Source organism: Pteropus alecto, unplaced genomic scaffold (assembly GCF_000325575.1).
Source record: "Pteropus alecto unplaced genomic scaffold, ASM32557v1 scaffold146, whole genome shotgun sequence".
NCBI classification, from domain to species: domain Eukaryota; kingdom Metazoa; phylum Chordata; class Mammalia; order Chiroptera; family Pteropodidae; genus Pteropus; species Pteropus alecto.
This window is the reverse complement of record NW_006442107.1, coordinates 17,720,721-17,792,809: the sequence shown is the minus strand read 5'-3', so window position 1 is coordinate 17,792,809 and position 72,089 is coordinate 17,720,721. Positions and strand designations below refer to the sequence as shown.

The following is a 72,089-nucleotide window of genomic DNA, read 5'->3' as shown; positions in this document are numbered from 1 at the left end:
ATGTTTGTTGAACAAAGCAGATGTAGTACCTATTAACATGTTAAACCAGATTACAGCAATGCAATCAGAACCTATTTTTCTAGACCTGATGTTTTAGTGGGAAAAGAAAGATAGTAAACATGTATATAAATAAAAGAATGTCAAATATTGACATGAACTGAGAACAAAAAATAAAACTGGATGATAAAAAAGTATTACTGACAAGATGTACTAATTTAGATTAGGTATCAAACTTAGCAATAATACTGAAAAATTAAATTTCACATGAGACTTGAATAAAATAAGAGTTAGAAGATCTGAGGGAAGAATATCTTGGCTGAGGGTTCATCAAAGATAAATGTCCTCAGAGAAGAATTAACTTGTCACCCTGGAGGACAAAAAAAGGCCAATGTACCTGGAGCATAGAAAATGGAAGGGAAGTTAGTAGGTGATAAGGTCAGAACAAGCAACTGGGCATGAGTTACATCATGAAGGATCTTGTAGGCTTTGGTGAAGCACTTATTCTAAGTGCAACAAAAGGCATTAAAATGTTTTAAGCTATGGATGTCATATTCTGGTTAGGCTATTAAAAACTCTGTCTACTTATTGTAGAATGGATTTGATGGGGGTGAGGGTTGAAACAGGTATAGCCAGTTGCAGCAACACAAGTAAGAGATGACAGCTGTCAGAACTAGGGTAATAGCAGGAGAGATAGGAATCATGAGAAAGAACAAAGCTCAAGGTATCACACTTCATGATTTCAAACTATGTTACAAAGCTATAGTAATTGAAACAGTACAATATTGTAATGGAAACAGACACATAGATCAACGAAACAGAATAGAGAGCTCAGAAATAAATCTCACACCAGTTAGTATGGCAATTATCAAAGAGACAAGAGATAACAAAAGTTGGTTGAGGATGTGGAGAAAACAGAACCCTGGTATACTGTTGATGGGAACATAAACTGGTACAGCCACTATGAAAAGCAATATCGAAGTTCCTCAGGAAATTAAAAATAGAACTGTCATGTGATCCACTTACAAGTGGAATTTAAAGAACTAAACTTGTAGAAATAGAGAAGAGGTTGGTGGTTGCCAGAGGAAGCTGGTAGGGGTGGGGGAAATGTGCCAGGCTCGTCCGGGTCCAAACTCCCAGTCATAAGATGGGTGCGTCCTGGGTAGGCGATGCACAGCATGGTGACTATAGTTAACAAAACCGCACTGTATACTTGAAAGTTGCTAAGAGAGTAGATTTTAAAAGTCCCACCACACACAAAAATATTTCTAATCATGTGAGATGATGGATATGTTAACTATCCTCATTGTGGTGATCATCTTGCAACATATACATATTACTCCGTTGTGTATACCTTAAATGTACACAATGTAATATAAAATTACTCCGTTGTGTATACCTTAAATGTACACAATGTTGCATGTCAATTATAGCTCAATGAAGGTGAAAAAAATTATTGAATGAGAGTGATAAACATGTGATTAATCATTATGATATTTTCTCTATACATGTTTAAAGTTTTTTGTAATAAAAAATTTGAAAATTTTTAAAAAAGAAGGAACTTTATACCTATTCTTTTTTAAATTCTCACTGTTATTATCTTAGTTCAAAAATCATTTTTTTTCCAGTTACAATAATTTCTGAACTGATAATTCAGCAATGTTGCCTACATTAATATATTCTTTTCTTAATTCTTAAAAAAAGTTACGATGAAAAACTCAAACATATATAAAAGTAGAAAAATAGCATAATAAATATCCATGTAACCATCTCCTAGCTTCAGCAATTAGCAACTTATGGCTGATCTAGTTTTATCTATTACCCACCCACTCCAACATCACCACCTACCCTCACCCTTATTTTGGACTATTTTGAAGTAAATACCAGACATCACCAATAAATTTGATAAACTTTTTAAAATACTAGTTCAGAGGAAATACAGGGATGGAGAAACATGTTAAACCAGATTACAGCAATGCAATCAGAAAGACCCAGAATGAGGAAAACTCTACAGGACAAATGACTATCTCTTCAACAAATAAATTGCAAGGAAAAAACAGAGAAGAGGTACAAAGAGACATATTAACCAAATGCAATGTACGGACCTATAAGAATCTTTATCTTTAAATATGCATACTGAAATATTTATGGTGAAATATATTCTTCACAGAGCTGTTGTTTTTCTATCCCACACTTAATTCTATCACCATGTATTAAAAGTTCCTCTATGAATCCTCTCCATTTCTTAAAGAAGTAGTTCAAAATATTAACCGAAAATGCAAGGTTCTTCACTATGTGAGATCTGTACTACTTATTCAGCAGCAATCCCCATTCTCCCTGCCATGATTAAGCCAAAACAATGATTTTCTCCAAAAGTTCTGTTTTGACTCTGTACTACTTATACGAAGTCCCTGCTGAAATGTGAAAGTGGAACAGCAGGAAAAGATCAGATTAGAGGATGTACAAGAATGAAATCAGGGTGAGAATGTGTAAACATAAAATATTATTATTTCAAGAAATGTATTCAGGAAAGAAAAAAGTACAACAGATTGGCATTGTGAGAGACGAGGCAGTAAAGAGGTTCTAGGTCTAATGCAGATGTTTTTCTTATGGTTTGGTTTGATTTGGTTTAGTTTGGTTTGGTTTGGTCTGGTTTGATCTGGTTCGGAGAAAGAGATCTGAAATGTTTACAGGCATAGAGAAAAGTAGTGATGGTGGGGGATGTGTAGGAATTGATTATGGAAATGAGAATGTAAGTGATTAACCAGATCCTGTGAAATTAAACAGGATGAGATCAAGAGTATAACTGAAAAGGTAGTTCATCTTAGAAAACAAATTTAGTTTTCCTTGGAGGCAAAGGAAAGGAAAGAATAATGAAAAAATGGTAAGAAATTTTGATGTACAAGTGAAAATGTTATATAAAAGTTTTGCTAAGGAGTAAGACTGAAAAATTTCATGTTAGTTTTCTTGAAAGTTCTTAGTAAAGTATTAGCCAGGGACCTCTGCTAAGAGTGAGAGGAACAGAGGTGAGATTAAAGCTTGAGGAAAGTATAAGTTTGGGGAAAAGAAAAGCAGTAAACAAAATTAGGACTCAGGAGATGACTCAAAATATTGCTGAATGGCAGTGAAGCAGCAAAGAACATGGCACGAGTCGTGGGCCAGACTTCAGACAGTCCACTTTCGTTGTTGCTGTTGGTGTTTGATATTTAATGCTGGCTCTACCCATATCTCTAGTTATATAACCTCTTGAAATTCCAGTTTCTGTTATCTGCAAAATAGGAATAACCACAAATAACACAAAGAGTGGTTGCGATATTTTGTGAAATATAATTATATCTGATAAATGGGCAATTTTAGTAAATGCAAGGTCTTATACCTAAGGTCACAGAGCCTGAGATGAAGTCCCTTGGTCAGCATGACTTTCTGATTTTCTTCAGCAGCAGCGAGTCTCCTATAAACAAGAACAGAAGCTTTGGCCTGCAACACACCTCTGAGAATTGTTATATTCCAGAATAGCATAGTTGGTAAGTCTCTGCTACATGCCAACATCTAAGAAACAAAGATATATAAAGCAACTCTCACTCTGATCCTGTCTTTGAAGTAAATAGTCACTCAATACTTTAAAAATGTCACATAGATGTCAGCGCTTCCTCTTCGTAAGCTAGGTATACTTGACTGAATTTGTAAAATACCAGGTCTTACTAACACACATACAGATCTGCAAACATTTCCATGGTCAACTTTGCCTTCCAGCCTCTGCTTTTGTGTACGTTATCTCTGGGCTTCACCATGTCTCTGCAGATGAAACCTAGAAGAATCTTTGGGATGATCCCAAGATCTACTCTGAAATGTGTTCATAAACGTGGTAAATTTCACCAAGGAAGATGAAGGAGCGCTTCATATCACAGCAAGACAAATGACTTTCAAACAGACATGAATCAGCATCATTTTTAACCCTCTTTCAGCCTATCCAAACATACTAAACCCAGCACTCAAGCTTCTCTTTGTTTTATGAGCTCCTCTTTTTCTTCTCATCTTTTTCTCCATTCCTTATTCTTCTCTTCTCCCTTTTTGGAACAAAAACTACAAATTCCTAATCCCTCACTTTATCATATGTAGAGTTGCTCTCCCCTACTTACTACAATTTGATATCTGACAACATTCAGGCCTCCCTGGCCCCATCTATCCTAAGAATGTATGCAAAAGCATTTCCAAATGAAGATACATGTCTTCCCAAAAGGTGTCTAGTGTTAGCTAGTAAGAAAAAATAAATAAAACTCCTCCTTCTCCCAATTGCTCAAGTGTTGAGATCTCACTTACTCTGGAGCAGTAAGCATTACAGTGGTTGAGTAAGGAGACTTGGAGTCCATGGGACTTGGGTTCAGTGTCATCTCAGCTGTGAACAAGAGCTCTGAAACATTCTGAACTTCAAAAGTAATAATATCTACTCTCAAATGATGTGACAATTAAATAAAGGATGTCTTTTAAGTGCCTAGTACTATGTTCAAAAAATAATATGTACACAGAGTGGATGCTATTTTTTTCTAGCTTTATTGAGATATTATTTACATATAACATTGTGTAAGTTGTGTATGATGTGTTGCAGCAAAGTGTTAGCTAACATAACATCACATCACTTAATTACCATTTCTTTTTTATGGTGAGAACATTTAAGATCTTAGAAACTTTTAAGTACATAATACAGTAGTATTAATTAAAATTACTATGCCGCACACAATAAAGACTGGGTGCTATTAATTTCTTGAAATGAGAGGGTGAATCTTGAGTCTAACTTAAGATCTGTATCTCTTTTTGTACATTCTTAGAGTTTATGAATGTGTCTCTGTGACTGCATCAAAAGATAAGACCTTTTAAGAAGAATTAACATAGATTTCAGATTTGACCCCAAGGTTTGATCTTTGTATCTCTCTGACTGTAGGTTCTAGAAGTTCTTCCCAAGCGACTACATTCTGACCTACATGTTAGATTGGATGAAATAACCATAAAAGTCTCATAATCAGTAAATACAAAAAAAAAAAAAAAAAACAACGAAAATTCCCATTTCTTTTGGATCTGAGTCACTGTCCTCAAGTCTGAAACTGATGAGCCTCAGTTATGCTAAAGAAAAAGGATGCTAATGTCTGCCCAGAGTCCAGTAAAACTATAGAAAAAAATTATTTTTAAGAAAATACAGTTGAGATTTTCAAAGTAATTTTTGTAATTATAAATAACATAAGTTTGTAGGCAAAAAAAAAAATCAGTTAATTTGTGTACATATGAGTATTTTTCCAAGATAAGTCGGTAGAATTTTAAAATGTTATTAAATGCAGACATGGAAGAGGGCTCATATAGCTATAAACCATGCTTGACAAAAAAGATAGACTTATTTTTTAAGTTGACTTGATAAATATATTTGGAAGTAAATGTTTCAGAAATTCTACTTTGAATTTGTGATATGAATAAATATGATTTGAAATGGAAAAGGAGAAAGATAAACTAAAAAGGGAAGTATTGTTATTTCACTGTAGTTCACATTTTGAGTAATTTTTGTGTATCAGCCATTGTGCTTGAAGATAAACACAATTGCTTTAATTGTTGTGGAAACACCATTTTAAAGATAAAAACAATGAGCTTCAGGATCTTTAAGTCAGTGACTTGAGGTTACACAACCAGAAAATGGCAGGTTCACATGGGTCTGAGACAAGATACCACCCTGCCTTCCAGAACAAATATTTCACACTTATATAAACATTGCCTTATGAGACAAAGACACATTAGGACCATACTAAATACGGTGGGTGGTCTAAAGAACGTTAACTACTTCTCTGCTATAGAGAGCACACTTCCCTGTCAGATTTAATTTGAACAGACTTAGATAACAGTAGCAACGATTTTTTTAAATAGAAAAATTTCTCCAAGAATCCCAGGTTTCTGTAATTTAAACTAATGAAGTATCTAGGTGCCTTAGCAATAGAGTGGAAGAAAAGAAAGACATAGAAATGAATAAGACAAAACATCATATTTTGGGGTGATTGGCTTTGTTAGTCTTTGATTGTGACTGATAATTTGAATTTCATTATCATTTATTCAATATTGGTGTGTAGCCTGTTTATCATGAATCATTGTAGGTATCTACATATAATGAATGTCTTTTCATTTTGGTAAAATCTGCCTAGTTGCTATGGCGATAGTCATTATAAAATGAGTAAAATAAAATTAAGACTACTACATGTCTAGAATAAAATCAATGAGGTAATGCTCTAAAAATACCATCTCTTGTTTTATATAAAAGAACAAAATTAAAATTGCATTTACTCTAAACAGTATTTTCAGTTTTATATTAATGTATATGAAAGAAGTGAGAAAAATAAATGCCAGCATAAAGTGATTACGTGAAAAAACTGAATTATACAAGATATTCTATATTGAGATTAACAGTACATAATATGTCGTTTGTATGTATATAATAGAATAGGTTCAGAGGTTATAAAATTAAATATGTTAGAAAGATAGTTCTGACCTCATCCATGTTTTCCTAAATATATAGTTTCCTTCCTTGCTCATCAGTACTCAACAGAAGAAAATGGAAAATAGCTCCTTTTTTTTAATGACAGACTCAATAATGACTTGGTATTTGGCAGACAACCAGGAAAAGACAATTCTCCACATAACAGGGTTTATTTATTTATTTGTTTGTTTTGCACATTCATCCTCTATAAATTCAAAATATGTTTTCTGATGACAATAGATTGAATATAGCTTTGGAGACTTTAAGAAAATATTCTATAACTCATGTGCTCTCACTCTCTCTTGCTTACATCAAACGACACTGCCCATTCCTTTCTCAGTAGCGCAGAAGCTTATGGGATCTTGAAGAAAAAAGTCCATAAAATGTAATCTGCTCTCTTACATTGTGAGAAATTTGTACATTGATTTCTTACCAGATGCTGTAATTCTTTTACTTTAAAGATAAATTGTTGAATTCCAAGAGTATATAATACAAAGAAACCATTAGCCTTGACAATTCATAGACAAAATAAAACACATTATTCACTTGCTGTTCTTGTAAAATAGTATTAGATTTTAAGAGTAAAAAGAATGTTCATGTAAATCTTTTTACCTATTTAGGAAAAATAACTAGCTTATTTATGAACAAGATTGTAAATTTTTTTAAGAAATGTCAAATGAATTGGAGAGATGAGAGCTAGGGAATCCCATATATAGGATATAGCAAAATCCTATCAGTTATGTTGACAGTCAGAGTTTCTTTTTTCGTTTTGTTTTGTTTTGTTTGTATTGGTTTTGGTTTTAATAATCTTGCTCTGATGACCTTTTCCTCAAATGAAAATATGAAGAGTCTGAGGCACATTAGCTATTGGAGATTATGTCTTGAGCCATTCTCTCAAAAAATCTTGCAGTTTTCCTTCTACATGCAGTAAAAAACCAGGGATTTGGAAGAGAGGAGTCTTATTTTATTGTCACAGGCACATCTCCAGCCTCTGTGAATTTATCATTCTCTCAATCACTGCCTGTCTCACTGTAGAAATTAACATATATTTTACTTTTTTTTCTCTAACATTAAAAATGCATTGCAATGAATAATATAGCAGGGCTGTGTATAAAACTAAACCGTCTGCATCCTTTTTTAAATGTTTGTTCTTGAGCAGGGATTCTCTGAGGAAAACATATTGAAAGGATGAACAGTAATTTAATTTTTCATCATAAGCATCAGTGGCAAATAAAGAACAAAAGTACTTTGCAGTGCTAAAAAAAAAGATGAGATATTCATCAAGGGAAAATACTGCCTTCAGATAGACTGCCAGGTCATGCATATTCTTTTTCTTTTCAAACAGAGAAAATCACAAGATTAATATGCAAGCCATGGAAATATTTTCTATGTCTATCGCAAGGAGCAAATATTGAGGACATTTGCTATATACATTGTTGGTACTTTTAGAGAGCTATCGGAAAGCATTTATGGAAAAAAAAAGATTACTAAACAGTATTTTTATTAAAACGTTAATCTAAAATTCAGAAATGTTGTTTTCCAAAGTCTCTTGAATTATGATCTTTCTTTAGAATGAGATAAAGAAAAAAATCTGTTGTCAAGTTAGATTGTTAATTAATTGTTTAAAGTAAGAAAAAAAAAGTCCAATTTTCACTGATGCCCAAAATCATAATAACATGATACTTCTATATTAATTTCTTCAATTTGACTGATAGAAATCTCTAAAAGGCTAATATCAACTTCAAGTAAAACTCAGTGAAACAATACTGCCAATCATTGCTTTAGAATTTTGCAGCAGTATTTAAAAGAACAATAAAAATAAAGTATTATCCTACATTTTTAAATGAAAGTTCAGGAATTATATTTGCCTGTCATATTTCTAGGTTCTATAGTCTTTGATCCATGGGTAATTTAAAAAGATCTAATTGGGAAGGCTTTATGGTCTGTGTGGAAATAAAACCAAGTCTCATGTAGCAATAAGTCTATTAAACAATAATATAATTAAATTGTTCACCTAGACTTGAATTGGAGGTCTCTATTTAATTATCTGTCCTGACCTTCAATTGTAGACCAAATATCAGGAACAAAACTGCAACACTGGCAGCATCGCACCTTCGAAAAACTGAAATTTGCATCCTAGGCTCCATTTCCAGTTTTCCAGTTTTTATCCTTGAAGTCTCTAAAACTTTTTTAGTTTAGGGTGCTCTTAGTTTTTCTCAGTAATTTTTAAAGAATGCCTTTCACCCAAAGAAATATCTAATGGTTCCATTGATTAAGTTGTGAGAGGCAAACAACTTAATAAGTGTTTATGTCCTAACAACTTAGTAGACATTTGAAAAGATAATACACATAAACTGAAAGAAAAATAAGTGTTATTTTATCCTTAAATAACTGTGATTCCTTACTAATTTGATGTGTGTTTTTGTCGGGCCCTGCACAACTTCTGGAATTTTGAAACCTCATGGAACATCCAAATTTTCGTTTTGTACTTGCTTTTTATGGCAACAACTTTTTAAAGATATGATATAATTGAAAAGAATGTACTATGATCTAATGTTTAGTCTGTGAACTACCTTGAGTTAGTTGTTCTCCCAGCATTCAACATATGTTAACTATTGGTGCTTCCTTAAAAAAAAAAAGCGAAATTTCCCACAGCACCTCTAAATTTATTGAAACACCCAGAGAAGGAGCAGAGAGTTTAGAGCCCACATACCTTGAAGAAATTCTCAAGGAAAATCAGGCAAGCTAGTTGTATGTCTACCCTCCCCTTTAGAGCTCAAATGACAATCTTTTACCTTCAATTCCACGCCCCGCCCCCTCTCTCTCGCTCTCTCTCTCTCTCTCTCTCTCTCTCTCTCTCTCTCTCTCTTTCTCACACACACACACACACACATGCACACACTTAATTACCTTCCATCATTCATTTCATTCATTAATTCAGGAAATATTATCAAGTAATTACTATAGACATCTCACAAAATTTTATGGACAGAGCAATGAACAAGATTCAGTCTTTGCTTACACATGGAGCTAGTGATAAAACTAGAGATGCAATTAGTCGATTATAATGCTATTCTCCTAAAGATAGGAAAGCACATAGAATATTATGGGATCACTAAGTCAAGGCAACTGGCCCAGCCTGGGGAATCTGAGGAGGAGTCGTATAAATCAAAAGACTGAGATTATCAATAGACATCATACATAAATATTATTCTATATAAGCTTCACGTTCCTTTGAATAATGTACTCCAGTATAAACATACTTTTTCCCTATCCTATAAAATAAAATTTCTAAAATTAGGAAGTATTTGAAAGAGTTGTACTTTTTAAATTATTAAAGGGAAAAATAAAGTCTACATCAAATCAAAGCCACTAAAATTGGTATCAGAAATAAATAACTAAAAGTGAAGTATATAAACCTAAGGGGATCCTCTTTGGCCATGGTATTTTGAAGCACTTTAGCAAAAAAAAAAAAAAAACAATTGTCTCATGAAAATTCCAGTGGAAGAGTGTTACATTCACCAATTCACTAAAAAGGATCTTTAGCATCCAGAATATCTCCAAACACATACTTTTGTTTTTGTCTTAATGTTTAAGATCAGATATGCATGCCCACTCGGATGTGTGAAAATCTCAGTACAACTATGCTGAACATCCTTTTTTTCCTTTCTAAAAATATTTCTGTTCAGAAAGTCATCTAGGGAGCTAGTTAAATATACAGTTTACAGGCTTATTGTCTGGCTGTCAAGTAGCAGATTATTGCCATCATTGACATACTTTTTTCTTCTGTCTATGTTATACAGTGAAGTCCAAAGCACCTGTGATGTCAAAAATCCAGGGCATACTCCAAAAAAAAAGGATCATCACCTCACTTTGAGATTAGGTACCAGCTAAAAGAAAGCATCCTCCTTCCGCTCTTTGTATTCTTTCACAGCCTTCCCTGAATGAAAAGGAATTATGTAGCAAGCTCTTATGCCACCCTTACTATAGTTTTCATCATGCTTTACCTATATAAACTGATTGGCTCCATAATACCCCACAAGTTGGTTACTATCGTTATCCCCAAATGAAAAATCAAAGCGTAGAAAATAAACCAGAAAATAATCTGGTTTTAGAGTCTGTTTCCAAATCAGTATATTTTACTGCCTCCTGCTAAAGATCTCTATGCTGGTTATTCCTACCAGAATGAGATACAGATTCACCTAGAAACCATGAAGTAAAGAAACTTAAAAAGAAATGTAAATTTTTGAAAAACAGAGAACAATATTCTCAAGTTCAGTAGAAAGATTCAAGCTTACAATTATTGCTAATTAAGATTCTCTTCTTGTCTGAGGATGTCACCATATATCACAAAATATAAATAGATCTTTCAAGCTACATACAATTCTCCCAAATTGGTGTTAACTAATACGTTAATAGGAGGCATCTGGATCTCTCTCTCAGTAGCTATGTAAAACACCCTGCCATCCCTTGCCTCTTGCTGCCTAGATTTTTAGTCAGCTCATGGTTCTCTTGATTTGACTTTTAGCCCTAACCCTTATTTTAAACTTTAAAATAGCTTTGCAATATTGATCTATTTCCATGTTATCGCAGATGGTTTTAGGTGAACTGACTTTTACCTTTCCTGCCCGTCCCTGGGTCTTTCACGAAGAGAGGAGCCTGAGCCTGTCCGTGGTACTTATCACCCCTTCCAAGAACCACATCCAGGGGCCTCGAGATGTGACCTCAGTACTGTTCGATTATGTGCTCCTCTTCTGGCACCTGAGCTTGCTTGAGTACCACACCAAAGAAATAGTTATCCAGTGAACAACCTATAGTCAAAGAATGTTCTTTCACTATTCTGTGTTCAGGAAACATTAATATTCAAATACAACAATGTTGCTCTGGTTTTAAATGTCTGCATTTTTCTTGAAATCAGTGAGTTATCCAGGCCCCTGAATGTTTTGCCTTCGTTGCAGATAATATTAAAGCTCACTGCATGGAGGGAAATATGTGCTATATTTTAACTTTTTTTTTTCACACAGCGTCCAAGATTTACATCAAATCGTAAGAATAACATGGTGGGAGCATTCTTCAGGCCGATTTTAAGCAGAGAAGTAACTGAAGTCAAATGCCCAAATAAGTTACAGTTGACTGTGATTTTATAATTTTTTTCTGTTCAGTGAAGAATGACTGTGATGATAACAACTTGATCATGAGTTTGATAGAAAACCGTGGGGTTATGGATTGTTCCTGATCAACAGCGCCACCTTCTGTCTGCAGCAATGTCACATCCTGGTGAACAGTGGCTTTACCACATGGCAGCCCTACTGGGGACTTAGGCAAATGATATTCATCTCATTTTCTCCTTACCTTGATGTCAGTGAAGTCAAAATCATTTTTAAATAGAACAAAATACATTTTAGGACAAATAAACCAAAAACTTAACCCAGAATAGCACATGGAAAGAAATATCACAGCTTCAATATAGTTACGCTGGAACTGCTGAGCTCCTCCAGGTATATTCTTTGATCTATTCTTCCCACATGAAAATTCTTTTAAAAAGACTACAAATGTCATGAGTTTTATAGAAAAGAAAGTGTGAGTTCCAGTTTGTTATAACTGGAGTGATTTCGAAAACCATATCTCAAATCTTGTAGATGCCTCCAAATGAATGTTACAATAAGGGAGAAATAAAGAGATCAAGAGGTGTAAATGAAATTACAAAACCTTTAAGTTTGTATACCTTCCACACACACACAAAAATGCTATGTGAAATACACATAGTTGCACTTTTCTGCAGCCTAGTTAGGGTAAGTGAAATAACTGAAGCCTTGATCAATTAAAGAAATTATAAGGCAGAAGTTAATTTGCCACTAAATTCATAAAATTCATGAAGTAATGTAATGAATAGTAATGCGGGTAGAGTGTGGAGGAGGTCACAGCATGAGTTTAAGTGGTACTTGGCTATATCAGTGTAAGTCTAAAATAGGGAAATGGTTTCTCCAGGAGTCTGTCTTCAGGAGGGCTCTTGGAAGGAATCCTGAAGCTAAACAAATCCAGACGCCATGATCTTAAACCAGTTGTGCATCCTAAACCATCAACAGTAGGACTGTTCTGAAAGCCTGACTTCCATCTTCACATCTGCTTCCCAAATAATTCTTTTGAAGAGCAAGGAAACTGTAAGAACTAAGAAAGCTATGACACTAAAACTCTAACACGTTGGAACACAGGCAGAACTACGTCTGTAAGAACACACAAGGGAAACAAGACTTTCTCTCCAAACTTTCCACACCCCACCGTACAATATTAGAATTGTAGGAATCCCATTCATTATTGATGATGATATCTGGCAAAGTGTCTCCAGTGCTTAAGGAGAGAACTTTGTAGAGGGTACTTTTGGAGAATCCATTTGAGAAACATCTTAGGACTTCTGAAAGCAGTGATAGTCAATGTGGGCTGAGGGGATTAGTAAGAAGGATTTGCAGAAAATAAGAGAAGGTGGGCGTGCAACATTCATCATCACTGTTATTATAAACCTATCTACTCCCATTGGAGAAAAAATAGAGGAAAGAATATACATCATTGAAATTTTATATTTTCCAAAGTACTTCAAATTATTCAATCAACCTTTTGAAATACATCTACGTAGTCGAAGTATCATAGAAAGTTACAAGTTAATTTAAGATGGCTCCTTCAGGCAAAAATGGAATTTTTTCCCCTAAAAATACTTACATTGCTCATAAAGTCAACCAAAATTTGCTAGAGAATTATTCAACTCTTCATTTAGTTTTGGCTAGATGAGAAGACCTCGATATTGGTTAAGAGTTATCTCTTTTTCCCCTACCTGAAGACAAGAAAGAGAAGAAATGATCTCTTGAAGTCTCTTTCTATCCATGATTCTATTTATTATATTGATTAAAACTTCTACAGAAAGAATTTCCAATTAAAGCCAAAAGTTTCCAGGCACATTAGTGGCAAAACCTTGCCCATGTCCCAAAGTCACTGATACCAAAGGACTAAGCCACAGTGTCAATACGCTTGTGTATACTAATGAAACCAAAAGTATGCCAAATATAGAAGTTTAGGTCTATGAATGTCATTTCAATGGCAAACAAGTGACATTTCTTACAGAATAAAAATGCTTACATATGTTTCAATCATTGCAATTCAATTTTTAAACACTATAGGCTGCAAGAACCCATTGATCAATGCAAAAATAAGAACAGAATGATAGGTTGTTATAAAAAGTATATAAATTAGCCAACAGGTAGAAATAATTTATCTCTTTTTTTAATCTTTCACAGTCTTCATTAAAACTTCATTAAAAAGTTCTCAGAACCAGCATTCATGATGCTATATTTTCTTACTTTCTCTCTTATAATAACCCTGTCTCCTAGCAAATTATTCTCACTGTAAGTACTACTTTACGATATCTGCTATTCAAAGATGCTATAATGAGAGATGAGAATGTCATTTTAAGGAAATATGTCTTAGGTTTCCCAAACAATAGACCATTTTTAAGATATTAGCAACATAATTGCAACTTGGAGGGATTTATTTAGTTAGTTTTTACAGTTAATTTCTAAACAAGTACCTTTAAGCACAGTTGTCTATGTTGTGCACTTAAGTGAATCAGCAACACACAATGTCCTTTCTGAGACACAGCATTGGCCATTCAGTTTATAAAAGTACTATCCGCTTTATTAACCAGGCACGAGGCAGCTATCTTTCTAGTGTCTTCCTTTGTCCTGTGTTCCCTGCCAAAATCAATGCAAGCAACACAAGACATTTCACAGTGGGATTCTGCTATTCATTCAAAGTTGCTCCTTGTTCTCCTTTGGATTTTAATCATATTCTTAATGTGAAATGGCATCAGGGACAAATCATCCAGGACAGAAGGTAACATGCTTAGTTTCTAAATCTTTGCTTAACTATACCATTGCCTTATTTGGCTGTTACAGAATTGGAAGGAAATTAACTATGTAAACTCTTTCTGCTCCAAGCCAGGACCCTGAAGATTAAGAATAATAACATCAGTTTTGAACAAATTCTTATACCTTATAAAAACAGCTCTTCAGCCTTTACCTTCTAAAACTGAAAACTAATAAAGATGCTAATTAGAAAGCATTAAAGTAAGTGAACAAATTTAATGAATTCATTAAAGAGAGAGACTACAGTCCAAAAAAAAACAAGAAATTGCCTTTCTCTTTCTCCTCTAAGATCAGAAAACATTGATACCCATGGACTCTTCTAGTACAATACTCTCTTGTTGCTTTGTAAATTCTAAAGTCACCAGAAATATGATGGTCATAAGAGTCATAAATAAGAGATTTTGCTACTATCTTTTTAATAAATACAAAGAATATTAGTGGTCAGAAAAAAATCATTCATTATCAAATTGGATAATTATTTGATTAACCTATTTTTATACTTATGCTATTAGCTTCTTCTATTAATAATAATCTTTTTGTTTGTATAGCAAAAATACATTATACCAACATTCAATATTTCTAAAATCATCCTATTTTTTTTCCTGTTTACATTAATTTTAACCACAAAAAAAAAGTAAGACTTCTTTAGACCAGCACCAGCTTATGCACGTATTAGCTATGAATAAGTAACCACTTATTAAGAATAGAGCTAGATATGTAATGTGGTAGGCAAAGTTTCAGTTTAACAAAAAATTATTAGAATTTAGTGATGCTAAAGAAATTAAATTTCAACTGTTCCTTTCTAAGTTCTTAAAAGTACACATGCCAAATCTTTATCTAATACAGATATTCCTTCCTACTTTACCAATCTTCTGTAAATCAAGTAATTAAATATTAAAAGTATTTATCATAGTTCTTCTTTGGGTATTTGCTCAAATACATGAGCTGCCACTTTGAAATATCCTTCTGGTGTTACAAATTCCAAATAATTCACTGTCTTTGTTCAGAACATCTGCTAAGAAATATTTCTTCTTTGTCATGAAGAAGGGTTCCAACCAAATACAGGCATGAGTCATTTTAGAAGATAAATAAGAGATTATTCATTTACAATTAGATTATAAGGAAAGTCAAGTATTTTGAAGTAAATGGGAGCTCTTTTTTTTTTGAAATTCAGGGAAGCTAAGAGCCTCCAAAATCATTAGAGCTTATTTTACATTGGAGAATTGGGAGGTCAAACCATTAACTTTGTGAATTTGCAGAGGTTTCCCAGAAGCTTACTCAAATCTGCTCATAGGCCAATGTTAAACTTATTTGACTTATTAGCATAATGATATAAATGACCATTTGCAAAACGAAGACTGACAAGAGTTTCTAAACACTGCTAGTGAAATCTCAGGTCATGTTGAAAAATGAGGAAATGATAAACAAAAATCTACACCAACACCAAACCAGACAAGAGAAAAGTAGGTCTTTAATTCTCCTATACATAGGGACTAGGCTTATTTCTCTGCATAAACTTTTTATAATAATTACTAGAATTAAAAACTAGTATATTCTATAAGTAATAAAAAATGGGTATGGGTTGAAAAAAAATAAAAACACCATGTATTTTTATTAAATGTTCTTAAAGCACATACTAAGTTTTAAATTTGCTTTATGCTTCTTGGCAATTAACAGAAAAAAATAAGAGATAGGGAATAATAAATTTTAAATAATACATACTTTCATTTATGCCAAGTTGCATACCTGTATTTAATTCAAAAGACTAAAAGAGGTAAAAACATTTAGCCATGAAAAGTCTTGTCATTCATACTAATTTTGCATCAAAATTCATAGTTTTTATGTATGTTCCACCTATGATTTTTCTTCCAGCCAAACTTCCAATATGTAGAAAAAGGTATTACTTCACCAATGCCTACAAAATGCCTAGAGAGAACAATATATATCAAAAGTCTTCTATATGACTTGGTCAAAATGCAGAATCTAAGAAGACTACAATACCATATAAAAGCAGAGTACTTATTCGAGGCTTCAGATTAGAAATGCTGGCAGATAATCATTTATATTGCATGGGTTATACAGAGATATATTCAGACAAGCCTAAATTTTGATCTCAGTTTTACTACTTATGTCATATGGTTGTAGTGAGGATTAGGTAATATAAGCAAAGTACCTAGAGCTTATCACTGCAAATAATAATATTTTCTCATATCCTATTCAGTGACTTGATAATCAATGGATACGTCGTTGACAGCACTGCCCTAGGCACTGTAGAGGGATACCAGGAAAGAATATGACATAATTCCTACCCCTAATGGGCTTACACTGAAGATGGGAATTTAAGAAATATATAAATAAATTATGGTTTGGGTAAATAAAATACATAGGAGTTCAGAAGGAATAGTGATCAAAGAAACTAAGAAAAGAATCATAACATTGAAAAATGTTCTAATCTAAAGAAATCTCAGAATTATCATTTGGAACATCCACCAATGTGAATTCCTTGAGTCATCTTTTATTTCCTAATTAATAAAGATCTCTAGCTTATTAAAGTTAAAATCTCTCTTTTTGGTACTCCCAACTCTAGGTCCAGTTTTGCCATCTGAGAAGACTTCAAAATTTAGATATTTTGATGTTCAGAGAGTTTCTGTAGGATTACAGTGTAAAATAAATATATTAACAACAATTATTAATAAAATAAAGAAAACCATTTTATTCTTTCTATTAACAAATACGGTTCAACATTATTTTGTGTTGTGTTATTAAGAAATTTATTATCTTTATGTGCATACTCTAAATCTGCAGTGAAGTTAATTCTTCACTAATTGTTTGGTTTGATGCCATCCTGAAAAGCTACATATGATGAGCACAGATTCATTCACTTATTAATTTATTCAATAAATGTGTATGGAATGCTTCTATGTGCTAAGTAATGTTATAAGCACTGAGGATGGAGAAATGAACATAACAGATGAAAATCCTGTTGCCATTTCTCTCTCAGAAATCATGTTGACAAATGTGAGAGTGATTTTATTCACCTTCTACTTGCTTGACTCTCTCTTCCTGATATGTGAAGAAGTAGAAAAATTCTATGCCTAGATAAACCGGAAGACCACACAGAGTGCACATAGAGAGACTTGCTAACAGTGAATTACTAATGCCTCTGGGGGAATATAGTAATTTGTATCCTAATTCCAAATTCACAAAGAGTCTTAAAGTGTCAAAGAGAGTTGTACTCTTTGAAGATGACCTAAGTAAAGATATAAAGTTCAGCCAAATATGCTCAGATTGCTATAAACTCTCTTACCAATTCCTGAAAATAAGGATATCCTTTGCTTTGACATTTGTTTTATATTACAGTGATACAGTGGTTTTGGCCAAGTAAGAAAAACACTAAACACTTTGCTTTCTGTTTCTATACAACCTGGAAAGTATTCTGTCTGCTATCATTAAAATTGCAGAAATAGTAGACACTAAAGAATTTAACTATTTCAACAGATCTGTATAAAGCATTGTGAGTTTTGAATGTTAGCCACTTTTCCAAATCACAGTAAATCTTTGAAACTTTACAACGGATATACATCAAAAAGTTGAGTCTGAAGCTTTTTGTCAAGTAAATTAGGCAGAGAATTTTGACATTTCTGCAATGTATTTTATTTTGCTATTAGTGTAATTGAAAACAGCTCCTAAAAATGCAATTCTGTCCCATATAAGTTACAAAAGAGTTCAAAGAAAATACCATAGGAACTAGTTTCTGCATTAAGCCAAAATGAAATGACATTTAGGAATATACAAAAAGTGGTACCATGCTCATCTTCTTGTGCAAATTCTGATACTATTTATCCAGTTTTGAGGATGAAGAAAGATCCTTTATTTATACTGTTAGCAGCACAGCCTTAACTCTTTAGTTCTTTCCAATACTGTTCATAATAATTTGGTCATCAACCATATCAATAGGCCAAGCATTTAGCATACAAAAATACTACTTCACCATAGTGTGAGGAAGAGCTGAGAATTTAGCTATGAAACACAAAGAAGAATATATAACATTCACATTTCTTCAGATTATTTTCATTCTGTTCCCCAAAGACTCTTCTTCCTAGTCTGAGTCTGTCTCTGTTTACTACTCATGTTATACTCTGTATACAGATTTAAGCTGCTGCTGTTAGCAATACGAAACTGTTGCACTTCCTCTTTTCCTCCAGAAATATATGTAAATAATTTTCCCATTGGATGTTGTAAGTCGTACCCTAACTTCTCATTTATTAAAGCTTCTCTGTAATCATATAGGTGTTCATAGCCAAACAAATCGCTTGAAGCTGTTTCTTTACCTACAAAATAGGAACATAGTTCCTAGATTATAGAGTTGTTAGAAGAATCGCATTTAATAAGATACGTAAAGCACTAGCACTGTGCTGTGTTTATTATTACTTACCCTCTCTTGTTTACCTATTGTCCACAATCCATACTAACCACCCTTTCCCACCTGTCACTTATGTGTTGTTTTGCTTTCAATAGATTGGTATTTGATTCATTATTCTGCTGATCATTTATTGCTTATGAAGTTATGGTTACATCTGCCCCATTGTAATTAACATTTATATGAATTTTTTCTAAACAATAACATAAATACAGAGATTTACAATATAAATTTGTTTCTTTTATCAGAAAGAACTTAAATTTCTTATCAGTACTTGCTTCTTCCTCTATGCTATCATAATCTTCTTGTAATTATAAGTATTGTTCTTGTCAACAGATGCATTATATATGTGTGTGCATATGTGATTATATAATATAGATATATAAACATTTGTGTATGTTTCAGTGTGTGTATATATAAAGAAAGAGAGTGACAGAGTCAGAGATGCACAGATAAAAAGGGAGACAGAGAATATTAATTTTTTAAAATAAAGCTAAAACTTTATTTACCATTATGGCAGCAATGAGATCCAACAGGGTATATTATATATAGCAGCATATAGTTTGAAATGTTTGCTGAACTAAATTGAATAGGGACAAGAATTACAAATCACAAAAGATTGAGGTGCCACAGAAGTGGCGAGTCACAGTGCTTCTTAGAAGTATGTAAATCTTGCAGCATTTATCCAAATGGCAATTCATTCTTGTTCCTTGAAGCTCGGTGTATTCTTTGTACAACTTAGACTGGTGCCTTGTCAAACTCTTGCTCTTTCTTACTATTTGGGCTTAATAGGTGACCTCTCTTTCCATGACGGTAAATCCCTAAAGAAGCATAAAGAGATCCTTCTGTTTCTTTGTGATCACCCATCATGCCTAGGGGTTTGAACAAATTGGGCACTCAATAAAAGTTATTGTCACTTTTATTTACCCAAGGTCACTCATATTCCCAGCATCTGACACCTGTCTGAAAATTTCTGCCTATGAAAATTCACTGGATCAATAACAATAGGGATGTGGGAAGGGGCGTGGAGGAAGACATAGTTTCACTTTGCCAGGGGCCAAGTACCGCTGGGCTAGGGTTCTGTCAAATTTTCTGGGAGAAAAACATTTTGACTGTGTTAATAAAATCATATTAATTATGTTAATTTACTTAGAAATGCCTGTCTAAGTCAATTTTACTGCTATTACAGAAAATTGCTTATGAAGTCACATGACAAATATTTCCCTAAAATGAATTGAAGATAAAACTGGTATGCTTTCTTTATCTGCATAACATACATTCATGTTGCCAGAGTGTCAGACTCTGTAACAATTCATTTGCAGTAATTCTGTCCATGTATAAGGTAGTGTTATATTCAACAACTCTCAATGCCTTGAAGTGCCCACTTCCTAACCACATTCGTCATTTCTTGGCATGTCTAACCATCTTTTGGCATCAAATGGACACAGCAGAGGTTTACCAGTCATAAATAATTAACCAAGAGCAAAGTAAAGAGCGTCAGTACTATGGGGACTGAAGAATAGATCTCCTGATGCACAGGAGAAAAAAAATCAATAAAGAAATCCCAACCTAATTTAGGCTTTAACACTGTTTGAATTTGGCTTGTTTCTGGAAAGAAAAGAGAAACATTATAATTAAAATGAATAATATAGGACATGCAATTTTATTTAAAATGCAACGATTTAGTTAAAATGTACTTCAGTTTTATATTACAAGCCAAATAGAGGAGAGTTACAAAGAGACAAAATAAGAAACAGTAAGGGGACTATACGTGCTTTTAAAAAGGCATAGAAAAATAAAAGAGACTCAGAGGAATATTGATACAAACAAAATGTTTTCATAGAACAGCTTTATTTTATAGTCTGTATGAAAATTATTCTCAAAGCTTTTAGAACTTTTTGTGTTCTTGGGATGACAGGAAGAAAAAAAAAGAAATTCTAACACTTGGCACATGATCTATTTGTATAAAAAAAAAACAATAAGCCATATGTAGGAATTGAATGTTGAAAGGTAAATTATTTTACCATTTTAATAGGGCTAATTGTATTATTAAATTATAATGGCACATGCTAACTCTTGATTAGACCAGCAATAAGTTAATTACTGAGCTTATGATACTATATCAATCAAGAAAAAGACCAGAATGGAATTAGAGAAAGAGAACAAAACTAATAAGAAGTAGGTGAGTTGAGAGTTATTACAAGTTAAAATAAAAGATAATCCAATGAAGAGAATAATAACAGTAAAAGCAATTTAACCATTAATGTTTACCTAGAGCCTACAAAGTTCTGCAAGGAAAACAAAAATAGATTGCATAGTGGCAGAAATGACTTTTAAATATCTTTCAAAGAGTTTGCATCCTGGAAATAAGTAAGAATTACTATGAAGAAGGCAATGCTAATGCAGGAAAGTTCAGACACATTTATTGTGTTTCATCTTAAAGGGCCATTGAAATCCCCACTAAGCAGGTGCTCACTTCTCCATGATGGTAGCTGGCCAAAAGACGCTCCTCTGAGAAGAGTCTCTAAAATGAACACTATGTCAATCAAAATTGAAAGATAATATATTGATATGATGGTTAGGACTGTGATGAAAAGTCATTTGAGGAAGCAGTATGCAAACAAGATTATGAGAATCCAAGAGATTGGAGGCAGAAGAGACACATTTCAAGCAGGATATGCATCCACCTCTCCCATCTGCCAAGAGTTCCCCCATTCACGTTTATTTCTCTGCACCAAGAAGCTTGAATAGAATGAAAAATAAAAATATCAAAGACATTTAGAAGGCGTTTAGGTTGAATTGACTCTCATAGTATCTTCTCATATCATGTGAGAACACTTTATTATTTATAATTAGATACATTTAATCATGTCTTTAAAAGTAAAATTTTAAACATCAATAAGATTGATACTCAAATGATATAAATTTAACATATAGTCCTCAGAGTCTATTCTCAAAGTTAATAGTCCAAAATATTTTATCCAGTTCTTTTGTTTTCTAACTATAATCATCAACTGTGATCAAAGAAAAGATTAAAACAAAACAAACAAAAAAAGAATGTTTGTATGAATACCAGGATTGTATGATAATGCATTTAACTATTTATGCATTTCGGGTATTATTCATTACAGTGTTTTCACAAGTGTTTCTAATTAAAACGTTCTGATTAAAAGTTGGGAAAGAAAAATGTTCTGATATAATTTTAATAACTGGTTGGATATCAATTATCTCTATACATGAATTCAACCATTACATCTCTCTATTACCTAGTTGAACATTCCAGAAGACCTACTATCTTATGAAATTATTAAGGGAGGAACACAGTTTCTCAAAGAAGTGATATTTAACAGAATTTTTCTGAATAACACATTGGTGTGGCATTTATTTTATGATTATGATTATAGATATCAGAAGAAACAATGTAGAAGCAAGACTGTGTGATGCCTATAGAAGGTGTTTTATGTGCTCATTCCTACGCCTAGCAGAAATCTTAACCATATACATAGTGAGGGAGTTCAGAGCAAGCTACCTCAGAACGAGTTAGCCACAGGCTTAAGAGATACTTCTGTCCCTTCCCTTTAACTATCTAGAAGAATTTGAATTAGGAGCCTTACCAATAAGAGATTATCGTAGATATTTTCTTTTGCCTTATCTATAAGACAGAACACACTCTATTTACTAAATATTTATTCTTCTTATCATCTTGCAATGACCCTTTGAAGCCCCCTAAGGTGCATTACCTCATTTCTAACTCAGGATATCTTATACACCTCAATGCCCCTTTCTATCTCTGAACTTCTCATGCACGTGGGGTCTCTGACTCTCTCATGTACGTGGAATTCTCATACATACATATGTAGTAAATTTGGTTACTTTTTTCTTCATATTAGACCAGCCAGAAGAACATTGAGGGTAAAAGAAAGGTCGTTCTTCCCCCACAGTAGCCTGGCCTCAACCTCTTATGCTAACATCCCCTGATGTTAGAATCTGGCTACACCTCTGTGAACACCAAGGATTATATATTGCTTGCAGACAGGCTCCCACCAGGAGTCATGTTAGGGCTAGAGTACATGTGAATTTGAATGTCACAGAGTCTACCATTCCCTATATATCTTACATACTTTTATTTATTTATATTACCTTCTGACTTCATTTGAAATATTAAACTCTTTAGGATATAACACCTTTTAAAAATTGAGTTAGAACCTTTTAGTGAAACAATATTTTCTCCTAAAATAAATATGACTTGAATATTTAATAGCTTCAGGTTTATATGCTTTTTTATATGCATTTTTCCATAATGGAGAGTCAGTTTCCTGCTTATAAAAGTAACTTCAAACCTTTGGTTCAAGGTGGTAGACTGAGCACATGCATTATTTACCAACCCTACCAAAATCTTACTGAAATAGAACTGAAAAATAACATAAAGAAATAAATCATAAGAGCACTTAAAACAGCAGAAGGAAAAAGAAGATTAGAAGACCAGAGATTTTGAAGACTTTTTAGAAAAAAAAATTTTTATTATGAAATAAATTAGAGGCAAAGAGCTGAAATGTAGAACACATATTGTAGATAGCTATAAAATATGTATTAGATATTCTTCCTGGTTGGGCCTTGGAAAATGTCTAAGCTTGTAGTTACCAAAAAACAGTAAGCAAACTTGAGATGTGAGGAAGTTAACAGATTAATCTATTCAGGAACATCCTGAGGGAACTATGCCAGTTAGTTCCTGTCATCTCTCCAACATCCAAAAACAAGTTGACAACTCTCTTAAGTATCTCCATATCTCTGAAGAAACTGAAGAATCTGCATAGGGCCTCGGTGAAAGATGATTTCTTTATTTCAGAAGCCCTAACCCTCACAAAATCAATACCTATAACAATATCTAGCACATTTTATTTAACTAGTCTCTTTTAATTGGATATCCACATTGTTTTGAATTATTTCATTTTGAATACAATTCTTCCAAGATCATTGTATATATGTTCTTGAGATTAAATTGACAATTACTTTAACAGGTTTATAAAATCCCATTAAAACTGGAAATAAATTCTGTCCAGGTTAATTTGAAGATCATTAACATATTTACAAATGGAGGTTTTAGAAGTGACTGGGACTGATCTATTGATTGATAAGAGCTCCAGTCCCCAAAATTAAAGTGTGTTGATGACAGTGGGGGAAGAAAGACCAGCGGTAACTCTATATGCTACTACACCAATTATTTGAGGGAGAACAGAATAAAGCCATATCGGTAGAAGAAAATGATGTCAGAGTAGAGCAGAACTCCAACCCTGAGTGCCTGTTAAAAAATTAGAATTATGAGTTGCATACATTTTTCTCTCTAAGAATATATGTTTCCCATCCCTAAGGTGGAGAGGAGACAGAACCATGAGCAGTAAAACCAGACTTTTATTTAACAAATATCAAGTGAGAAGCAATTTTGTCTTAAAGTGAATAAAGAAAAAAAATCATGAAACCAATACAATTTGTTTTAAAATTATAAAAAGATTCAGAAAAAAAAAGGAAAGAAAAAGAACCTAAAAAAATTATAAAAAAGAATTGTCATCTAAACCGTATTTAGTCCAGGATCCAAAAGACAATGGCAGAAAACTGCTAACAACAGCCTATAAGTCATGGCTTCTCTGAGAAGTCAACAAGATAAAATGAAATATTGACAGAATGAGAAGAAAAATAGGTAGATAAATTAATTGTAAAAAAATTAAAAACAATCTACAGCCATGCTACCCTGAACAAGCATGATCCCATCTGATCTCAGAAGCTAAGCAGGGTCAGGCCTAGTTAGTACTTGGTTGGGAGACCACCTAAGATGACCAGGTGCTGTAGGCATAAAAATTTTAAAAAAATAAATAAATAAGGGATTGTAAGCTGACAAGTTTCTTGCAATCTGTGAGGTCAACCAAGAGTTGCCTCGCCAAAAAAAAAAAAAAAAAAAAATTAAAAACTACTTTAGAGGCTATAAGGTTCAGAGGATATGAAACCCATATTAGAAATTTAATAAATGCAAGTTGAATTATTCAGTAAAATGATAAATCTGTGCGTTGTAAATGTGCTTTCTTGAAATGCAATAACAAGTAGATCAAAATAATGGAAGAAAAGCTAATAGAGGAGACCAGAGAATGGAAATTTTGTTTACATGCTGATCAATTTCTTTAAGAATAGACTAAAACAAATGACACAGAAGAAATATGCAGACCTTTTTTTAAAAAAAGATGTTTCCCAGAGAAAAGAGAACTGTATCTCATAATTCTAGAAATTCAGCATATTAAAAGCAAAAACATATGTAAAAAGACTTATTTTTACAAATTATTGTAACATATTAATGACAACAGGAAGATCCTACCATCAGTCAGACAGCCAATGGGAAAAATCACAACAACCAAGTTACTTACCAAAAAAAAGAAAAAGAAAAGGGAGAATAGCGTTATACAATAATGTTTGTGAAAATCAGTATCCATAAATAACATAAAATTGAAACCTCATTAATGTGTAAAGTCAGGAAAATGGCTAAATAAATCTTAGTATATTTGTAAAATAGAATATTAATAAGTTATAAGAATAAATGATCACACTAAAAAGTGTGTTTGAAACTTAGAAACCTTATATTAAGTAACTGAAGAAATACTTATTTTTATACTGTTCAAAAAAGCCCCAATAAACATTATATTGATTAAGTGTATATGCATTGGATAAAGCTATTTTAAAATATCAAGGGACTAATAGACATAAAAATTAAATAACTATTAATACTAAAGGGATTATTGTGTTAAGAAGTGAGATGACAATAGAGAAAATACACATAGGTAGCTATCAGTCATTAGTAATATAGTTTTTGAGTTATATGGTGGATTCACTAATGTTATTCATATTATTCTTTATAGTTTACATATAAATTACGTATATTCTTTATATGCATCAAATATACTAAAAATACAAAAAAAAGAGACTTTCATTTCTGGCAAAATGAAATAATGATTAGATTTATCCTCCTATCTAAACTACTAAAAACACATTAAAACACAAAACCAATAGTTTTCAGGATACTAGACATCAGGCAACAATAAAATGTAATATAAAAAAAAACTAGGTCATTCTAATAATTGTTCTTAAAGTATTAAGATAATTTTCAGGCTGTGGTACAGGGAGCAGAACACAGGCAAAATCCAATGAGACCAAGGTGTTTAGAGTTGTTAGGACAGAAGTTTACTGGAGAAGTGAAAACTACACAAAGCAAGATTCTGGACATATGCAGAATCTACATCAGAATTCAGCATAGCAATAATCAGCGCATGCATGTGAGGAAATTAACCAAGGCCAGGAAAAACAAAACAATACAAAAGACCTAAAGGAATTAGAAGAATTGTATCTAGAAATCACACATATTCTGTTTTTAAAAGCCAGACTGGACAACTTCTTAAATCATGGGGATTGGATATATTGTTCAGAAAGGTCTTTCTTCCGTAGAGGAGAAAAATTAGCTCTAGACTAATTGCTGCTCTGGTCCTGCATAACAAACCTTAAAAGCAAGATCTGAGGATAAAAACTATTTCCAAAGTGCATAGCTGTTTCCCAGAACAAAGCTCAAAAATATTTAAGATGTGCAAGAATATCAAGCATCCAACAAGGCAAAACTTACAATGTCCGGCATCCAATAAAAAATAATTATCAAACACACAAAGGAGCTTCAAAAGATTACTCATAATGAGCAGAAAGATCAACCAAAACCAACAAAAAACAGACACAGATGTTAAAATTATCATAGAAGGATTTCTCTTCTCATTGCTCCTTTTCAACATTCTACTAGAAGTTGTTGCTAATTTAATAACACAAGAAAAGGAAATAAAAGAAATATCGATTGGCAAGGAAGAAATAAAACTTTTTTTTTTTCACAGAAGACATGGTCATCTATGTAGAAAATCTGGAAGAATCAACAAAAATACTCTTGGAACTAATAAGTGATTACAGCAAGGTTTTAGTATATATGTAAAAGTCATGTGTTTTCCTATATGCTAACAATAAACAGGTGGAATTTGAAATTAAAAACACAATAATATCATTTATATTAGCATCCCATAAAATGAAATACTTAGGTATAACTAACTCTAACATCCTTGTGATGTTATACTATAGTTTTGTAAAATATTACCATTGTGAGAAAGTGGGTAAAGGATACAGGAGATTTTTTTTCTGTCCTATTTTTCACAACTGCTTGTGAATATATAATAATCATCACAAAATGTAAAGTTTAATTTAAAAATAAAGAGGAAAAGTTTAGAATCTACATATTTCATACTAAGGAAAGTTATTTGTCAAGTGTGAAAAAATAAGAACAGAGCTGTAAAAATATACTATTTAAAAATCACTTGAAGATATATTATTATCAAACAAAAAAATGAAGTAAAATTAAGCTTTCAAAGATATTTAGGATATTTTTTTAAGTGATGAGCTCTGAAACCAGTGAAACAAAGACATAAGTCTAAAGAAATGCTGCACATCTGGCTACAAGATTGATATGCAAACATAACAATTTACCTTTACAAGGAAGGAATATAAATGGAAATAACTTTTTAATAAAAGTAATTTATATTTAAATACCAAACATTCTTGAATAAACAAAATACTAAAGAAGGGACACTTCAATGGCTTCTGTTCCACATTTAATTCTAAGAATAAGAGAAATATGTGTTCTACAATTGTGATGATATAACAACTTTTGAATATAAGACAGCCTTTTTCTGTCATCACTACAGATTTTCTCAAAGTGAGAGCAAGGTCAAATAAAAATCAAAACTAATAAAATTTTATATAAAGTTATGTGTATCTGTGTTTATTTTATTAAGTACATACTTATAATGAATGTTTATAATATTTTACTTCTGCATCCACTTACTCATCACAAGTTTATCTAATTGGTTAAGCTCAAAGCTTCATCATCAATAAACAGTAATTATTCATGGTTTGGCACTATTTGCCATTATTTAGTTCTATTGTTTGTTCATGGCTTAGCATTAGGTGCTGTATAAAAAGTGATGCATATTCTAGGTGGCCTGGTGCCATAATGAGCACATAAAAAACAGAGCCAGTAATTTCTTCATTTTAATGTTCATTTAAATTTGAGTGACTGAACATATTCGATAATCTTACATAAAATTATTATGTGACTTTGGCACTTACTGTATCACAGGTTCATAATGAATATCACAATGAAAATGTTGAGATCTAGACACATGAATGTAATGTCCAAAGCAGAGCTGTAGAAATTGTCTTTTTTTAGAGAGAGGAGCCGAGTGTAGGAAAGGGAGAGAAAGATGAAAACTCAAAAAACTCAATTCAAAAAACTGTGTTATATGTGGATACTAAGGCAAACCTTAAAATGTTCTGAGTTAAAGCCTAAAACCCACAATGCTATCACCAGTATTATCCATTTAATTGTCTCAACTGTTCATCAAGTTTTGGTTGAGATCCCTTGTTTATATATAAACTTTCTTTGGATTCTTACCGTTCACAGTCAGTATAATCTTTTGTTACAGCAATGTTTCCATTATTAATTCTAAAACCTGAAAGTAAGCCTATAAATTGATTCAAACAAAATTTTGATCTTATCTGTTTTCTACTATACATTCTCTATACTTTTTTTTAAAAGCTTCTCTTAGAGATGTTATACTATATCCCACAGTGTTTCCTTAGCAACTTCTACAGTTCCCCTGAGCTACAGATCTTAATTCCACCACATGCTGTAAGTATTATTTTAAGTGTAACATGTCTAAAGCTTAAGCTTTAGTATATACAAAATTCAGCACATTTTCCGGTTTCCTATGGGTACTTACAATAGCATCTGTTAGTAGCTGTTAGTAGAAGTACAACAAGCACCAAAAAGACAATGAATAACATGATTTCATAAGAATAACTAAATTTAGCATCTAAATCCTCTTATAAAGATCCACTGTGTTGGATCCACATTTAAATCTTGTTTCTGTGCTTGGTCCAAATGAAGAATTACTGTCATCTGAATAGTTTGAAATTCATCTCCCACAGTTAGCCCAAGGATATTACTTTCTGAGTCCCTTAATTCCAAACCACATGAACATTTCTGTATTTAAACTGAGTCCAAATGCTTTAGGCTTTAATGTGTACAATTATATAACAATAATTTTGCACCATTTTTGAATTCAATTTCTATTCATTGCATTTCAAAAGAAAAATGGAAAAATACAAGAAATTTTCCATCATATTATTAATTTACCATTCTATTTGTATTAACATTTGTCACCCATTTTCTCCATAAAAACATAAGAACAGATGTTTCATCACATTAGATCCTCAATAGGAGTAGCCAAGATAGCAATAATGTGTGTATGTTGACTGCATCTATTTCTAACTGTATGCCTATTTATTCTGTATACACAAAATTACTCCCAATTCTGTATAAGAGATGCAGGGTTATGACATGGAAAGAGCATGGACTGAACAGGCTGAAAAAGGTTGGTTCAAATCCCAACACCAGATTTAACCAACCCTTCCTCTTGGTAAATTACTTACTCTCTCTTTGCCTACTGCTTAGGCTATGTAACTAAATAAGATACATCTACTTCAAAAGGCTATGGAGGGTTGTTTTTTTGTTTTTTGTTTTTTTTTATTTAAATTTTTTTCTATAGGTTATATCCAAAGAGCAAGCATTGTCTAGAGTAATCCATTCTAGAAAAGTGGATCGGTTCAACTTGATGAAGTCTATACTCTATGCATAGCAATGTAAGCATTGGCAGCAATTATTGAGGCTGTATTTCCAGACTGGGCCATGCTGTGAAAGCGGACATGGGAGGAATGGAAAGCCTGGCTGCATTTTCATGGGTGGCTTCCACAGAGGTCATGGTAATCCATCTTGATTTCAGAGAGACAGCAAGGCAAAGAATAAAAGACTTTTAAGAATTAAATGAGACTTATGTAGTAAAGTTATCTATAATACATAACAGACATTTGAAATATATATGTTATCATTTCTTTTACTCCTTTAATGTTCAAATAAGATCTTCTGAAAAATAATATCGCGAATGTGAACATTTTCTAAGTATATGCTACATATATATACTTAGATAGAAATAGATATTAAGTAGATAATCAGAGAGCAAATTGTAGATGTGTACTCAGTGCAAAGCCCTATGCAGGAAACTTTACATTAATCCTCAAAACACCTTTATAAGATGGGTCCTATCTTCACTCTACTTTGCAATTGAGTAAACTGACATTTTTGTAGAAAAAATTACATGGCTAGGAAAAGTGGGGCCAGGATGAAACTGTCCAACTCCAGAGCCCTCTTACTGACAAATGTCAGTAGTAAATCACAATAGTTACACAAAATACATGTTGAATTATCAATTTAATAAAGATTAGATACACTCACACTTTAACATATAATTTTAAATTTATTTCAAAATCCTCTGGCTTATTATCTAGCTATCTTAAGGTTCAAGTTACAGTTTTAATAAAAACTGCAAACACTTGAATTCAAATCTCATTTGTTCTCCAAGTTTTAATTAGAATTTTCAGACTTTTGTCAGAAACTATACTGATATGATTATAAACTAAAAGTATGAAAAAGAAGTTTCTACTTAAAAAAATAACTCCTAAAACTATCAAATGCCTAATATAAATCCCACCCACAAATATAAGCGCTGTCTTTTTAAAAAGCTGTGCACAGGATTTTCAGAAAGATTAGATATCTATTGGGAAAGACAGCCTGTCTTAAAAGTCAACCCTAAACTATCTAACTCTGTAGGAGATAAATAGAGATTTGCCGGGAGAAGGAAGAAAAATATTGCCATGAATCACCTCCCTCGCAGCAGTTCTGAAGCTTTTAATTTTCAGCATTGCTGGTCTCCAGGTATGTGCAGTTGATTAACAGTCAACAGAAATTGGACCAACTCCATGCGGAGTCCTCAATGTTAGTGTGTAACACTATTTTAAATGACTTTCTTCTTTCTCCTCATCATATAGATATAGCAAATATAATCCAGACAAACTAAGAAATGAATATATGTCTGAGTTCTTGTCTAATTACTCTTTTTCTTCTTCATCTACTGTCACTTCCTAAACTTTACAAGTAAACTGATCAGATCTCCTCTGGGAAATGATGCAGCAATAATAATTTATGCAAACCAGAGCCAAGAGTGTTCTGTATCTTTACATCCTCTCCTTTGTTTCTTGTTCATTTTCTATTCATCATTCTAGTTCATCTTATATTATTTATCCTGTCCTTTATCTCCTTGGAGTATTTGGTTTTTATAGCATTTAAAATACTGAATGCCAGATTTTCAGGATTCATGCTTACAGAGTTTCCCAAGAAATTGTGGTGGTATTGTTTGTGTTTGTAGATAGCATAAAATATATTTATTTTCTCTCTCTTTTATCTTAATTCAACCATATGGATATTGTGAAATGTGTAATATATATTTGTAGATAACTGTGTATATATGTTTAATTAATTCATCAGCAACCAAAAATAGTAGTAAAAGAATTACTTTCTGGAGTGTCATTCTTACATCCACCCAGAAACTTATATAAGAAATCTGTTGGGCGATACAATACCAAATATGCTATTAAATTTACAGTGTGAAAGAAGATGTTATTCAGAAGACAGTGTCAACATTAAATTAGGAAATAGCTGCTAAAAGTAAAGAGCCCCAAGTGTTACATAATAAGCATTGCTCAATATCAATTATAATCTCTAGGGGAAAAAAAACATATAAATAAAATTGGTATTTGTTCCTTGATTTCTGAATCGCATACTAAATGCAAGGATCAAATATCCTCAGCCCCAGCTTCCCATTGCAAACCCAGGCCCCTGATTCTGTGCCCTGCTATCCCTGTATTTCTGCTTCCTGATAGGAAAAGGTAGTTGCATCACTGATTTCTGGAGTACCATCATTTGCTCTCATGGCTTCTCTATAGGTTTAGTCAACTTTTGTGTTCTTGCCTCCTTTTTATCTCCTAAGGCTGGTCTTGGCCATTTCACAGAAGTCAGTGTTGCCCCTATTTCGCCTAAGCAGGCAGAACTGGTTCATCCACCTCTTGCAATAAAGTCCATTTCTAACACCAAATTACCAGAACCAAGAAGAGGATGAGAAGTTATGCTGAAGAGGTCCAGTCTGTATGTATCCCCTCTCTTTTGGTGCTTCCTCCATTGCCATGATCCTGCTCAAGTCTCACTGTCACTTATCTTCTCCAAGTATTGCCTCACTTAGCCCTGAGGTAGGTACAAGGTGACCAGAATCATGAGTCCTTTTAAAACCCGTTACACAACTGGAGTTAATGTTCAAATGTTGTGTACTGGCTTATGTAGTGGGAAGAAAAATTCCTTTCTTCCCAGAGCTTGAACAATTTTACATTTGTAATCCAACATATAAATTTTTAGGTTAAATGCATGTTAAAACCAGGCATTAGTGAGCAGAAGGCTAAATTGTATATACATTGGCAATAAATGTTTTAAAAACCTTCTATTATTCATCACTAAGATTTTTGCTAAATGTCAATTATATGCTTTTACATGACTAAACATTCTTTCTAACATTAATTTCCCAAGGAAGTAATTTGGAGTTAATTGCATGGCAAATGAATTTTAGTGTTGCATACTTAAGAAACTTCACACCATTTTCTTCCTGGGATCAATAGATATTTGATATATAATAGCTGCATTTTGTAATCTAATTAAAGGATTATTTGACACACTTATATCTTTGGCACATTGGGTCAAGACTTTTGACAAAGAGCACTGATGTTGAATGTTTATTTTGTCAGAAAATCCTTATTACACTGAGGACTTGTTTCATAATGAAGAACCTCATGTATAACATTAGCAATCATTTGTATCAGGTAGAGTATTGAAAAATTTCTACATTGCTTAATACTATTCATATGATAAAGACTATATCTTATGGAAAACCAGGAGAATCAATAATTCCAATTAAATCAAAAGATTGAAAACATTTTTGAGCGAAAAAAAATTATCAAAATATTGCCTTATGACTGCAATTTAAGTCACTTTCAATTCTTTGTTAGTACTTGATTTTGTATAACCAAATTCTATATCCTATTTCTCATTTAAACATAATCCATTTAATGCAATTTATCTCCTACATTTGGAATAATAATTATATTATTCCCAGGCTAATCATAATGTCTTTTATTTAGGTTTTTATAGAACACTAATTTTTATAGGATACTTATCACTTGTGACATAGAGTTTATCAATCTAGCTTTGTCAACAATGAAATTAAGGTACAGACAGCTTGCCCTATAGTTATCCATCTCACAGCTAATAAGTATTAGAGTTGGAATAAGAATAAACTTTTCTGTTTTCAATACACATATCGTCGACATCACATACTCTCTTATTGTGTACTCAAGGGAAGTTTGCAGTGAGATGAAGACGGAAAACCAGTAAGAAATGTGACACTTCTATGTACTCCATTCCCTGTACATTCTTTGCAGATTATTTGGAAGGATTCTGAACTAACTATTAAGACCATTCATAGAGATGTCAGATGGGTGGACATGACTTTACAAATACCTAGGTTTTTGACTTTAAGAATATTTTTTCACTTGCCATCCATGTAATCAAATCAATCATCAAATTCATTTATAATCATTATTGAGAGCAATGAATGTAGTTATATTTATATCCATTTACTCATTTATTCATTTGACAAATATTAATTGAAAACCTACTATACGCCAGGTAATTCCCCCAAGAACTTGAAGTGCAGCAATGATAAAAATAGAACATTATAGTAACTTACTTTGAATTATCTCAATCTCTCAAGTGGCTATCATGATTCTGATGAGAAAACTAAAGCTTAAAAGTTGTTACCAAAAGCCTCATATAACTTCTAAGTATTAGAGACAATATAAATCCAGTTTTATTATTTCAATCATCCTCTCAAAAAATTTTAATATCCACCATTCTCCTTTCTAGCAAGTAAAGTCTAGACTGCTTAGTTAAGCATTCCAGGTTCTATGCATTTAGTTATAACATACCAGTCTAAATATTTATCTCACTATTTCTCTTTACAAGCCATGCTTCTACCCACTCCTCTGTCATTCAACCACATCATACCCATCCTGCTTCTTATTTATGTTAGGTCTCTCCTGTCTGTAGTGTCTCTCCCCGCCAATTTAAGTTATCTTTGTCTTACTTCAAATTTCAGCTGAAGTCCCAGTTCATTTGCTTTGCTTTTTCCATCCTTCCTAGTATACAGAAGTCTCCCTTTTCTAAAATCTTAATACATTTTACCATTCCATTTGATTTCATTCTGGAAGTAAAGTTACTCAACTGCTTTCTGTGTCTATTTCTTGTGTTAGTAATCTGAGTGTAACTTCAGGAAATTGAAAACCATGTCTTAATATTTCTTTTCAACTTCTCCCCAGTACTATGCACATACTTAATAAATACTATTAATTTAATTTATTAATATAGAAACTGTATTTAATATACTATTAACTAATATATTTCTCATTAAACTTAGGAATTAAAGACTGACTGTAATTCAGACAAAAGAATATCTGCATACATGATGATATCTTGCTAGTATTGTATTTGAAAAATATATCAGCATTTTGTTTTCATCTAACTACTTTTATTCTATTAGCTTACCAAATATTTCCATTAACTTACCACATTTTTAAATTTCTTTTTGCATCACCTCAGTTTAATAATCTAATAAATGACAAAAAAGACAAACAATGAAAACAGAATCAAACAGCTTTGTTTGGCTCCCTCTGCATAAAATCTTAAGTTTTTCCATAGTTTTACCTAGAAACCCAGTTGGAGAAGCAAACTGAATTCATTTCAGCTAATAATTTATTTTGACTTTTAACTCCATAGCTTATCTCAATGGAAAGAGATTTTATAGCAGTTACTTCGCTTCTCAGACTTTCAGAGAGTCTCCCGTTTTCTTCGCAGGCACTACACCCGCTCTTAGCATAGCCATAGTTGCCAGGAGGAACTGCTTCACCAGGCCTGAATGCCTCATCCAGCCAGAGAAGGGATGGAAAAGTTTTAATTTTTTAATTTGCATTACCTTTCATTTTGATTCTTCCTTCTACATTTGCATAATTTCCAGTCTAGCATAGTCTCTCATTGTTTTGTTTCTGAATTACTTTACAACTCTCTGTGAAACAATGGCTTCCTTTATCAACAAAAGAAAGAATAAATAAAAATAAAACAAAAACTTTCCAAAGTTCAAGCAATTAAGAGATATGAAATCATAGTACTTCAAGAGCTTACAGTCTATTTATTAAAACCAGGCAAATAAATAGGTAATTATAATACAGACATGATATAGAAAAAGAACCAAAGCAAAACTGGGCAGTGGGAAAAGAAAGGTGAACAAGGAGAAATAAAATAAAGAAAAATGCAAGAAATGGCTTCCTGGAGAAAGATGTGTTCAGGCTGAGTCTAAAAAGATTACCAAGCAAATACTAGGAGGATAAGAAAGGGTAACAGAGGTATTCTGGGCAGAAATAATAATGCTAGTCTTTCCAATGTATTTATATTTCTTTCCATAGAATATCAAAGATTACACTGGTCATTACTGAGCCATTCAGGGTCCTGGCAGAACATAGCACACTCAAAATTGACTATTATAAAGTTATGAGCAGGATTAAGGGAAACCAAGAAAGAATAGTGCATACCAGGACTGGCAATAGTGGGAGCTTGGGTATAAAAGAACAACGGAAGGAAATATTACCTGAACCTGGAGAAAATCAGCTCTAAAAGGCTCTGAAAGGAGCTTTGGCCTTTGGCACAGAGATGCTGCCAACCTATTGCACCGAACAGAGAAAGAGCCAGGGTAATAAAAATCTTGTCCTTAATTTTTTCCCAACCTTTGATCTCCTAATAATGTTTGTCATGGCTATAGCCAAATGGAAGCCAGAAAGCAAACACTGCTGATGTCCATGTATTTACTTCGTGGAGCACCAAACAGAGAGGTAGAGTGGAGATTAGATCTAGAGTGGCAAAGAGAAAATACCCAGTATAGTTTTTTTTTTTTAATTTCCCACATCACACACAAAAAATAAGGCTACATCATTTAAAATATTTTACAAAGCACTTAAGGATGGCAGCAAACAAAAATACCCTTCAAATTTCTCACAACTGGTTTCTGGAAACATCTCTCCTAGATCTGAAGAATGTCAGCCATCCTCAAGGGCTACCTATACACCTGCCTCCCTGCCTCAAGCAGGGTTCCCCTCCTTCCTTGCTCCCAGCATGTTTTCCTGTGACTGAGGTACACTGTTTTTCTCCGGCACCTAGGACAGGTTCAAGAACATCCAGACTCGAGTCCAGACCGAAAAAAGGAAAACCAGTGGCCCTAAAGCTTACTTAACCACCTTAGGACTTGTCTTACCCACCTTGACTGAAATTGGAATGCTCACATACTTTAGCATATACTTCACTCTCTACTTGTGTCCTTAACTTATGACCCTTGGAGAATAATAATATACAATTGAAATAGCCCTATATCTGTATGAGGGGTGATTTGATCACATTTCACTCCTCTGAATTAGCAAAAGAGTAAACAGATCTTTCCTCTTTCACATTTCTCAATATTTGGGTTATTCAACTTTAATAATTGTGGTTGTTCTCATCAATGCTACAATGCTGCTAGAGCCTTACAAAGTCAGAGAGTTGTGGGTGTCTCCCTCAAAATAAGATCAAGAAAAAATTCATATCCTTCCTGCAATTTGTTAAGTCTCACTTCAAGGCTCTTCCAAGCTGCATCATAAAAAAAAAAAAAAGAAGAAGAAGAAGAAAGAAATGTATCTCCAAAAAACAAGCAACAATTTGCAATCATACTATAATTAAAATCTATTTTGAAAAAGATACTTTTCTCAAGAGGAAACATAATATAAAGATGCAATTCTGCTTACAACACAAAAATATTATACATTGTTACTCAGAGTGATTTAACTACTTAGAGTCACAACTTCTCACACATTGCAATTTCTGCTTGTGGTAGGGGTCCCCAAGACCACCCTCAATTTTGATGACATGCTAGGATTCATAGAACTCAGAAGAGCTATTTTACTTAAGGTTACAGTTTATTACACAAAACTATGCAGATTAAAATCAACAATGAAAAAGATACATAGGGTGGAGTCCAGAAGAAGCCAGACACCAGCTTCCAGCTGTCCTCTCTCAGTGGAGTCATGCAGAGAGAAATTAATTCTCCCAGTACGATGTATGACAAGACATTCAAAGTCTTACCAATCAAACTCATCAAGCTTCCAGGGTTTTATCAGGGCTCAGTCACAGAGCTGTAGAGAGCTTACATGACTAATCTTAGCTAAGAAGTCTCCAGCATCCCTAGAGGTCAAACTGATACAGCACAGCCTTGGACCCCAGGCAAAGAAAGCAGGTATTCACCATAAATCACATTGTTAGCATAAACTATCCGGCCCGTGGTGCCAGGTATACAAAAACACTTTTATCAGGCTAGATATTCCAAGGGCTCTGAGGTTAGCCCAGGAGCCAATCAAGGACCAGTTCTAAGACCTACAGAATATACAGAGTTTGGACAAGCTAAATCTCCTGAGGTAACCTTTAAAACTCTCAAGGCCGAAATACCTTGTACTTTCTTTTTCTCCAGTAGTTGTTAAAAGAAGAAAACCTCAGTGATCTTATGGCTAACAATAAATATCCAGATCTAAGAAAATGGCAAAAGAAAGTGAATTTTCTTTTCTTATGTTACTCTATAGATTCCTGCCATGTCAGCTTTTAGGAGCTGAACTCTTATCGAGTCTCAATTTAGGTCCATTAAGCCAAGTACACTCTCTTACAGAAATAAAATAATAATATCACAACAAACTAACAGTGGGAAATCTGTGGAGCTCAAAAGAGGGAGCAATTGATAAAATGAAAATAAAATTCAATACTATTAATATTAAAAACATTATCTCACATTAGTAATAAGCTAATATGAAGGATCTCCTGTTTTATAAGTATTCTTTTTGATAAATGTGATTTTTCCCTATATTTATTATATTTGACATGCTTACTGATTTCCATTGAAACGTATTTCTAAAATATTCTTTTTTCAGACAAATTATGTTGGATGAAATAGTTTTCTGAAAAAGATATACTATTTTTTAAGCTAGCCTTTTGAGTTGTGTTCTACTGCCCCTAATGGGTCTGAAAGGAAAATGGTAAGATACAATATAATCAAAATAAATAAAGGAACCTTTAAAGAATGCTCATTCTTACATCTTTTGTTTGGTGGCATTGTAATAGAACATGCTGGTATTTGTGTAATTTAAAGAATAAAAGTAAAGGCCACCTGCAAGCACTTGGGTTTAAATGACTTGTGTGTAACAAGTGCTTTAACTTTCAGGTTTTTCTAACCACTGCTAGAACCAGAAATTAACCAACAAAAATATAAATTCGATTGCATTACTCTGAAGCAATTAAACTCTTCTGATCATTTTAGCTGTGATAGAAAAGGAGCATATGCTGTGGCAGGATTAGAGACAAGATGGTGCAGCATGAGGTAAAATACTGATTTAAATTTTGCCTCAAGGTCTAGAGGGACTTGCTTTTATTTACTAGAAATAAGCAAAACACAAAAAGGTTTAGTGTCGCATATAAACTCTTATCAATCAAGATCTCTACCTAATGCCAATAGTCCTTAGGGGAAAGTTAGATGACTTGTATGCAACACAATGCTTACTGAATATCGTAAGAAAACCACAGCATGATGGCAAAAATCATATTTCATTTTTATTGAACCATTTATTGTAAATGATAATAGCAAAGATTAAATGGGGAAAATGTCTGTTGTTTGAATTAAGGTATTTATCTTCTTTCAAGAATGTGTTAAGACATATACAATTATTCTGACATTGTGAGTTCAAAAAAAAAAAAAATAGCCAATGTTTTGTGTTGGATTTCTTGACCTAACTTACGAAGAAATTAATTTGACAATTTATTTTTAGTGATAAATTGTTATCCTGTGTGTCTTTGTGCTTGAGTGATCAAAACATCTCTACAGATTGAACACAGCGTGATTTTCTTTTCAGAGCTTCCTACATAATAACTATTTGAAAAAGATTTTTAAACTCTCGGTGCTTTCGCCAAACAATATTTAGTAAATCATTTGACTAGTATTTTCATCCAAGCATTATATCTGCCTCCTCTGTAAAATAAATTTATTCTCTAGGTCACTAATAACTTCATATCACAGCACTGACTCAAATGAAACTAACCATCTGAAATGTTTCCTTCCTTCTCTGGGCTTCTGTTTGACTATTTTTGTCAAGCATTCTCCTCTTACCTCACAGGTCCTTTTCTCCTTCTTATCCTCCTCCTCTGTCTCTTGCCATCCATAAAATAGTGTTCTCCCCTCATTCTAGTCCTCACTTCTCTAATTTTTTTCTTGAAATGATATCTCTTAGTGATATTCTGACTTTCATTGGGAATCACCCTCATCTTTTGATGTCTCTATCTCATTCCCATCCTTCATGTTCCAATGTTCCTTCTTCCAATGCCTGATAGATATTTGTCAATAGGGGATCCCCTGGAAGCACAAATTAACTATATCACAAAATGTGTTATCCTTCCACAGTCCAGTTCCCGCTCCCTGCATTCCTTCATTTAACAAATAATCTTTGAATACTTACCATGTGCTGGCTTTCTTCTAGATCCAGAATCAACGAACTATTCCTATAAAATCTAGATAGTAAATGTTTTAGGCTTTGCCAGCCATATGCCTCTGTTGCAACTATTCAAGTCTATTATTGTAGCACAACAGCTATGATGTGAGTATGGTTAGATCATAATAAAACTACTTTTGGATGTTGAAATTTGAATTTTATATAATTTTAATATATCATTAATTATTACTCTTCTTTTTACTTTTTTGTCAACCATTCTTAAGTTATATGCCATAGAAAAACCAATGGCAGCCTGGATTTAACCCATGGGCCACAGTTTGTATACCCCAGTGGTAGACACTGGAGATTCCTCAATAAATAAGAAAGATAAATTTCTTGCCCTCAATGATCTAAAATTGTAAAAGAACCTCCCCTACGTCTGCTAATAGTGACCTTTTCCTCTGTTTACATAGCAACCTGTGTCAAATTTATTCCTTATTATCTGCTATAACACACTCAATCATTAAGCATTTTGATTCCTCTTTATCTCAGATATTCACACTATCAAACAAAATAAATTTATAGTGGGGGAAAAAAATCTCCTAAATATTAATCTCAGCTTTGTATCTTTCCAAATGCTCTCAATATCCATATATAAATGTTTAGATTTGTAGTTTAAAATATTTTGTATTTCAAAATTTTATTTTATTTTTTTCACTTTGCATTTTCCTTATAGGCAATACTTTTTTAAGGTTTTTTTTTAAAAACAGTTTTATTAAGGTATAATCAAAATATACAAAATTACACATATTTAAAGTATCCAATATGATAATTTTTGAATTACATATTACTTTTTTATTACACCTTTATTGGGAAATAATTCACATACCATAGATGTCATCCTTTTAAATTAAATAATTCAGTGGTTTTTAGGACATTCAGAATTGTGTAATCATTACCACTAATTTCACAATTATGTCGCCACAGAAAGAAACCTGATACCCTTAAGCAGTCACTTCTCATTCTTTGTTCCTCCCAGCTCTGAGCAAACATTAATTTACTTTCTGCCTTTATGAATTTGCCTGTTCTGGACATTTCATATAAATGGAGTCATACAATATGTGACCTTTTGTATCTGGCTTCTGCAACTTAGGTTTTCAAGGTTCATCTGCATCGTAGTAGATATCAGTACTTCATTCCTTTTTATGCTGAATATTTTGTTATATGAATACACCACATTCTGTTTTGTTATTCAACAGTGATGGATATATGGGTATTTTCCACTTTCTGGCTATTATGAATAATGCTGCTATGAGCATTTATGTACAATATTTTGTACCTGTGGATATATTTTTTTAATGCTCTTGAATCTACCCCTAGGAGCGGAATTGCTGGGTCATGTGATAACTCAATATTTATCATTTATGGAAATGCAGCTACACCGCTTTACATTCTCAGCAGCAATGTATGATGGTCCTAATTTTTCTACATCATATGTATAACTTGTTTTCTCTGACAGAGTGCTTGTTTCAAATCTTTTTCACCTTATTCACAGGCTATTGAAACAGCCCTATTTTTCCTATTCTGTCTCCAGTCTTTCATCTATTTCAATTCACCCCACAGTCCCATTAACATAGGTTTCATATTCCTAACAAATAATATGTCACGCTGTCTTCCACCAAACTCTCCACAGTTATCTACAACCTAAAGTGTATTCTACAAAATCCTAAAGATTCATAGGCCAGAGAAACTCTCCAATTCAACCAAAACTGTTTATGCATGGTCTCTCACGTCGCATCTTCTGTAGGCAAGGCTGGCTTCATCAGCCTGAAACCTGTGCAGTCACACAGGGACCCACATGTAGAACACCCTAAAACACACTTAGTTTTAGGCTCTCCTGTCATTCTCTTGAAATTTTAATGTTTTGACAAGAGATTCCATATTTTCATTTCGCAGTAGACCCTACCAATTTTGTAGCCAGTCTGGTTGGTGGAAGTTGAGTTTTAGTGCCTAAGCCCATCCAATTCAGCATACATCTTTTGCTTCTCAACTAGTTTTAGGATTGCAAAGCATTTGCCTTCTGTGTTTCACGTTAATCAATGCTTCATGTCTCTTTTATAATATTAATGCTCGCCAAGTTTTCATTCTGCTTACAATTTTCATCTTTACTCTTTCAGAAGAGTCATAATACCAGTCATTATTTTATTTTTAGTTCATAGCCTAAGCTGACATATAGCCTAAAATAATTTAATAACTTTATTTCTGACTTAAAGATATAGACACTTTAGACATTGCCTTAAAAAAAAAAAAGTACTTTAGCTCAGAACAAAAGCTTTCATATTAGAGGTTTTGATCAAATATATACCTTTGGCCAAAATAAAAGGGAGTGGGAGTATTCATTCTCTAAGTGAGAAAAAAAAATTTGCCTATTAGTTTCTTTTCTATACAAAAAGCAGATAACCCATTTCAGCTATAGCAAACACATGATTTTGGCCAAGGTGTAGAGAAATATTTCATTTTCAGAGAAGTTGCATGCTCCAAACAAATATATGTAAATTAAAGTTTTATAAATTAGATACATTCTTTCATTGATTTAAATTACAGTCTAGAGTTAGGAGATAGAACTCCACAAGAAATCATTTAAGAGAAAGCTTTAAACCTGCATTTTAAGTTCTAATCTTCTATTTGGCTGCTGCCACCAACAGTGGAATAAGCCCATTTTTAAAACTAGTGAAATTATTTGCATTTGGTGAAATTTTAGATATATTAAAATTGGATTTAACTTTCCTGATATGAAAAAAAACTAAACAAACTCAATAAAAAACTTGAAGAATTGCCAGGAGTTAGCAGCCTTGTTTTTCTATTCTATAATTAGCATAAGGTTGCTTTTTTGTTTTTTTTAAAGACTTTACTTTTTAGAGAATTTTTAGATTCACAACAAACTTGAAAGATAGTACAGAGAATTCCCATATACTCCCTGCCCCTATGTGCATAGCCTCCCCCATTATAAACATTGCTCATCAGAATGGTACATTTGGTACATTTTTTACCAAAGAGAAGCCTACATTAAGACATTGTAATCATCCAAAGTCCATAGTGTACCTTAGGGTTCACTCTTAATGTTCTACATTCTATAGGTTTGGACAAATGTATGACTTATATCCATCATTACAATATTAGAGTGTTTTTACTTCCCTAAAAATTCTCTGTGTTCTGCCTATTCATCACCACACTCTCCTGCTCCTGGCCACCACTCATCTTTTTATCATCTCCATAGTTTTATCTTTTCTAGAATGTCATATAGTTTAACTCATACAGTGTATGACCTTTTCAGATTGGCTCTTTTCAATTAGTAATATGCATTTACGGTTTCTTCATGTTTTTTCATGGCTTGACAGCTCATTTCCTTTTAGCACTGAATAGTATTCAATTGTTTGAGCGTACCACCATTTATTTATTCTTTTACCAACAAAAGAATATCTTGTTTGGACATCTTGGTTGCTTTCAAGATTTGGTAATTATGAATTATGCTGCTATAAACATTTGTGTGTATGTTTTTGTGTGAACTTATGTTTTCAGTTCTTTCAGGTAAATACATAGGAAAACAATCACCAGATCGTATGGTATAAGAGCATATTCAGTTTCGTAATAAACTATTATACTGTCTTTTAACATGGATGTACCATTTTGCATTCCTACCAGAAATGAATGAAAGTTCCTGTTGCTCCACATCTTCATCGGCTTTTGTTGTCAGTGTTTCAGATTTTGGCCATTCTAATAAGTGTTTAGTGGTATTTCATTGTCGTTTTAATTTGAACTTATATATAAGGTAGAGAATATTTTCATATGCTTATTTGCCCTCTATATATCTTCTTTGATGAAGTAGCATAAAGTTTTGCTTTACAATTTTCTTTAAAATGTGTCCTTCCATTCTTCCTAACAGTCACTGGATATATTTAACCAAAGTTTAATACAAGCATTCTCTGTTTATATGACAGTAAATTTTAGTAAATTTCTCTAGATATGGAACAAGTGAAAAATTGAGCATTAAACATGCATTATTATTTGTCATCAAGACTTAAGAGACAAAATGCAATTCCTGTTTATTGGCCTCCACATTGGATCTTTGCACGGTTGTAAAGTATCATGTTCTAATCTATTTGCTAAGTGAACTCTGGTTTCTTTTAAAGCACAGTAGACCTGTGATTGACCACATCAATCATTCGACTGAAAATATAAAATGATTTTCTCTTTTTGACCAAGCTGACCTCATCAGTCAGAACAATTAAATTTAACTTCTAGGAGTCTTTTGTACCAATACAGAAAAGAAACAGGCCCTCAAATTTCACTTTATAGGTGTTTAAGTGTTTAAATTCTGAGTTGTTTATGAAAATCAACTGGATAGTTCATCTTCACTAACTATTTCACAAGATAATGGCTACTAATTAATTACTCACCAACAACTACTCCAAATGAGGAGATCTATAGAAAATGTACACAGTTGTATTATTACCGCAAATGTGAAGATGATATAATTCAGTGGCTTTCAATCTGGCTGCATACATATTAAAACTACTTAAATATGTAGCAAAGGTGAGGTGGGGAACAAGAATGAAAAAATACAAATGACTGAGACCTACCCTCAGAATTTCCGATTTATTTGGTCCTGGTGAAGCTGGGAATGGAATTTTTAAGTACCCCAGGTATTTCTAATGTGCATCTGTGGTGGATAGGATTTTTTTTTTATTTATCTATCTCTGGTGTTGATACAGGTTTAGACTTTATGAGTCATGGATTAATTATCACCACACCTATTGGTTTGCATGAGAAAGTCTCAATCTTCTTTTTCCTGTAAAAGAAGTTGTTCTGTGTCATGCTAAATGCAAGCACTTTTCTAAAAGTGCCCTGGATTGCGGTGGTGAAGTTTCTGTTTGCTATATTTCACTTGGTGTTTCGTCTATGGGTAGGATAATTACAGCTGAGTCCCAGCAGCATATGGTGGTGGGCTGGGGAGAAGAAAACCAAATGAGGACAAAAACACAAACACAAAAATAAACATAAGTCAAGTTTGTGCTGCTGGGTAGTTTTCTTTCATCTTTCTGTGAGGTTAATTAACAGCACAATATGCCTTTGCCACTCCGATGCATCCAAAGCATCCCAGAAGGTTCCTCCTCCACAATCTAAATTATAATGATGCCTGATGATAAGCAGAATTTTTAGTTTAACTAGAGTTAAGTGAATCAATCTGGGCAATATAAAAGTGTACCTTAACCATTATTTTTCTTATCAACTGAACCCCCATGCAAGGTCTCACTGACTCCAAGAGCTGGTGCTGGTGGGCTACCAGCATGCCCGGTGCACTCTGTGGGAGGCCTCACCCCACATTATATCTAACTCATCAAGGGCCCTCATGAATCACATTAAATTTGCTTTAAAAGTTTTGCAAGAAGTATTATAAATTTGCTTTTAAAATTATTTGCCTATGAGCCCATCACTTAATTAAAATTGACTATTATTTCTAATTGTTGCCAACTGAGAAAAATTTAGCACACAAATTGTTTTCAAATTATGAAGATGACATAACATTATGCTTTGTGGACATTTAATTAAACATTATTTTATTTGTTTAGATTCTCTCTTTATGCTTTGTACCCAATGTTTTCTTTCCATTCTAAGATATTTTCAGAGGTCTCTGAAATTTTAGGGATTTGTACTTAAGTATCTGATAGGTAAAAAGGTCTTTGGTTCCCCAACTCTAAGATTCCAGTGAGAGACAGAATATACAAAGGGACAGTGGCCAGACTAAATGACAATAGGACTCTTGAGTCACAACTTCTGTGGCAACCAGCTCAGAATAGTCGGGACTTGGTCAGTGGCTGCCAGCTTCTCTGTTCTCTCTCCTCTCCAGTCAGAATGTGCCCGAAGCCTTACCTTTTTCTTCTATAAAGATTTCCCACTTCCCTACTTGCTTTTGAGTTTCTGCCAAGCCCAGGTAATAGTGGCCCTTGTTATAGCAAGCTCTGAATAAATAGGCTTCCACGTGTTCTCATGGCTTTCATTTACTTCTAGCCAGCAAGAAAATATTGAAAAGGGGCTGGTGGTTGAATCTACATCTGACTTCTAATGATGTCTCTCATTTCTGCTTGCATTTATGTTTCAAAATAAGTCTAGAGGATTTTACAGCTAATGAAGGAGAATGAAATCAATCATTTATATTTTGTAGACCAAAGAATTTGTTAATTCTATGCCATAGCAATTACAGTGTTGTAACTGATAAAATACTAAATGCATTTTAAAATAATAAGGTTCTTAGTAACAATATTTAGAAATAGATAATCTACAAAGAAGTGGCTCTTATGCAAAAGGCCACATAAACCCTGCCCAGAAGGAAGAACCATTAAGATCATCCAAATCCAACTGGAAGTATCAACACAAGAAGAAATGGCTGTCACCTGAATGTCAAAATTATTTCTTTTTTTCTTTTTTTTTAACAATATGAAAAAAACTCTGAGGCTATAATAGTTTATATTAATGGACAAAATTAATGAAACAAGTCTTATATATACCATTTATTGCCTTACCTTCATTTACTGACTTTCACTTTACTATTGTTTTAATTTCCTTACTAGCTCAGCAGCATAATACAGGAAGTCAGCAATTTGAAAATAATCTTTTTTATTATTGTTGCAAAAACTATAAAAGAAAAGTAGATCTCAACTTCAAGTTTCCAAAATCGTCCAAATAAAACTCAAACTTACGTTTAATCATCCAGATTTCCCCCATTGTGTAAGTGATTTCCTAGATTTAGGACAATTTTGGTTCTCTATAGCATCCTTCATTGTTCTCATTTCATGACTCATATACTATAGAAAGAAACAAACAGAAAAAAAATGAGTAGGTGTGTGTGTGTTTGTGTGTATGTATGAATTTTAAATAGCTTTATTCCTATTGTTTTTCCACATCTTTGAAAATATTTTAAATTCTATTGTAAATAAATGTCAGTAACATAGTAAAAATGCATTATTTCTTTGTTATAAAATATTCATTTTAACATTAAATCATTGATAAAACATTACTAGATAATAAAGTTAAGAACAATACCGAAATAAGTACATTCTATGAAATTCGATATTCATTATTTTACTATGTAACTTTCAGGCAAAGTTTCAATGTTTTGTTCAGACATTTTACCACTTATGGTGTGGTAATCAGCTTCCAAGATGGCCCTTCAAGATCCCAACCTTCTGTATTTTGCATCCTCTTGCAGTCCTCTCATACACTGTTACCAGGTTTGGTTTGTATGACCAATAGAATATGGCAGAAGTGATGATGAGTTATAAACTCTTGTGATTAAGTGGTGAAAGTCACTGTGGCTTTCATTTTGGTCATCCTTTCTCTTTTTCTCTCTCTTTTTTTATCTCTATCTCCACGTATTTCTTTCTCTCACATCACTTGCTCTAGGAAAAGCCACTGCCATGTCATGAGCAGTACTAAGAAGAGGTCCATTTAGCAAAGAACTGAGGCCACGTGAGTGAGTGATCTCAGAGGCAGATACCTCCAGCCCCAGCAAAGATGACTATAATGTTTGTTGATATTTGACTGCAACCTCATGAGAGACCCTGAGCTAGAATCACAGCTAAACCATTTCCAGAATCTTGATCCTCAGAAACTGTATAAGATAACAATGTTTGTGGACTTATGCTGCTGTTTTGTACTAACTTGTTATGTGATGATAGATAACTGATATACATTTAATGCACACTAATTGAAAAGATAATAATTAAGTTGTTGTGACTTGTTTGTGGAAATTTACTTATCTGCAAAAGAATATGTATTTCTGTCCAAGTACAGTATCATTTTAGACAACTATCAAATGAATGAATACATGTAAAACATTTAGAAAAATGACTGACACACAGCAAATTCTATGTAAATAGCAAATATGAGAATGATGATATTAAATACCAGAAGAAAAAAATATTACCTAATGAAAATCTTTTCAGAGGTATAAAGTTGAAATTCTCACAAACTGACAAATAACTTTCATATATTATTTTGTAGCTAGATGTTAATACTCACCTTATGCTATTAGAAGAGAGATTTAAAATCAGAAAGATACTAACTGGAGCCTGATACCATCAATCCTAGGTGGCTAGCCAAAACCAGTCACTGTCACTCTTGTGACTTAAGCTAGGTTTCAAAAGGAATTAACAGCTCAGCCCAAAGATGCCAGGCTGTTGATTCACAAGCTGTAGGGTCAACTTCACGTTAACAGGCAGGATATACTTTCCTTGTGTAAGGCTAGACCGTGTTTTCAGATATTATAGCTTTCTTAGTGACTAAGAAGAAAGTGAAACCTAATTTATCTTCCTCTTCAGCCCAGAAGCTATGCCTCATTAGCATTTAATGGAAGACCAAAGAATTTCCCTACCCTTAAAACTAAAATCTTTCAATGAAGTAATTTTGTCATTGTTATTATTCTATTGGTGACGGTAGTAACTTTTCTTTAAATATATTTTTTTAATGTTTCAGAAAAACTAGAATTTCAAACTCAAGAGCTTCGAAAATGGTCATTTCAGAAACAGGAGTTAAGAAAAGGGACCATTTCAAGCAGCAACAGCTTCAAATGATTAGCCTTTTGAGACAGCAGGTGTTAGATTCAGTAGGGTCCTAACGCCAGGAACACATTTACATTCAAATTAAACTAACATAATTAGATGTTATTTCTTCAAAGTAGGAACCCCTTTGTGTAAGAAAATAATTGCAACTTCCACTTATGTAAAATCTGAATTAAACTTTTACACTTAAAACACCTATCTTGGCCATACTAATAAGGATGCCGAAAACTGGCTCAACGTTTTTCCCTTTTGAATACTAATATATATTTATCCTTCCGTTAACTTTCCCATCATTTGCTTTGAATTATAACATGAAAAATCAAAAGTGTATGCCCACATTCAAAACAGCGACTAAAAATCTAATTTTCATTATAATTATCAAAATCTAATTTTCATTATAATTATCAAAGAGAGGAGACATAAACTTTTATAGTCAAAGTAAAACCTCTTCTCCCAACCCACCTTCCAGCCAGCATCTACTATCAATACCTCCATTGAAGCACGTAAATTTTTTAAATGTAAGATCTAATTGTAATTTATCTGACCTGATCCCTCTGCAATATGGATGCTGTGACCACTCCTTAGAAAACCTTTTCTCTCAGTTTCATTGTCTGTGCTCCCTGCTATTTCTCCCCTTATATTTTTATCTATTACGGTCTGGTCCTTTTAGCTGGCTTCTCTTTTCTTTATCACCCACAAATTGAGTTGTTCCCAGAGTTCTGACTCCATATGATGTCTCTTTCCAATCTTCACTGTATAATCTCACTCAACAATTTTGACTGTTATTTTTGCTGGTCACTTCCACCTTCCAATATTCTAGGACACTCTAATTAGCTGACGTGCTCCACCTTCCTTTTCTTGACCAGCAGGTTTCCGAAGGTATATCTGCTGCACATTTATAACTTGACATCCAACAAGAATTTAAATTCAGCATATTAAACACTGATCTCATTTTCATATTCTCCCTATATCATCTTCTCATCCTGGGAGCCTGTTTCAATAAATTATTATGCTGCCTCTCAACTAGTTACTAAGTATTCGAGTCTTCTATGTCTCCTTTTTCCCTGCACTATCCATACACAAGTTCATTCTAGCATTACACTTGCTGGCACGTTTTCAAGTTTTTTTCCCCACTACAACTTTCTTTGGATTTTTATTATTTCTTACCAAGATTCCTGTATAAACTTCCTAACGAGAGTACTCACATCCAGCTATGTGTTGAGGTAGGCAGAATAATAACACTTCAAAGATGTCTAGGACCTAATCTCTATAATCTGTAGATAGATACCTTACAGGGCAACGGGACTTTGCAAATGTGACTAAGGTCAATTACATTGGGATTAGAGATTATCCTGGATTTTCTGAGGAGGTCCAATGTAACCACATAAGTCCTTAAAAACAGAATATTTCCTGGTTGCAGTAAGAGAGAGATGTGATGACAGAAGGGTCAGAGAGATGCAACCCTACTGTAGTTGAGGATGGAAAAAAGGGCCAGAAAGCAAGGAATGCAGCTTATCTCTAGAAGCTGGAAAAAAAAAAAAAAAAAACAAGGAAATGAGTTCTTCTGTAAAGCCTCCAGAAGGAAACACAATCGGCTTACATCTTGAATTTAACCCAGTGAGACCTGTGTCCATCTTCTGATCTACATAAGTGTAAGATTTGTGTTGTTTTGTCATTTATCTGAAAAGACATTTGCACATCGATGTTCATAGCAGCGTTATTCACGGTGGCCAGGACGTTGAAGTAACCAAAGATCCTTCAATAGATGATTTGATAAAGAAGATATAGTACATATATACGATGGAATATTACTCAGCTATAAGAGGAGATGAAATACTGCCATTCGAGACAACATGGATAGATCTCAAAATAATCATGCTAAGCAAAATAAGCCAGACAGAAAAAGTTGAAAATCACATGATATCACTTATATGTGGGATATAAATCTAAAAACAACAAATGAACAGACTCATGGACATGGTCAGTGGACTAGTGGATTCCAAAGGGAAGTGGGGGAGATGGGAGGTCGATGGGGTAAAAGGGGTCAAATATATTGTGACAGGAAGAAGTCTAACTATGGGAGCTGAACAGACAATACAATATGTATATGACTTACTGTTGAATTGTACACTTGAAATTTATTAGATTTTGTTAATCAATAAATAATAAAAATAATTGTAATACATACATACATACATACACACACTCATATAAATTTATGTTGTTTTAATCCAGTAAACTTGTGGGAAATTATTAAGGCAATATAGAAAATAAATACATATTCTTATGAATAATTTTTATCTATCAAGTTATCTTTCTAAAATGCCAGTATGCTTATATAAAAATGTCTTTTTATTTTCTGTGCTTTGTAACAAACTATCACAAATTTAGCTGCAAAAAACAACATACATTTATTATCTCACAGTTTCCACGGATGGTTTAGCTCAATCTTCTGCTCAAGGTATCAACCAAAGTTGTGATGTCATGTAAAGCTTATGTTTACCTCTCAAACTTCCTTGCTGGCAGAGTTTGTTTTCTTGTGCTTATAGGACAGAGATCTTTAACTCCTACAAATTACTTGCAGTTCCCTGCCAGGGACCCTTTCTACATGTGAGAGATTGTTTCTTTAAGCCAACAAGAGAAGCAACAGCAGTTGCTTCTCCTTATTGTGACCTCCAGATCTCTTAACGCACCACAAATTCAGTTTGAATATTAATAATGACACACATATACACACCAAGAGCGTACAAAAAGATTTATTACTTACATAATGGGGTAGCAGGCAGGCCTGCCAGGTTAGTCTGATATTGCTTGAGAAAACAAGGTAGACTGACTTGGTGTTTTTGTTGTGATTAGGACTTAGAGCTAGGCTGAGAGATGCCACACACATGCAGGAGCTAGCATAGTTTCAATTTTCCACCAGTGCCAAAAAAGGGAGAATCTGGATTTTCTTAGCTTGCACAAATGTAGAAAAGAAAAGAGAGGGGTGAAGCTTAAAGTTGTCAACAATCAAACATCAAAAAAATTGAGCCAAATGATTTATTGCAAAGGAATTAGAAAAATTTGGAAAAGGTTGCCAATGTATGATCCTAGAAATGCATCTGCTTAGAGATACTGTACCGACATAGCCAGGCATTCCTCATTTTATTGTGAATCATTTTATTGCACTTCAGATATCGCGTTTTTATCGACATTGAGGCAAAATCCTCCACCAGCATAAAGACTGCAACTCAATGAAGACTCAGATGATGGTTACCATTTTTAGTAATAAAATACTTTTAATTAAGATATGAACATTGTTCTTTTTTTAGACATCATGTTATTGCCCACTTAATAGACTACATTATAGTATAAACATAACTTTTATATTCACTGGGAAACCAAAAAATTTACATGATTCATCTTGTTGTGATACTCACTTTATTGCAGTGGTCTGGAACCAAACCCAGAATATATCTGAGGTGTGCCTGTATCTGAATTACTACAGGCACCATATCCAGGTTTGCATTACCCTCCCAACTCCCAGAGGCACACAGGAACACAAGTAATTGCCAATTTAACATCCACGTATTCCAGCACCAGATTTTGAATAACATAAGAGTGGGGGACATATGTTATGTCTTGGTATGTCCAGATTCTAGCATGGCATCTGGCTCATAATGAATTTTTAATAAACATTTATTAAATAAAGAAATATATTAACTCTAACAAACTAATAAAATATTTATTTTTAAAATACTTAGATACAAATAGTTTGATAGTTTGACAGTTCACCCTATGGGCTATTAGATAAAATATGCAATACTTTAATCAGCATTACACACTCCAAAGTGGTTAGCTTCATTTTAAACACTCTTATCAAGAGTTCTTATTCCAGAGGCAGCTTTTACAAAAATTTTAATTATCATTATTTTATCATAAGCATTTAAAGGATATGAATTGGCATAAAAGATTTAAAAGTGATATTTAATTGGTAGAATGAATTTTGTCCACAATATATGGATTGACTAGAAACACATCATAGGTCCCGTGGCCATGTCGTGAGCATGGTCCAAGAATCTAACATGCCTAATAGCCTGTAATGTTCCTAACTTAGGACTCTGTTCAAGCTCCTGCTCAGGAATGTGCAGAGGACCCTGAACTTCAGGGTTCCTGGGTATACAGTCTTAGGCAGCCAAAACCTATAGGCCAAGCATCTCTAGCCTTAAGGAGCCTCATCCTTTCCCCACAGTTGCTGAGGGGAACAGATATAGAAAAGGTCAGAAGGAACTGCTCTAAATTACTGTTGTATCTGCCTAAAATGAACCTTTTGTGGAAAATGTTTATCATAGCACTTAAAAAGACAGAGCTGGGACCTCATGGAGCTACAAGAACAACAATGAATGATCGTTTTCATGCCTGCTCTCTAATATGTGCTTTTAAGTATGCAGAATTTAGTTCACAACTTGTTTTATTTTAATATACAACCAGATGGTGAGGTTGTGTGGGAAGCCTACAGTCATCACATACCTCCAATAATTAAAGGCTACTGATATCAGTGGAAGGAAATATAATAAATGTAAACCTCACAACATACCATTTCAAAAATATATTAGTTTATCATAATAAAAAGGAACATTCCTTAATATCCTGTGGGACTTATAATTAAGAAATACATCATAAAGAAGATCTGTATTAATTTTCTAGGGCTGTAGTAACAAAGTATCACAAACTGGATGGCTTAAAACAACAAAATTTAGTTTCTCACAAGTCTGGGTGCTCGAGGTACAAAATCAAGGTGTTGACACACCCTCTTAAACCTGTAAGGGAATCCTCCAATGCCTCTCCCTAGCTTCTAGCAGTTCACAGGCAATCTTTGGTATTCTTTTGGCTTATAGACGCACTTGCTCTAGTCTTCTGTCATTGCATGGCCTTCTCTCTGAGAGTCTTTGTCTTCACATAGCTGTTTCTTATAAGGACATCAGTCGTATTGGAGTAGGAGCCCCCCATACTCCAATGTGACCTCGTTTTAACTTAACCAATTACATCTGCAATGACCCTATTTCTAAATAAGGTCACATTCTGCAGTACTGAGGCTTAATACTTCGAAACATCTCTTGGGGAGATGAGAAGTACAATGTAACCCGTAAGAGAATCGATTTGTGAATTTTTTCATCTGATTTCCAGATCCCAAAAGAGAGCTGATTTTTAATTATTTAACCTAGAGATTTTTTTTTTTTTGGCTTTTCTTATGTAATACATACTAAAATCTCTGTCCTTGTTCTCGATGAGTTTTCAGTCTAATGATAAGGCAAACAAGCAATCAAGTAAATACTGCAAAATCACTGTTCTAATGGAGGAATATGTCATATTATGGTGAAGGATAAAATTTGAGAATTGAAAATAATTATAATAGATTGTTATCATTTTATTAGATGTTTAAAAAAAAATACTGTGCCCTTAATTCTAAAATGCTCTAAGCTGCCATTAAAAACTTTCATTTCTCCTGAAAAGAAAGTAAAACTTTTTAATATCTTATCTCAGAGAAAATGAGGCTAATAGCATAGTAAGATGATTCAGCAATTTAGAAAGCAATTTTGGATGCAGAAAACCAGCATTCAGTTTTCAGCTCCCACATTTCTCGTGCTATAGGAAGTAATCAATACTGTCAGTCCCAAAGAAGAAAATGTTACAATAGCATTTTTTTCTCCAAAAGATAAAATCATTTACCAACAAAACCCTTTACCAACAAAACATTTTTCCTTTGAAATACAATATCTAATAAGTTTAATGCTTATGTAACCCCTTTTTACTATACATTTAACATCAGGGCAACACATTTATTTCCTATAAAGAAAAAACAACAGCAATAATAACAATAACAAAACCTCAATTTTGCCCATTAGTAGCACAGATGAGGTAGCTCTGGAAAGATATTCAAAAAAGCTCTTAACTCCAGATTTGAGCCATGAGTTGCAATGGACATAATCCTCTGTAGACAAGGAATCTTGGCAGCTCATCCACTAGCTCCTCGATTGGTGAGCAGCCTGGTATCCCTAGGGTATCCCAAGCTCTCTCCAACATCCTCCTCACTGGTCTCTGAAGCTCTTAAACTCTTCCTTTCTCTCCTTCTCTCCCACCCTCCAAGGTCCTTCGTCTTCTCAGCTTCAGAGCCAGAAGCCCAGTCATTTGATTTTCAGCAGTTTTACTGTTGCTGATGCTGAAGAGAACTTCAGAACCATGTACATAAAGGCATTTCTTTTGTACTATGCAAAATATATATGTCTCTTTCTTTGTTTTGAATTGCATTGGTGGTGGGGGAGCCCTCTCCACCCTTAAAATACCTGGGAAATATCTGGTCCCAGAATTGAAATTAGCAAGTTCCATGCCTCAGCTATAGAGGGAATGGGAGAAAAATAATAATAATAATGTCATATTAAATGGATAGGGGGACATAAAGAGAGTCTAATCATGTCCTTTTGCAGTTTATTCTTAATATATGTCACAGGAAGAGGTACTGTGAAAGAGATGAAAGAAAGAAAGAAAGAAGAAAGAAAGACAGGCCCAACTCTTAGAGGCTGATTGTTTGAAAGGAAGGAAGGAAGGAAGGAAAGAAGGAAGGAGGAAGGAAGGAAGGAAGGAAGGAAGGAAGGAAGGGGAAAGGAAGGAAGGAAGGAAGGAAAGAAAGAGAAAAAAGAGAAAAGCAAAGCAAAGTAAGCAAAGAAAGCAAAAGGAAAAGAAAAAGGAAAAAAGAAAAGAAAAGAAAAGACAACTTCTCCAAATCCGATAGGGAGTTGCCCTATATAGATGGTACTTGGATGACAGAATTCATCTCTTAGCAGGAGTTTTGTATAGTAACTTTTTACATTCTCGTTGGCCAAAGTTTGCAATCTACAGATTCACAGTTTAGATGATCAAATTTACTCAAGTTTTCACCACAAAAAAACCACTGAATTATACCATTCTATGAATAAGGTACTTAACTGTCATACTTAGAATTAGTAGCCATTTTCCAAGACATGTTCTAAAATGTGTTTTTTATTTCAATATGAATGTGATAGGCAAAATAATGCCCTCCTCCCCATCCAAAGATGCTATATCCTAATCCTCAGAACCTGAGAATATGTTACTTTACCTGGCAAAAGGGACTTTGCAGGTGTAATTAAATTAAGAGTTTTGAAATGGGAAGATCTTTCTGGATTATCCAGATGGGCCCAATTTAATCAGGGTCCTTATGAGAGGAAAGCAGGAGAGAGAGTCAAGTCAGAGACACAGAAGCAGAGGAACGCAGCCAGCCTCTAGAAGCTGGAAGCAGAAGGAATGGATTCTTTCCTTCAGCTTCATGGGGAACTCAGCCTCTGATTTTAACCCTGTAGGACCATTTCAGACTTCTGACCTTCAGACTATAAAATGATATATTTGTGTTGTTTTTAAACTACTAAATTTGTAACAATAGAAACTAATTCAGTGAGAGTCATATCATTTGGTATCAAAGAGTCAATTAGGTTTAATATTTGAGAGCTTAGGCCTGAATTCGGACAGACCCTTTACCAACCCTTTTATTTCTGATATTTTAGACCTAGTTCGAATATGCTGCTTGGCCTTTTGTCATGTGCTATGAGGCTAGGCAATTAACATCCATAAGCCTAAATATTTCACATTTGTAAAATAGGTATTAAAAATAGAGCTTTTGAAAAGATTAAAGGAGGTATTTATAAAATATTTTAAATCATGTCTAGTTCTTAGCAAGGCCTTGCTATAAATATTAGCCACTGATATCAGATATTATAAATATGTCAGCACTTTTTTTTTTTTTACCAAAAATTCAAGTGTTTTATTTTTTACCGTGATCAGATGAATGAACACGGGAACCACCTTGTCTTGGGTAGTTATTATTATCCTCTTGCTGCTGCGAAGGAAATGAAACTTCCAAAACTGAATTGAACCAAGTTATCCAGAGTCACTCTCAGAATTTTATGGTTAAATATGAAGCAAAAGATAGAAGTGCTGAATCTGGGAAATATGATCCAACTATAACATCACAAAATGGAAGGAAGAACAGAAGATTAAATTGTAACTTGGATCACATTTTTTTTAAATATTCTTTTTCAGAAACAAAAGCATAATCAGGCAATTTGTAGTCAGCTTTCTATTATAGGTACCAAATCATACTCTTGGAAAACTTGAAGTAATTGACTTTTTATTCATTTTTAAATACCTAGAGCTGTAATTTTAACTTACCTTATAAAAAAACAAATGTATGTTTTTGTTTTTTTTTTTAATTTTCACATCAGGATATTTTTAAAAGGTTACTGTGAAGTGCCTATAAATATGCAAAGATTTCAACAGCTAAGACAAACATCTCAGTAAATAACTTAATTGAGCTGTGAATTTTTAGTGATTGAAATCCGATTACTTTGTGGCTTAATTTGTGTACTGCTTGACTGCTCTGCAGTTTCAGGCAATTTAACAATGTAGACAGTATATGAAGATGGAATGTTAAATAGTGACTGAGGCATTCAAAGTAAAAATGTCTGTGTTGTATCCTTTTTTTTTTTTTTTTTTTGGCATCCCTGAATGATGTTGCTGTTCTGATTGGCATGGGGATGTAAGTTGGCATACCACTGAATGAGACACAGGCTCTATTCAAAGGCTCCATGGGGTCAGAATATATCAAAATCACGGGAGACACCGATTCTTTCCCTTCGGATCTTTGGATTATTAGTTTTACCCTCTCGTTGAATTCTGGTGGTCATTAGGCTCATAAAGATTAATAGCATAGCACCCCAAATCTTCTCCGCTCCTGTAAAATAAGATCAGTGAGTTTTGTGATGACTTTATGCTTTCAGATTTGTCAAGTCCAGGCTCTTCTGAGAGATTCTTTGTTAACCTAAAACTCAGCAATATGGGTTTCTGATATTTTACAGAGCTATATACCCAGAGACACTAAATTTTAAGAGATCGATAATAAATTAAATCAAGAAAGAAAGCAAATTTAGACATTGCATGCCAAACAACCTGAGATTTTCCTCGGTTTGTCTTTTTATACACACATTCCAGAATATTACTTCTATGGTCAGTTCATTTTATTCTGTCTTCCAAATAAAGCCATAAGTCTATCCCTCTCCACCCTCAGCCTTCTAGCCTAAATAGCTTGGATTAATGCAAGAATTCCAGTTTTTATTCATCAATCTTATACCCCCACCCCAATCATATTCTTCTCACATGATGATCTCTTCAAACACCAGCCATGTTACTCCCTTTCAAAACCTGTCAATGTCTTCTTAGGCAGTTAGAAAAAAAACAAATCCTCATCATGATCCCCAAGATCCTACTGTTTTGACTGCTGCCCACCTTTCCAGGCTCATTTTTATTTATACCAATATATCTACACATTATCATTTTGACATGTAATCAATGTAACAATATTAATGAGATATTTAGATTCCTTTTGTCATATTGTCTTTAAAATCCAGATCAGGACTTCTCGATTCAGATGAGTTCCACATACCTAGTACTCAATAGCCACCTGTGACACTCATGTTGGACAGCACAGTGCTAGGGAGCCCGTTAGTTAATGCTGATGAGAGTATCAGATGAGGTGAAACATAGGTCTTTGAATATTTATTGTTTTCTTCACAAACAAGAAAATACTTTTCTAGAGTCAAGAAAATGCCTCAGAAGTAAAGAAAATCTTTTCTCCAAACAAATAATATGAATTTCTAAGCTAAATGATTTAATGTCAATATAAATTACAATTAGCTCTTTAATAAATTCTAATACTTTAGATTTAATAGTTGTTCCTTTTTGAGTATTAACTTTCACTTTATAATGATTACATATTAATGCTGTAACAAATTATAAAGTTTCAATATAACTACCTCATACTAAATGTGTCTTTACCAACAAAGAAGTATTTCATTAAAATCATTTTTGGCATTTATAATCAACTTAATGCAATAGTAAACACAATAGCGACTTCATAATTACTGTGATAAATGTGGACTAATTGTAGGAGCTAATAACATCTACCCTTAATGTATTGTAACATTGCTATTGAGGGAACTTAAAATGAATTTAAACATTTTCTAATTTTTAATTTCAATAATTTTAAAAGACTGAAAACTACTAAAATTGATTGCATGTGAGCAAAAATACACTCGATTAGTTCTGCCCTGAATTAGCTTTTTGTCTATTTGATTATACTTTTTCGGCTTTTATATTACTAAGAACAAAGCAATTGCTCAGTCATGAAAGACCATTTAAATTAGGTGGCTTTAAATGGTCATTTGGACTTACTAAATGTAATTTTGAATGCCAATGTCTAAATTGCAGTGATCATTTAGCAAATGACCGATGCGTCATCTATTCCCATAGCAGAAACAAACTCTTCAAATTAATCAATGGTCATGCAGAAATAGGAGTTTAAATACAACTTCACTTAACCATCTATATCTCAAACACAAAATTAATACAAATCATTATACCCTGAAATGAGGAGTGTTGCTGGCAAATTACTAGGAAAGAGCCAGGTAATAAGGCTTTGGCAAACCTCACTTTTCTCATTACCGACATGTTCTAGCTCCCACCTGGGTAAGCTATTGAGTTCTTGAGTTCTTGATAAAAGCAAGGTTATCCTGGTCTGTACTTCATGTTTCAAGTAGAGACTGTTTTTCTAAAAGCCACCTGACACTCCAGCCTGCTCATGTTCTCTTCTTTCATTATAAATACAGAATCCTATGAAATCATCTGTCCCTTAGGGCCCGGTCTGATGTACAGTGTCATTGTCACTCTTTCAGTTCCTGGTTTAATTCTAATATCTTCTCAAGCTTCTGTTTAGTCTCTTAAACCTTCAGACAGTGTTTCTAGATCCTCCATTTCCATCTTCTATTTTAATTCATTCTTCCTTCCCAGGAATAATCTTAGCCCTAAACTTCCTCCCTATGATCATTCTTCTTTCACTAAGCTTTTGTGACATTATAAATATAATATATTCAAGATCAATATATTCATCTACATATGCATGATGAAGCTTGTTAACTTGTTAAAACAGGCATTTTGATTTTCTTCAAATTGTGCAGAAGAAACATAAGTCCTAGTGTCTATAAAGCAAAGCTTCTTAACCCAGCAGCACATAATGATCACATGCTGGATCCTGGGTTCTATCTCAGAGATTCTGATTTAAATGGCGTAGGGTGAGGCACAAGCATCTTATTTCTAAAAGTGATTCTATTATGCATTCGAGAATTAAAATCCACCCTGCAGTGTCAGATTGTAGCATTCTGGGTCAAAGTGCAGCCTTGGGTAAGGAAATTACTACTAGCTTAGACATCATGAGAGGAAGAAAGTGCTGAGAACAGATATCATGAAGTGGAATTGCATAGAAGAAGGGAACAGAGAATGGCCAGTGAAATTTCCCCTAGAGAATGGGAGAAGAATGTCTATATTAGAACTTAAAAGCTGTTTGCGAGTAATTTACACTCAGAAGTCAAAACAGAATTAGCAACAGAAAGTCATTAAGGAAGTATTTCCTCATTTGAACTAACAGTGGAGAATAAATTAAAATAATGGGTCAGGCTAAAATTAATTTAAAAAAATCTTTTCATATGTTAAAGAGGGATAATAAACCAACGCTGATAAAGAGAAATGGTCAAAATTAATGTAAAAACGAGTTTTGTTTTTTTTTTTAAATTCCTTCTCTGGATCCTGCAACTACCTTTACCTAGTTGCTTCTTCCTCTTCAATCTGCATCTCCGAGAAATATTGTCCTACTTCTTTGCCTCCAAATGTTTGTCCACTCACTGAAGCCACCTTCATCAAGATGAACATCTTTATTGGTTAAGATGAAGTTCTTTATTGGTAAATCCTATGGGCCTCTTTCAGTAATCTCCTAGGGACTCTCAAGCAGCTTTGGCTAAGTTGACCACTCTTTTGAATTCCTCTCTCTTTCCTTGGCTTTTGTGACACTATCTTATTGACTATTGTCCTGTATCTTGTAAAATCTTACTATTTTTTCCTTTAGTGGTTAACCTGCCCTTAATATCCCATTCGTATTGTTCTCAGGATTCTCTCTTTGGCCATGTCTCACACACCAAATCTTGCCCAGGCATTTTTATTAATGCCTATGTTTCAATTACTCTGAAGAGGCTGATGACATACACTTCTTTTCCTCCTGCCTAGATATATCGTCCAAGCTCTAGAACTCACACATTTTCTCATATTTTTCAGAGGCACTTTATATTCAATATGTTCAAAACTAAATTTATGACCTTTCTCTTAACTTTAATTACTAGGTCCCCGTAGTCATTGTAGTCAGAATTAAGAAGCCATTCTCAACTTATTTTTTTTCTCTTTCTCTCCCCTGCAAAATACATAATCTTGCTCCACAAGTTCGGTCTAAAGACTAAAAGCTTTGACATCATTTGAGAGCTGGTTAGAAATACAGAATCTCAGCCCTCAGCCCAAATCTACTGTATCAGAATCTGCATTTTTTTCAAAACTCTCTGTTTATTCTATGTATCACAAAGTTTAAGAGGCACTGCTCTACAATTCACACCTTAAAAACTCTCTAATTCAACTCCTGCTCTCCATCTCTGTTGCTACTATCATATTCCAGATCATGAGTTGTCAAAATCAGCTGCGTAGTACAATGTACAGTTTTTGACAACTCACTTAAGGAATTTTTTTTAATTACTCATGCCAGGTTCTACTCATGGAAATCCTGATTTAATTATTTAATAAATCTAGAGTGGAGCACAGGAATAAGTAATTTTGAAAACCTCCTCAGGTTTTACTGTGTAGCCAGGACTAAAAATCACGCTTCTAGGCCATTATTACTATTCAACTAGGTCGTCATAATAATCTCCCAACTGGTCTCTCCACCTTCATCTTTCCATTTTTCTGTATTTCTGAGAGAGTGATTTGTGTTCAGAAACTTTTCATGGCTAATGTTGACCCCAACATTAAGCACATACACTGAATGAAGCAGGATATACACAGTCCTCCATCATCTCTCCCCTGCTTATTTCTGCAAAACCATTTTCAACATAAGCCCTCCTCTCCTTGTGCTCTTCTGTATCACAGTCAGATTGAATTGTTTGCAGTTCACCAAATGAACCATCGTGTTTTGTGCTTCTGTCTCTGCTCTCTTTTTTTAACAGCTTTACTAAGGTGTAATTGATATACAAAGAACTGTACATATATAATCTGTATATCTCAATAATTTTGGACATATGCAAACATCCATCATATCATCACCACAGTCAAGGTAACAGACATATCCAATACCTCCTCGAGTAACCTGTGTCCCTTTGTTTTTATGTATATATATATGTTTGTGTGTGTGTCATAGAAACATTTAACATGAGATCTATTCTTTTAAATTTTGAAATACACAGTATCATATTTTTAACTATAGACATTATATTTATAAAGATATATCGAGAATTTATTCATCAAGCATAACTGAAACTTTATACCCATTAAGCAAAACCTAACCCTTGGCAACCACTATTGCATTCTCTGCTTCTATGAATGTGACTAATGTGACTATTTTAGATACCTTGTACATGTGGAATCATGCAGTATTTGTCTTTCTGTGACTGCTTATTTCACTTATCACAATGTCAAGTTTCATCTATATTGTCACATATGGCAGAATTTCCTTTTTAAAGGCTAAATAGTGTATGGCCATGCTACCCTGAACAAGCCCGATCCCGGAAGCTAAGCAGGGTCGGGCCTGGTTAGTACTTGAATGGAAGACCACCTAGGAATACTAGGTGCTGTAGGCATAAAAAAATTTTAAAAAAATAATAAGAGATTGTAAACCAAGTTCTTTGTAATCTGTGAGGTCAATAAATAAATAAATAAATAAGTAAATAAATAAATAAATAATAAGTAAAGGCTAAATAATATTCCATTGTATTTATATCCCACATTGTTTTTATAAATAAATCTGTCAATGGGCACTTAGATTGTTTGCATATCTTGGTTATTGTGAATTATACTGCAATGAACATGCCTCTGTTCTTAATGTCCCCTCTACATGTAATGGCCTTTCTGGTCCTGATACTGAAGGTCTACTCTTTGAATACTCAGTTTAAGTATCACATTCTCTCTTACAGCTGTCGTGACTCTATCCTTCTATTCCTGTAGTAAACTTAACCACTTTCCATTCTTTTACCACTGCTATACTTTGTGTATATCTACAATATTGCATTACAGTTGTATTCTAATTATTTGTTTTTATATCTGCCTCCTTCTATCAGTCTGCAAGTTAGATCAAGAACCATATCTAATTCAGTAATTCTGTATGTACAGAGCTTTGTATATAGTAGGGACCCAATAAGTGCACTTTCCATACACAAAGGAATTCAAAAATATTTATACAGTCATCTCCCTTTATTCATGGTTTTGCTTTCCATGGTTTCAGTTACCTGCAGTCAACTGCAGTCCAAAAATATTAACTGGAAAATTCCAGAAATAATCAATTCATAGATTTTCCATTGCATACCATTCTGTGTAGTATGATAACATCTCACACCATCCCACTCCGTCCTGCCTGGAATGTAAATTATCCCTTTTTCCAATGTATATGTGCTATATACACTACCTGTTTGTTATACTTAGTTATCAGACTCAGTTATCAAATTAGTTATCAGAGAGAGACCACACTCACATAAATTTATTACAGGACATTATGATAATTGTTCTATTTTATTATTAGTTATTGTTCTTAATCTCTTACAGTGCCTAATTTATAAGTTAAACTTTATCAAGTTATGTATGTATAGAAAAAAAAACATGGCATATATAGGGTTCTGCACCATTTGTGATTTCAAGCATCCACTGAGGGTCTTAGAATTTACCTCCTCTGTACTCCCATAAGCAAGAAATTATTGCACTGACATATTGTTCTTAAACTGTTTTAAAAGATTATATCTTATAATGTAGAATATGTGCCTTTGTCACAATAATGTGACGATATCTAAATTTTCAGCATCAAAAGACTGACCGAATTTTTCATTTTAAGATAATTAGCTTCTTGCTTTACTGTAAGATTGGAAGTTTATTACACTTTTGATGGTCTGCAGCATTCAGATGACACTGAGCCATTACTTTTGACTGTAAAGAGTTAGTAAAGGGCAGTGGTTAAAAGTGGGGCCTTGCAATTTAGACGATACCTGATTTAAAGCTCATTTCTCTCCATTGATAGCTATGCAACTTTCAGCAATTTTTAAACCTTGCTGTGCTCGTCTACAGTGAAAGAATTGTTATTGTAATGACAGAAATTAAAATAAACTATTTTGACTTTTTTTTAAATTTTGGTGGTAAAAATTTCTAGTTTCTCAACTAATCTTCCTCTAAGAGACTTATCTAGTGTGACCTCCTTAACCAAAAAGACAACACAGATCAGTTGATAGATGCTATCAAAAGTAGAACTTATAAAGGGCTTAAAAAACTATATTAAAGAGAGGAATTCACATAACAAAATTTTGTTACAATTTATTTATTAAATATTTACTGAGTCCTTTCTGTATGTTAAGCACTGCATAAGATAATTAACCAGTTCCTGACATTAAAGACATTAATACACGGAAAAAATAAAACATGCATGAAACAATAATACCTAATATTAACTTAATACTTACATTAGACAGGGTCTATAACCCTCATATCAACTCTAGAAGGTAGACATGAATAAAATTTTTGTACTGAATAGCAAATTTTCACAATTTTCCTGAGTACCCAGCTCACGGGTGGGAGAGGTCAGATTTGAACCGGGTATTGTCTAACTCCCAAAGCCCTGCTCTTAAGTATCACCCCCTGCTAATTCTTTACAATCAAGAGATGATGGCTAAATAACATCCGAGTGCTGCAGACCATTGCTGGTATAATAATCCTCCAATCTTACAGTCAAACAAGAAGCTAATTATCTTGAGCTTAAAAATTCACCCAGTCTACTGATGCTGAAAATTTAGATACTTGGATACATCTGGTTGATTCACAGAACTTTCACTTTTCATCCAGATGGCTTGTCATTATAAGTGTCATAACATAAATACAACCAAACTTGAACTGCTCAAGCTTTTCTAAATGGACCTCCAAGCACTCATTGCTCTTTCAGAAGTATAATGTTGATTTGGATACACTATCATCTTTGGCATGATGCCTTATAATTAAAAACTTATGATGCTTCACTACAAGGATATAAAACTAGAAAATATAATTATATTGGTGATAAATCTCAAAGTTTATATTTTTCTGCACAACCTAAAAATCTGAGAAATATCACTGGCATGGTAGTCATCTCTGTGGACTGAGGAACTGGTATTGATATAACACCTTATGCTCTAAGAAGGATAAGATAAACAGAGGTCCAGACTCTTGATTCTGATGGGAGAAGTGATGACAATGAAGTCTGTCTAGTAGATAAATAATAACACAGAAAGGCTACAGGATTACATTTATTTTTTGCTTTTTGTTTTTTTGTTCTTTTTTCCCCAAGAAGATTGAATATGGTGTGTGCTACAAGTACGTAAAGCCTAGAACAACCTAGTTCAGTAATGGTCCCTCTGAGTGTTCTTTAATGAGGTCTATTCCTGTATAAGACAACTTAGAGTAGAAATGCTAGCATTGAACTTTTACTTGAAGAATTTCCTAATGAGTCAGGATTTTTCTTTTCCTAGAGTCTCCCATACCACCCTACTCCACTACTCTGTTAGAAGGGTTTTACTATTTACCAAGCTACTCACGTACTAGATAGATCATTATCAATTCTTTTATATATTCTTGTTTTACATGAATGAATCATTTTTCAAAATATATTACTAATTTGATTTGTGGCATCTATCCATCTAAATAATCATTGTTCTAATTAATCATTGTTCACTAACTCACCACTGTAAACAAAGAACACAGAAATTAGATCTAACATACTTGTATGCAATCAAATTAACAAAATTCTATTGAGCATACACGAATGGGAATGAAATGATTAAATTACAAAACCCCAGTCACAGCTAACCAAAATATGACCATAAGATTTTTGTTTTGTTTTTTTTCTTTTGCTTGTTTGTTTAATAATTAGAGTTATTGTATTTTATTTGTAAAAAGCCACCATTTTTGTTGTAAAATTGGAAGTTAATAACAGGGATAAAAAGAGGGAAGAAAGGAGAGGAAAATTAAAGGCAGAAAGTAGAAGTCAGAGTAGTCACTTACATTCCCAACAACTCACAACAGGAATTAACTTTTTAAAAGAATATGTCACAGAGTGGAATCCTATCCCCAATATTTGCATACATACATTCATGATCTAGCATGAACTATAGAAATACTGTTAATAGAGATTTAGTCTCTTTAATTCTGAACTTACAGTAATGATAACAAACCAGACTATAAGCCTTGATAAAATAAAGAGATTGGATAAGTGTGGGGAAAAGAATGTAGATCATCAGGGAAGCACATGAGAGCTCATGGCAGTACAGAATCAGGTGAAAGATGACGTTCAAAGATGACAAGCATGGAAATGTATCCATTAGTAAAATTTTAGTAAAGCTTTCAGCAGTTACTTAGAGTACAGATGTTAGAATTAACATTAAATAGTCTCTATTTTTAGATATGTATTTTAATTATAATTTCCTGTACACATTGACATTACCCTTTGACTCAACCATTTAATAAAATACATGAAATTTACCTAAAGGTTCTGTTTATTCTTAATTACTTCTTCTGGTTTTCTTTTTTTTTAATTAAAAATTGTATTGAGGTAATCGTAGATTCACAGGAAGTTATAAGAAATGATACAAAGAGATCCCTTATACACTTTTCCCAATTTTCACCAATAACATTTTACAAAAATCATAATATAATATCACAAGTGTTTTAACAATGATAAAATCCACCAATTTTATTCAAATTTTCCCAGTTTTAATTGTACTCATTTGTGTGTGTTAATTTATAAAAAATTTTATTCTCTGTAGTTTTGAGAATCCACCACCACAGTCAATGTACTAAACAGTCCAACACCACAAGGGTCCCATAAGTTGTCCCTTTATAATTAAATCCTTCTCCCTTCTCCCCAATCCCAACTCTAGCACTAATCTGTTTTCTATTTCTAAAATTTTTTATTTCAAAATGTTATATAAATGGAATATATTGTGTAAGATTTCAGAGCTGGCTTTTTTTCTGCTGGAGATTCATTCAAATTGTTGCACATATCGATACTTCATTTCTTACTATCGCTGAATATTATTCCATGGTACATACATACTACAATTTGTTTAATCATTCACCTGTTGAAAAATATCTAGGCTGATTTCAGTTTTGGGCTATTTCTCTAGAATAAATGTCCAAGAGTGCATATAATAGTTGCATGTTTGATTTTATAAGAAACTACCAAACTGTTATCCACAGTGGCTGTAATATTTTTGTATTCCTAATAGCCATGTATGACTAATCCACTTTCTTTGAATCTTTGCAAACATTTCATGTTGTCACTATTTTAATTTTAGCCATCCTGGTAGGTATGGTGATATCTTGTGGTTTTAATCTGCATTCCCCAATGGATAATGATATTGAGCAACTCTTCATATGCTTATTTGTCATCTGTACATCCTCTTTGTTAAAATGTCTATTAATGTCTTTTACTCATTTTCTAATTAGATTGTTTGATTTTATACTGTTGAATTGCGAATGTTCTTTATGTATTCTAGATACCAGTCCTTTGTTGTAGATGTTATTTGGAAATGTTTTCTCCCAGTCATAGCTCATCTTTTGATCCAGTTCACATGAGCTTTCACAGAGCAAAAGTTTAAATTTTAGTGAGGTCCAATTTATCAGTTTATAGATTGTACTTTTGGTTTCCTCTAACAATTGTTTGCCTAGCCTTAGGTCCCAAAGATTTTCTTGTATGTTTCTCTAAAAGTTTTATAGTTTTACATTCCACATTTAACTCTATGATCTATTTTTAGTTAATTTTTATGTAAGACATGCATTTTAGGTCAAGATTTACTTATTTATCTGTTTCTTTGTTTTTGCTCATGGATGTTTAGTTGTTCTAGCAGCATTTATATAAAAAAATTGTTATTCCTCCATTAAATTGGTTTTATGCCTTTGTCAAAAATCATCAGAACATATTTGTGTAGATATATGTCCGGTATTCTATTCTGATCCATTCCTCTATATGCCTGTCTTTCCACCAATACCATGCTGTCTTCATTACTGTAGCTATATAGTAAGGCTTAATGCCAAATAATAATTCCTCCCACTTTATTATTCTTTGTCAAGATTGTTTTAGCTGTTTTAGTGACTCTGCTTTTCCATAGAAATTTAAGAATAAGCTTGTCTATGTCTATACATCCTCTGCCCCCCCCCCAAAAAAAAATCTTTGCTGGTCTTTTTAATAGACATTGATTGATTTAATTTTTAAAACACCAAGTAAAGAGCTATTTTAGTTATTACTAAAAACTGATACTTAGAAAGACATCTTGATGAATGTGTTCCTGCTCAGATGTTCTACACTTATATAAAAATGTGGTCAAGTGTTATCCCAGTAGTAAGACTATAAGTCATAATGTCATAAAAGGTAATTCAGAAACCAATATTTTTCGTTTTCATATAGACAGCCACAGTATGTAAACAAGATAAGTTTTGCTGTTCTTTAGATGTAAGTCTTGTGAAAAAGGAATGGAATACCTGCTTGTATTCATACTCTTGCAGAACAAAAAATAGCATGAATTTATCAGTTCTCTTCTTTGGAAAAGGAACTGGCATCTCAGCTAATAGTCTCTATTTTGCACTGATTAATTTCAAGCTTTTATTCACATTCATCATAATTAGAATCCGAGTTCTATGTAAAGAACTAGTAGCCTCTTTTAAAAAATCAAGTGGATTGTAATTAGGAATTGATGTGATATTTGGCAGAACCGTGGAGCCTTCTGGGTCGCTTTCTACATGTTCTTTGTGAAGAGCTATCCACATGAAAGAACCAGAGCTCCAAAAGGACATTTGACTGGTAAATTGACTTGATTGATTCAAATTTGATTATATACTGAACATACATTTAGTTCAAGTTAAGCATATTAATATATATCAGTTGGAATAAGGACCCAGTTGCTTCTTTGTTATTCATTAATGAAACTTAATGACTTCAACAAAACATTAATGAAGAAAAAATATTGGCTTGCATAATTCATTTGGAAAAAATAATTAATTGTTGTATTAAGGGCAGCCTGTTCCACAAAGTAATTACTGAGGCTTTGATGGAGAATTGCTTTATGCTATTTATTTAGCAAGCTGTTGTTTACCTTTTTCATTTTATATTGATTTGTTATGCATATAGTTTTTTCTCCTACAGAAGGAAATTAAGTATAATTTAAAATGATGATCGTAATATATACTTATAATTGATAAGATTACTGTATTATAATATGTTTACTAAATTCAACATGCATTATAATAATAAAAGGCTTATTTAGTGGAAATGTTCATTCAACTAGATTTTCAACATGGTGATATGTGACAAATTATGTTCTTATTGAGTATGTAACTAGAAGGTAGAAATAGGATAAAGCTTCAGCAAGTTAGCATCAAGCCTTTCCTTTTGATTAGTCAAAGTCATGGTTTGTTAATATTGTAACATAAAGGTGCCAATAATAAATATTTAATAAAAATTGCAATATTTAATGTTTTCTGGAATGCAATATCAAGGGCTATATGAATGAGTAGATTAAATATAATGAGGAGTCAATAGTTCTAATTTTTATTCACTTCTGTTTTCTTTCATGACTTTGACCTACATACTAAATCTTATATCTATTTATGTAAAAAGAAATGTTAGGAAAAATATTCTTGGTTAGTATATACTGACTAATGGCTCTAATCAGTTTGACAGTTAATACAATGGTAAGAATTAACATTCTTAAGATTAATCCTTAATATAATATTCATTAAATTATTTCATTAGATCCAACTATGAAAGAGCAAGTAATTTGTTTTAAATTATAAACAGGTGATCAAAAGCTACACGTTTTTAGATGATAACTCATTATCTGCTATGGACAAATGAAAATATTTCTACATTGAATTGCTTCAGAGAGACTTTCATTCCATTACAGGGTAGATTATTTTCCAGGTAATAACACGACCACTTCCATAATAGCACCATGTTTCATTAAGATAAAAAAGATAGAACCCGAAGTAATCGCATTCCATAATAAATCAACCCAGCTCTCTGCTGACTGGCTTCAGCTTTTTCATTACTGTGTGGATATGATGGATATTTTTCAAAACCTAGTTTAGACAAAGTATTCAGAAAGGAATGAGTTCTCCTGATCAAATGAAAATTAAGGTTAAAATAGATGTCCTTCTTCCCTCCCCCCATGGAAATATTTTAGAATAAGAGACAATTATTTCTCAGAACTTTTAAGACTGCTCAGGGTTTTTTTCCTTCATACATTATGCAACAACTCCTTCAAACTCAGCCTATTACAGAAAAGTGAAAGCCAGAGAAAATAAATGAAAGAATGCCACTGAATGTCATTCTTTCTGGAGACAGAAGGCACGTGTCTGCTTGAGTTCCTTATTTCTATTATTCCACAGAAACAAATAGCTCAAACCATTTTCACAAACATTAGATTCCTCCACTTTATTTATTTCTCTAGTAACCACCGGATGGCAGCATAGGACGAGAAACCAAAATTGATTGCTTAATTCAAAATTATTAAACAGAGTTTATCACACTTGAATGTTTTTGGTGCCTAACACATAGAACTGGTAACAAATTCATTCATGAGGAAAATGTGTGTGATATTTAGTTCAACCATGTGTGGTTGCAATAACACTTCACCAAGTAATTTCTCAATTTAGTGCAGTAGAAATGGTAACAGAATCTTTCATGATGTAGTATCTTGTAGAGTCACAGTATTATCAATGTGAACATGAATTTCCAGCGAGAAATATTAGAGCTTCAAGAAAATGTATAAGATCTGTTCATGACAATCTTAGAGTTTGCTTTTTAGAAATCAATACCCAGTTTCCTGTGTCTGCTATCATTTCCTTCTCTCATAAAAAAAAAGGAACTAAAATGTGCAAAATTCCATACTGAGTATTTCAAGTTATTTTGGCTCATTAATGCAGGATTTTTAATATTTCCATTATCTTCTTGCAGAACAGGATGTAATTTATCTTCAAACTGGATGAGCTAGTCAATGAATTTTAGGTACTTTTTAAAGTTTAGAAATTGCAATATTTTCAAAACATTCTATATTTTGTTACTTTACATATATTTCCTATTTTCTTACATACTTACAATTACTTCAAATGATAGTATTTGTCATAATATCCCAAACAAATATCTCATAAGAGGGGTTCCACTTGAGGATTTCTATACAACCTTCCTTTGGAAGAGAAATAACCATTAACATTAAATCTCGGAAAGATCCTACAGAGCTTCATTTTACCTCTTATAAATCCAACTTTTTAAACCCTGCTGTTAATGTGCACTAAAAAATTCTAATTTAGAACAGATAAGTCAAAACATTAAGATTACATTTCAAGATTCATAATGTCTCACATAGAAAACTGGCATTTTAACATCACTCATACGGAATATCCAACGCACCTGGTTGTCAACACAGAATATTAACATTGAAAAACACATCAAATTCCAAAACTCCTAAAGTAAGAAGTAACACTATTTTAAAAGTTTCTCATATATTTTAAATTATGTAAATAATTCAGTTTATCTAAAACAAAAATTTTTGTGTGAAAATTGTGCAGTGCGTATAACTTAAACCTAACCTCGAAAACCAATTTATCAATATATGTTGCCATCTAGTGGTCATTTCTTAAATCACATTTTGGACTAAACCGACAGACTTGGCTGAAAAGTATCATGCAGTAATTACATACAGATACAGAATTTTAAAGTAGACCATCATTGAACAGATTAATTTATGATTCTATAAATCTAATTTGTGAGGATTATTTTACTCATAAAATATTTTATTTGGTTTTCGTTTCATTTATCAATTTTCTAAATTTACTGAGTACCTCCCAGTGTAAATAATAGTTTACCATTTCTAGGGGTTTGGAAATTTAGCTGATTTTGATCTGCCTACTCATACATATTTCCACCTGGCTGTTCACATGCATTTAATTTACAAATTTACCAATCGTGTCAAGTTAGTATTAGTCATATTGACTTTCAGAAGAAATAATAATCATAATGTATCAGTTAACGCAAGCAACGAAAATTAAACTTGTGGTCAGTTCCCCAAGTGATGGATTGTGCCTACTTTCAGATTTACAAATAGTTACAATTGTATTTACTTAAAAATACTTTTTAAATACCTACTTAGTGCCTTGTTATATACTAGTTAAGTACAAATAAATAATATATATTAAATCTCTGCCTCATGAACATCTAGGGGAAAAAAAAAACAAATGTTAAACAAAAAATTATATACAAAATTATTTCACTGGAATTTAACCTGAAAAACAGTTCTAACCATTCAAAAGCCACCTTGTAGTGTATTGGGGAAAAAGTAGTTTTCACATGTCCACCCACTGGCGCACTTAGCAGCCACTTCACCACTCTTCCTTGCTGGTTGTAGCATGTGTCACCTACTATCACCCAATACTGTGATATTGTCTACACACAGGACTCAGTCAATGTGTGAGAGTCCATTTTTCTTTACTGACACTCCTTGGTGTCTCAAAATACCAAAACAAAACACTACAAGAGTATATAAGACAGTATTTAGTGTCGAGGGATAAATAAAAAGAATTACAACCTAGGAGAGAAACCTGTATATTAAGCATAATTATTACTATAAGGATAAATAAAAAGAATTACAACCTAGGAGAGAAACTGTATATTAAGCATGATTATTACTATAAGATAACCAAATAAATAAATAAATAAACAAACAAACAAACAAGCAAGCAAGCAAGAGGTATGTCCTTCAGAAGAGACTCCTCTGGATGCAGCC

At 33.1% G+C, this 72,089-nt stretch overlaps 2 pseudogenes; one reads left to right on the top strand and one right to left on the bottom strand.

Annotated features, from left to right (window-relative positions):
* The first annotated feature begins 24,566 nt into the window (after positions 1 to 24,566).
* LOC112469318 lies at positions 24,567 to 24,685 on the top strand (annotated as a pseudogene).
* Positions 24,686 to 34,547: 9,862 nt separating this feature from the next.
* LOC102879274 lies at positions 34,548 to 59,925 on the bottom strand (annotated as a pseudogene).
* Between the last annotated feature and the right edge of the window lie 12,164 nt (positions 59,926 to 72,089).